Here is a 72,089-nt window from a genome sequence, read left to right on the forward strand (position 1 = left end):
CCATCATCAAACAACACTTTCAGAACTTACTAACATCTTCGGCTTCGGACACGAATAATTCTATACATAATATTGACTTTGTGCTCCGGGAATTGGATCTTCCTGTTATCACAGCCCAGGAGAGTCATGATTTGTTGCGCCCAATTTCCTCAGAAGAAATCGAACTCGCACTTTTCTCACTGGCTGACAATAAATCACCTGGACTGGATGGGTATAACGCAGAGTTTTTTAAACAGTATTGGCCGACACTTGAGCCTACTATCACAGCAGCTATTCAAAGGTTCTTTGAAACGGGCTATTTACTCAAGGAATGGAATACTACGCTACTGGTGCTTATTCCCAAAGTAACCCCTCCGCAAGAGGTAAATCACCTCCGCCCCATTAGTCTCTGTAATGTTTTATATAAATGTATTGCCAAATGTATGGTTAACAGGATGCAGCATCTATTGCCAACCTTAATTGCCGACTATCAGAATGCGTTTATTCCGGGACGGAATATGGAGGATAACATCCTCTTAACTCATGAGTTAATGCATACTATTAACAAACAGCGACGCAATCATCAATTTCTGGCAGCTCTCAAATTGGATATGAATAAGGCATATGATCGGGTTAAATGGGACTTTCTCCTTCGCATACTGGTTGCCTATGATTTTCCGCCTCATTGGATTCAATTAATTCGCGAGTGCATTTCATCAGTCACTTACAGAGTCCTTATTAATGAGGTTGCTACCCCTTCTTTTGTGCCGTCGTGTGGTTTACGACAGGGTGATCCGTTATCACCATATTCATTCCTCTTTTGTATGGATATTCTGTCGAGGATGACAACTCTCGCTACCGATATTTCCAAGTTTAAAGGCATTCGAGTCCATCTTAGGGCTCCAAGTATATCACATTTGTTTTTTGCTGATGATGCGATGTTCTTTTTCAAAGCTTCTACGGAAGCATGTCAAGGTGTTGCAACGGTTATCGACAGGTTTTGTGCTATATCAGGTCAGCTTCTAAATCTCCGGAAGTCGTTTGTAAAGTTTAGCCCAAACATTCCGGCAGATACTCAACAACAATATAAAGATCTACTACGTATGGAATCGGCTCCTTCTCTCGGTATTTATTTGGGTATTCCAGTCGATATTCAGGACTGGAAACTACAACATTTCACTCCATTACTAGATAGAATTACATCAAAAATCTCGCAATGGAGTCATATGGATATATCACAGCCCGCCAAGCTCATCATTATTAATTCGGTCCTTATTGGGGCCATAAGGCATTATCTCTCTGTTTTCCGGGTTCCTACAACGATTGTCAACAAAATTGACAGTATCATAGCCAGTTTTTTCTGGAAGGATCGATTTGGTAAAGGTATACACTGGAAGTCTCGCGACCTTCTCCACCGTCCCCGGTTTTCAGGAGGTCTGGGTATCCGAAATCTGGGGCTATTCAATCAGGCCCTTCTCATGGGCAAAGTCTGGCGCATCAAGCAAAATCCTCAATTACTCCTCTCCAGAGTGTATCTAACATCTCGGATAACTTTGGGGCAGCAATTAATTAGACGGCGCCAACTTTCTTGGGGACATCGGGGTTTGCTCTATGCTGAAAAACTTTTTAACAACAAGTGTAGGTGGAAGGTAGGAAATGGACAGCATTTGGGCCTTCTTACTCATAAGTGGCTCCCTGATCACCAACCTATTTTTAAAGATACAATTCCCCTTGCCACTGTACGAAATTTTAAGGTTCAAGATCTTTTGCTCCCAGACAACCAAGGGTGGAATATTCGGAAGATTAACTCTTTATTTGAGCAAACTACAGCACGATGTATTAAAGGAATTGAGCTCCCACACTGTCCGACGGTCAACGACATTCAAATTTGGCCGTTCACTTATTCAGGAGCTTATATTACTAAATCCGGTTACCAAGTACTTCTTCAACAAAAAAAAATGATATCTGCAGCATGACCTCTCCTATGGATGCAAAAAATTTTCGCATTATCTGGAGATTGAACATCATGCCAAAATGGAAATTGTTCTTGTGGAAACTATGGCATAATGGTCTTGCTACTACATACAATCTCCATCATCGAGGAATTACCACATCCGGGGAATGTCCTATTTGCCTACATGACCAAGAAGACACTCAACATCTCTTCCAACAGTGCCCTTTAGCACTTGAAGCCTGGGATCTTGGCCCTCTCAAAGCTTTTATCTCTAATTCTCAGCACATGTCGACGAAGGACTGGATGTATCATTGTCTGTGCACGCTTCTAAACAACAACGGGGCAACAGATTATGATATTATAACATATATAGGTACTCTATGGGCTATTTGGAAGTTACGCAATGCGCAAGTTTTTCGACAACAACGGCCTACTTCTGCGTCAATTGCTGTACAACTGACTGAGAATATGCGGCTTCATGCCATTTTTGCGCAACAACGTCATGATCCAACTAGAAATCCTCTTGACCCTTCAACTCCTCCTAGATTTGACGTGGCAAACATTGGCCACTATAATTCTGCCCAACCAAAGATTACACTACAAATTGCGGGATACCAACATAAATTAAAAGGGCTGGGTGTTATAGCGTGGGTGGCGAGCATAGGGCACCAGACATCACATTATCAACATGGTACTCTTTGCTATTCAAAGTCCCTCATTTCAATGGTAGCCAAAGCTTGCCAACAAGCTTGCACATGGGCGGCGTCGAACAATTATGGACATATACGCATCCTCACAGACTCACGGGAACTCGTTCGCATCCTGCGCACGAGTAATAAAGGGCCAATAGCTACAAAATGGACAATTGATAATATCTTACGACAGGCCGACGCCTTCCACACATGTCAGGTGGTATGGGTACCACATCAACAGCTAGTAGTGGTCAGACGCTTAGCAAAATGGTGGTGCCACTCTTCGCTTTCTTTTCCTTAGTTAGGTGCTTTACTGTGTTTTCTTTCTTCTGTTTTTCATTGTTAATTTCTTGTATGATCTTCATATGTCAAAAAAAAAAAAAAACGAAATACAAATTACACATGTAAAAAACAAAGGGTGATACAGAGTCAAGTTTGTTCGTGAACAGTTGGAGTTCGGCTCATTTACCATTTGGCAAAGCTCGACTCCAACAAATTCCGGCTCGTTAAGATTCAAGCTCGGCTCAAGCTTGAATAAACTTAAACAAACACAAACCGAGCTGACCGCAGTTCGGCCACGGCTCGACCCATAAGCAGCCGTATTCCCAACAACATAAAATCACTATCTAGCTATTCCTGTCTCGTAACAGAAGCTAATAGCCAACACTTCTCCTTCGACGCACTACTCAAACTTTGCGTATTAAGACAGTAGGAGAGGAGAGGAGAGGAGAGGACAGAGGAGAGAGAAAGTGAGCGAGATAATACCAGAGAGCTGGAATTGCTGAGGGTTTCATTTCATCTCATACTGTAAATTTGATTTTATGAGATTGAAACCCCAAGTCAATTCAATGGAACACTCCGATTCAACCCAATTGGACATCTTTGATATCTATCGCCGATTTTGCGGTAATTTCCATTCAATCCCTTCTTAGTTCTTTGCCTCGTTGAAATTTTTGCAAAATAATTTAAATGTGAGCTATAATTTTTGTTCTTGAGTAGTTGATTTTCTTGATAATAGTTGATTTTCTTCAAGTTTTGTATATCTTTGCTATTTGTATGACACTAAAGTTTTTGAGAAATAAGTTAGCGTTATAATTTTTGCTATGTTCTGCTCTCTTTATTGGTCGATGTGTTTGAAAAATTTGTCAGAATTAGCGTGTCTTCAATGTTAAAGAATTTGTTTGCTTATTTTGGGTTTTGAGAAATGGTGAATGCCTGAATTCTGGATGCGTCACGTTTGATTCTTTTGTTAATATGGCTTTCATTGGTTGGCTTCATCTGTTAAAAGTTGCGACATTTCGAACTTTGAAGCAAGAATTGGTCAGAGTGGAGTGTTAGTGTTTGGAGAAGTCATGAACTAATTTTTATTATATATAGTTTCAAGCAGCATTGCCTCTATAGGATATTGTTGAGGAGGCAAGAACTCGTCAGCACTCTTATATAATAGCACGAGGAAAATTGCAAGTAAAAGATAGATTGGTTTATCATTTTGTTGAAGCCTCAAATTATGATTTTACATTTTCTTGTTTCAGTAAAATATAAGTTACATTAATTATCGGGCAAGAGTTAACAATGTGTCACCCTCAATATAAGTACACAAACACAATGAGGCGAAGAAGCCAGCCCTAGCTCGAATGGGCGAAATAGTACCTTGACTGCTGTCTTCAAGTGTATTATAAGAGTTGTTCCTAGAGGCTAGATGTGCCTTTGTTTGGTGCCCAAGGGGGCGAATCTATGGAGAGGAATATTGTCTCCCAAGATTGCAAGTAATTAATGAAGCCATAGGGAATATGTGATCTACTGATGTATACATTGACCTAGTTTTATTAAAATGGGACTGCTCACTGCTGGGGTTTATCCTTTTAGTGGGTGGTTGCCATGTTAGTGTTTGAAGTTCTTATGTGTTCTCTTCCCCCCCTTCATAGAATTAATTGGTGCTGAAAAGGATTGTATTTTGTGTTATTTGGATTTAGGACAAGGTGAACCTAAATGAAATCCTTTGTTATTCTGCTCAGTGGCAGTCAGACCCCCTTCATATAAGATTGTGCAAGGATATTTTCTTTAAGTTTTTTGGTTCAGTTGCTCTATGGGGATTTTCTGATCAATGCTTCCAGCATGTATTGAAAGGGTTTATTTGTCAATTATATTGGCTTGTTTGGCAGATATAAAATCAGGGAATGTACATTCTTATAGCGAAGCACATAATATGCTCAATGATGACTCAGAAAAGGTTAAATTGTTAAGGGAAGCAATGTACCAGCTGACAAAAATAGTGGACTCAAGCGTGAGTTTGAGGTAAATTTTCTATTGAGAAAGTGAGAGAGATACATTCTTAAATCTTAATGAAGTTGAGTGATTGAGTCCAGGACAAGTGATTATGCTTTTCTATTATAAAAATTCATAAATTAAAGGTCAGGATACTGTAATATATAATGCAGATGCAAAGCTGAGCCTCAGCCAAGCTTGTTTATCATAGTATTTTATAGCAAAAATGATGACAGATTCTATACTTCGAAATGGATGGTGGTTTTTGCATTTCTGATTATATAGGATTTTGATCAATCCTGTAGGGGTTTGTGTGTTTCTAGACAATTATGTTACTCAAATGCCGTATAGGAGTGAATAATCTAGTGAGAATAGTGTATACATTTGATTGAATGTGTATCGTCCAATTTAGCTTCAATATCTCTTTCATTGCTGGATTTGTGTGCATGAATCTGCAGAAAATAAGGTATTCCTCATGTCCCGTTTCCTAGTTTTGTGCAAGCACATATAGAGAAACCAACTAAATATTGCTTAACTAATCAGACATCTTGGTCAAACAAAAGGATTTGAAAGACAAACTTGCTGTTTTTGGTTAAATTTGAATATTCTAGTTTTGTAGTACTTGACTTTTGTTTTGATTTAATTCATTTGCTTGATTTAAAGAAGGAAAGGAAAAAGAACAAAGAAACGGAAACACGGCTATAATACTAAGAAGGGGAATTCAAGTTTTTGGTCTGGTTTAAGTTAAGATTTAATACCCAAATAATATGGTTTCTTCAAGCCAAATCCATGAACTCTTCACTCTTATTGTTTAAAATCACGATGACATCCTCAAATTTCCTGCACCATCCCCCTGTTTTATCTGAGCTATATCATACTTGCTCTCTAGTTTGTCACAATATGTTGATACTGTGCATGAGTGGATATGATCATGATGATTTTTAGCCTGAAGATATCATTGGGTTACGGGCATGTGGAAACCTAAAAAAGCTGTACTTACTAGCTACCTTTTTTTTCCTTGAACTTAGGTGTAGTGAATGCATGAACTAGTTTTTCTTCTAAGTTCAATTATTGGCTTTTGATTTCTTAATATTTACCTTTTTAAGATTTTTAACAATTTGTCTTATCTTGCTATAAACTTCCGCTGGCAGGATTTCGATTTTGGATGAACTGCAGAGGCTTATCTCTTGCCTGAATTTTGCGGTAGGATATAATTTTTGTATGCCATAAGCGAATACATCCTAAGTCCCCAAAGAAGAACTTTTAGTACTTACAGTTTTTGTTGATAGGGATTATTTTTATATATGTGTACCATAATATGTTTCATTATTTATATTTCCAGGGGGACTACTCAGGATTTTCTAATTTCTATGATTTTGTATTCTTCGTCTGTCGGGAAAATGGTCAAAAGAACATCAGTATGTTTTTCTACTCCTCTTTAATCCCTATCATAAGTTTATAACATGCTTTATTGCTTCTACAGATGAAAGAAGTTCTCATGCATTTTGTTCTTTTGTTGATTATTAGCTGTAAGCAGGGCAATTGCTGCGTGGAAGCTAGTTCTTTCTGGAAGGTTTCGGCTACTTAATCAGTGGTGTGTCTTTGTTGAGGTGTGAGGCTGTTTTGCCATTTTCAAGTGCATTTAGCATTGCCTGACAGCATTGTCTATGCTTTATCGGTTGTTGCACGTCCAGATCATTTTAATCTGTGTGCATGTCTTTTGTTCCATGTCAATTCTGATATGTTCTTATGATGCATTTTTGGATAGAAATTTTGCAAATGGTCTGACTTGGAAACCTGACCCTAATTAATCGAAGTAACATTTTGGATAGACATTTTGGGTATTGAACAAGATGTTTCAGCTTGAAATCCGATTTAACCCAACCCCGAAAACCTGTAAAGTTGCTGGTGAAAATGGATTAATCAGTGTCAACCCCTTGGGTCAAAGGTGAAAAAATTCGATAATTTTTTTTTCCTGAAACAACTAGCAAAATTGGGAAGCTATATAAGAGAAAAAGAAATTAGAAGTAAAACGGAACAAGCAACTCCTTATCTCTCATCATCTGGTTCACTTAAAAAATGAATTTGTGCATGTCTGCCCACATTTGTTAGATCCTATTCAATGTGTGTGAGGTTGGGCACTCTTGACTCGGTCATTTATGCAGTAATGGCCTTGTCCTACAACACCTTTTTGAAGTACTCTTGTCTTGGTTTGATTAATTGACTTGGCTCCATATGCGCCCTCATAAGATGTGTCGGGTCAAATAACAGGTTAAGCTCTATTGTACCAACAGGCCTTGCAACCCATATTCTGTCTTTATGTGGTGTTAAGTGCCTTACCCATTAGTTGGAACAATATAAATGGATATTAGTTGCTTTTGCCGATTGAAACTTGGAAAAAGAGTGGAAAACATCTTGAAAAGCAAACTTCCTATATTAAAAAAGCATAAAATAATAAAAAAGTGCTTTAGACCCACCCGGAACTCGAAAATTTGGGTTAGGGTCGAGCACTGTGTGACTCATTACTGGCATTGACGCAACCTGAGCTAACCTACCACTTGGAGTTACCTTATTCAAACCCAAACCCCACCTGAAGCTTGTCTAGCTCTATGCATATATGTAGGTACTTTGCCTTCTTGTCATAATGGAAGACTAGTCTTATGCATACTATGCGTGCGCGTAACTGTTGTGCATTTTTTAGGGATCGATTTTTACTCTTTTTTTTCCAAATCTGAGGACTGCAGTTTGTACTTTCTGTTTTTAAGTAGGGTATAGTGGTCAAAAAGGGTGGACATCAAGGTTCTCAAGTGTTCCCATATATAATAGAGATATGTAGTGAAAATAGATTTTATAAACAGTCTTGGACATCGTTAGAATAGAAAAGGGAACTTTAAAGAGTGAAAGAGAAGGGTATGATCGTAAACCTTTGAAAACTATATGTAACCTTTAGTTTTTGCCACTTCTATTTGGTAACACCCCAAAATCTTGATTACAAATGATAGCCCTTAGTTCTTGATATTTCTATTAGATACCCATCTTAGATATAATAGTGCTCCCTTCCATCACCCTAGTTACTCGTCAGCTACCTTCCCATATTTCCTACAACCGCCAACCAATTCCACCATTTTAGACCCATCAACTATTTTAAGAGTAGTTGGTGGGAATTTTAATGGTGGTTCAAGGGATTGTGAAGAGGGTGCCTAGTGGTTTGTTTTGTGGCAAAATAGTGGTGGTGGAGACCTTGGGAAGGGTGGCTGACTAGGTATACCATGTAATTTAAAATGTCTGGGGTGCTACCAGATAGATATTTAATTGATGGGTACCATATACCTATAAATTTTCATGGTTTAGAAATTAGAAGTTCAGAGGCTAGTCAAAGTGCCAAATCCCTTTTTATATAGTCATGTAGAATAGGGAACTATTGTGGCACAGGTTAAATGATCATGTTCGTTTGTCATTGTGCTCCATTCTCTTGAATCTTTCCAGCAACTATTTGCTTAGCTGAACTTTTGATATGAGGATTGTCTCCTTTTCATTTCCCATCCCTGGTTTTCCTTTCATACTTTTTTGATGAAGTAGTTTCTTTTTTCTTTTTTACTTTTTCTATTTCTTTTATATTTTAATATACTAATCAAGTAGTACATGAATATGATCTCACAGACACAATATCTGACCAACATATAATCTTCAACCTATGCTAGCTGAAATCGATGATAACCTGTCAAATCAAGTCTATTTACTGATAATCTGTGTACTGAGACAGTCTATCTACTTCACGTGGACTTTTTTGTATTAAAAAACCAACATTCCAGGAATTTTCCATCTGCTCAGCTCCTTGCTCTTGATTCTTGAATATCAAAAATGGAGTGGTCTGATAGTTATGGATGCTGTTAAATTTACTTGTGATTGAATGGGTTATGTCAGAAGAACCAGCGGTACAATATATCTGAAGATACTTGGCGTCAAGTCTTAGCTTTCAGCCGGTGTGTACATGAAAATCTGGAAGGGTATGATCCAGAAGGTACTAATTTCTTTAATTTCTGATATAGCTGGAGTTCATTGTGTTTGGGTTTTCAAGCGTGTCATGGGTGGGATTTTGTTTGGGGCTGTTAGGGAACTGTGCTTGATGGACTATAATATGTATATTGTACTTTTGTGATTTGGTGTTCTCCTGTGCTGCGCATCGGATTCAACAATCCTTGTTATGCATTTATTTTTTAAACTTGTTTTCTAGTAATTGTTTTAGACTTCTAAAAGTGTATGTATCCATAAGAATATATAAAACCTTAAAGGATGTCAATTTGGCTACATTGGCATCTGATTCTTTTCTTCTCAGTATTGCATTCTGAATAGAGCAGTTTCTGCTACCCTGAGTGACCGCACGCCAGACTGATCTCGATTCTTCCAGCCTGGATAGGCATGAAATAAATTATGAGCTGGTGGAGGCTTGAGTTTGGTTATCCTGGTTTAATCTGAAATATGCAATAGCTCTGGATCTGACTTTTTTTTTATATTGTGATGATCACTTTGTAGAAAGCTCTAAATAATTAGTGTTAACTATATGGTGCTAAACTGCTAGCTGCCTATCTTTTGGTTAGATGAGTAATTGCTTGCCTTTAAATCCCCCCCCCCCTTCCCCCCCTCGTCCTCTCTGCATTGTTGCTACTTGAATACATAGATCTTATATGGAGTCTTCATCTTGTTTTCAAGGACTCATAACTAATGGGTAACTATCAACTCTCCAACCGAAAATTTCAATTTTCTTTTGTTCCTTATTTCCTCGTTTATCTCTGCATGTTGTGTTTGTGCTCGTCTTCATGTGCATCTACAGTCAATCTTCTTATTGATACAAGAAGTTATGAACAAAGCCTGTAAAATAATAAAAGTGACTTCAGATGCCTTGTCCTTATTATTCCTTAAGCTACCTGAATGGAGACCATGCCCTCAATTCTGTTGTTTGCAACTCGACAAGTTTAGGCTAGTCCCTACTCCCTTGTGACATCCTGAAACCAGCTCTTTATTGCTTTCTCTTTGAGTCCTGTGAAGTCCAGATAAGCTTTTGGACAGGCCTATCAAGAAAACAGAAGCTTCAGTTACCTGTGCAATTTGATCTGGAGGGGGACATGATGTACATCCCAATCAGGGAAATCAAGTCGTCCATGATGATAAGCTTTTCTGGCATTAGCAATAATGTGGCAACTATATGCTTATTTTAACTTTACAAGTTTTGCTTTGTTGGCGACTTGGTGTATAGTTCATGACTTCAGGTGTTGATTGAATATTCACACTTAACAGTCTGAGAAATAAATAGCTGTGTAGATCATAGAAAAAAAACGCGGTCGCGTTCGCGGTAACGGCCGCGTTTTTGCGGGAACGCCCCGTAACGGCCAAATAGAACGTTTCGCGGCCGTCGCGGTGTTTGGAAAAATTCACATAAGTGGCAATTTGATTTTGTTTTATGTTTTTTTCTTTAAATTGTGTCTAATACTATTATAAATGCACTCTTTGGGATATTTACAAATATATTTTAAATTTATTTATTTATATAGTTTGAAGTTCAAAAGTGTAGTACTAACAAAAAGAAAAAAAAAACAATGGTTTACACTTTACTGTATATAGTTGTTCACTGTTTGAGAGAGAAAGGAGAAGAGAAGAGGTGTACTACTCTTAATTGTGCTGTGGTACAGCTGCACTGCTACTTTTTAAATATAAAAAAAGTACAGTTGTACTGCCACTTTTTAAATAAAGCATTCCTTCAGTTTTTGGTTCACGTGGTACCATGTAAAAAGTCAGCAACTCTTAGATGAGAGAAAAGCCCCACGTCTCATCTCTGATTGCCGTCGCCGGAGAAGACAACCGGCACGAGATTCAATGTCATTTGGCTCGCCTCCATCCCACAAGTAAAAGCCCCATCAATTAATGTCTTTTTGTGATGGATCTTGTCGTCAATTTCTAGATCTAGGGTTTCTCCTTCTCCCTCTTTCGCTTCTTCTTCTTCTTTTAACTTTTTTCAGAAATAACGGGCATTCTTATATAAAACCCGTTACAGAACGGCGTTCCACCGTTACGGAATGGTATCGCGGCGAGTTTAGTGTGAATTCCAACTCCCGGCATTATAACGGCGTTTCTCGGAACAGTGGGTCTGAAATCCGTTACAGAACGGCCTTTCTGTAACGGAACGGACGAGTTTTTGATCCCTGGTGTAGATAGAAGAATGTGAAGCTGTCTTGTCTTCACACTTAACAGTCTCCCTAAGCTATTGTTTTTGGCGATTGTCCTAGGTACCTAGTATAGATGGATAGAAAGTGAATACCTTTAGTTAATAGCATAATTTCGTTGAACTTTGTGTTAGTTCTTTAACTAGGTATAAGAAAAGAGGATTGAGTACATGGTACAAATTTTATTTTTACTTTTTTGGGGGAGTATGCACTTTCAACTTTTAAGTAAGACTAGTTAGTATTGCTGTTAATAGAGAGTACGCATGGAGCACATAGGGTGGGTCGTTCAAGATGATTGAGATCCTTGGCTTGACTTTGATCCGATTGGATATAACTTTTAGAAATGTGATTGGGATTGTCTCTAGATTGAATTAAGAGTAGGCTTTAGATGTGGAGCTCTAAAATAGGCTTTCGTTTCAAGGGAACATTATTGTGATTTGTGTTTCTGAGAACTTGATGGTTGACTTGCAGCCTTATTTCAAAAAGATGTGATTATTGAGGTTTTTCAGTAATCATAATGCTCATTTTGGTTACAACCTTAGAGGACCTTAGCATGATCCCAAGAAACTGCTTGTAGGCGAAAGACGATAAGAGTCAATTGAGCTACAAGCCTACAAATGACAATGACATGATAGTTCGAGGAAAAGGTGCAAGGAGCCAAGGAGTATGGATGGCCATTGGAGCTGCCTTGGTGGATTGACTAGAATTTAAGCAGACACATCGAGCTTCATTCGTGGAGGTGTATGAGGCCACACCCTTTGGGGCTCATGAAGTGCATCTGACACATCAAGTGACGGGTGAGATAGGTAGGAGCTTGTATGGATAATTATAACCCTTTGGAGGTTTTAGTGTTTTACTCATGCTGGTTGCTCCAACTCACGAGACATTTCCCAGTATTCAGTGGTCTCGGATAGATGAATTTGGGGATCGTTTGAATTTTTCCCTTGAGTTTTCGATTCTGAGAAATCACCATGTAACTTACATGGTCATTTGTAAGAATGATGGTTTTACCTAAATGGGTGTAATTTTGCCACGAAGATGGGAATTTAACCTTTTCTATTGGTTTTTGGCAAGTGTATAACTTGCAAGTCAGTTTATCCCCTTCAATGGGATTTAACTCACGCAAGGATGCGAAGTGATAAATAACAATAGCCTGCGGCATTTGGAGTTATAGAAGCATGAGTGCTTGTTTAGTTGATTGGGCAATTTAGTTCTAAGCAAAACTGATGGGCCCTTTTCTGAGTTCAAAAATATGTATTAAGTTTAAACAGGTCCTTTTCAGATCGTTTAAATTATAGGCAGGATTCAATGCTACGGAAGACAATAATGCTAAATCTGAAGAGGATTTCTGCTCATATGAGGAAAGACTGTTTCTGGAGAAGCTGAGTTTATCTACTTTTGTTCATTTTAGACACTTCTTTTTGTTCCAAAGTATCTGCCTAGTTTGTTTTCTGTTACTGAAAACACCATGAGTGATTCCTTCCAAAAATAAATAATATAAAGAAAAAAATTCAATAAACTACATTCTATAACCAACTTTTTTCAAAAAAACTACCTTAGATAACAAATTCTTATCAGTATACTACCACTTTACGCTTACATATAATACTAATCAATAAATGACAATCGCCGTAGGTGTTGCTGTTGGTGTAGCGAGAAAAGAAGAGAGGAATGAGAGGGGAAGAAAGGAAAGCAATTTAAGGTGACTCAATTACTAGTGATTAAACCCCATTTACGGTAAAATGGTAGTATATTGAAAGAAATTTATTATATAAGGTAGTTTCATGAAAGAAAATTTTAAAAGGTAGTTTTATTTGAAAAAAAATTGATTATAAAAGGTAGTTTTATAAAATTTTATCTAATATGAGTGAGAATTAACCAAGCAACCAGTGGTAAAGATTTGGCCTCATGACTTCAAGGTCATGGGATCAAATCCCACTAGGGGCTCCTTGGGGGTGAGGTTTCCCTTACCATCCCCCCTCCCTCCAAGGAGTCTGACTTGCAAACCTCGATGGTTGAACCTGTGCGAGGTGCCAGTTCAGTAGGGTCCCTTCATCTTACCAACTTTAAAAAAAATGAGTGAGAATTCTAAAGTAGACCAATATGATGGGGGGATGGAAGGAGTACATGAATGCAGGATTCTCAATGGATCAGAACCTGAAGGATGATATGGATATCTCTATCAATGTGTTTGATTTAAAGGCACTTTCAATGTGGAAAGCTCATTAAAGGAATGTTTAGTGTGTGTTGAGTGAAGTTAATATCTAATTAGTGAATTCTAAGAGGAAGGATCTCAAGTATGTTTTCATTGTTTACCCTGGATTTTTTTTTTTTTATTGTGTTTTATAATTCTAATCAGTTGAGGCTCAAGGTCTGAAGAAAAGCTTCCTAAAATAGCCTTGTCTTCTTATTTCAGTGGTTTCGCACTGTTCTTTTCGTTCAAGATCTCATGTTCTTTTGTTGTACTCTTTCTTCCTACTCATAGAAAAAGAATAATTTCTGAGTCATAAAAAAGTTATTAATCAATATTTACTTCTGCTTTGCCTATCAATTTCAGGTGCTTGGCCTACATTAATCGATGACTTTGTTGAGCACATGTACAGGTTTGATTTCTATCACTCTTCATCTTTTATTCACTTTGTATATCCTAGATGGGATCACATGTCAGTATCGTTATCTATATGCAACAGTCACTTGAATCATGTGCTTTTTGGGGCTATATGGAGCCTTCAGAAGAGCTGGAGTTGCAATAGGCTTAAACTTTGTGTTGGTATCACTAGTCTTGGACTTTTCTACCCTTTAATGATTTTACTTTATCTCATGCATTATATTGTCTATAATGAAATTAATAGGCTTTATTTGCTGTGTTACATGTTTGGTACATTTTTGCCACCAATCCTGGATTATTTGAGTTATTGAAGGGACTAATTTCAACTGTGGAAAACACTCAAACCTAAATTAATAGGAATATCATTCCAACACTGGAATGTCCTTTCTTATGAGTAAGGATCACTCCTTCCTAATTATTAGCTCTCCACATTCGATAGGTGTTGAGATTAAGATAATGGTTTAATATAGAACAATAAAAATTGAAACTATCAAAGTGGCAGAGATAGAATGAATAAATAAGAAAAAGGAGAAAGTGTTTGGAAGCAGGAAAACAGTGAAAAAGAAGATTATTGGATAAGAGTGAAAAGGTAAAGCTATTTTAAAACGCCCGCCCAAGAAAGTATGAAGTCAATTATTAGATGGAGGGAGTAGGTATCAAATACTCTACTTATTCAAAATGGATATAAAAATTCTGTGTGCAGCTTTTAAAGGACGAGGATAGGAGGTTTTATGAGAGGTCAAAGGATGATACGAGAGAAAAATAATGGTTTGTGGAGGAGATCTGAAGGACAACTCCTGATTGGAGGGTGGCTCGACGTAACTAGAAGGGGTTCCCTAGATATTGATCAGCCATGGATGAGCTGCATCAGTGACAGAGAGAAAGGCCAGGGGCAGGTGACGAGGGTCGAGGATAGTGTGTGGGCCATGTGGCTCAGATAGGGGGAGGAGGAGAGGTATGGTATCAACAAGCCATTACGTTTTTGCTGCTGATGGAAGTATCTGGTGTCAGCACTTTGGCAGGAACTATTGTAAGATTATACTTCCTCCGTTTTTAGTACTTGCATAATTTCCTTTTGCACAAGGATCAAGGTGAGGAGAGAGATAAAAAAGGAACCCCATGTGCTATGAGAGAGAAAGAGAGAATATGTTGCCAAAAATAGAAACGATGCAAGTAATAGAGAATTGCCAAAAATAGAAACGATGCAAGTAATAGAGAATTGCCAAATAAGGGAAACGATGTAAGTAATAAATAACGGAGTAAGTATTTTATATGAAGATTAAAGAGGAAACTTGAGTAGAATAAGTTAAATTGCTGCAGATTATTGTATACCTTGAGGGTACTACTTAGAAGTTGCATTAAATAGGAGAATTTCCAACCTCATCTAAATGCTTTGAAAGCAGTCTTAGCTTTTTTGCCCTTGTTTAGTTCACCATGAAAAGATTTGTTTATATGTTCTGGTTATTTCAGATAAGAGCTACCAAGTTCATTAAAAGTATTAGTTTAGTTTAGCCCAAGAGCCAATAAGCTTATTGCAGGTGAAGAGAACAAGTCTCAGTCCAAAAAATAAGAATATTTGTTTGACACGGTCAATATAAGTTACTATGACGATATATATGTTGGTGTAAAATGATTTCATGATTTTGGTTCATTCATACCGACATCTTCCCTCTTTTTTGAGAGGCAGTGGTTGGTAATGAACTTTTGACTTTACGTTTTGATTTTGATGCATCCCACTGATTCCTTTCTTTACTGTGTGATGTTGCTCACCTCAACTAAATATGCTGTGTAGAATCACTGGCTCCAATAACTGCAGCAGTCACAATGTCACCTGTGGTTGTAATGATCACGAGGGTGAGCCTTCCATGTCTGAAGAACCTCTTCCAGGTATGCATTTATGCAACAAATTTAAGACATTTGCTACTAGTGATCTTTATTTGCTTCGAGCCTGCTACATTCTAGTGCTATGCTTAAATTTTTGCAGAATTATGATAAGATGGTAAAATGCCCCTCTCTCTTTCTGCTGTCGAATGATCTACTTTTATTACCCTACCTTGTTGAAACTCAAGCTATATGAATTTTTATTTACTTCTGTTGCAGGGTTAAAAAACTTCCCTGGTCTAAAGAGAAAATTCCGGCAAGACTTGCTGGGAAATAATTTGGAAAACAGTTCTCTTTCCTCACAAGTGATAAACTCCGGTACTAACTGTAAGCGAAGGAAACAGCAACAGTTTGTGAGATGTGCAGAGATTTCACATGCAAATAATTCAGATGAAGGGTTGAATACTGTCAAGGTTAATTCACTGAATTCGTCAAAATGTCATTGTGGTGTTGGCAGCCTCTCAAAGGGGTTTTCTGGTCTTTTGTCATCTCCTCGTGTGTAGAATCAGGAGCAGAGGGTATGTTATACTTGAAAGATGTAGTCATAATATAGTGCATTATATCATAGTTTTGTCATAACCCATTTTAACGAATACTATTGGTGCCAGTTATAGTTCCTTCTGTGAGTTTTCGTGTAGTTGTCTAGCTATAGTTCATACCTTTACAAATGGCTCAATAATGTAATCTCTTAGTATGTGTTGTAAAAATTTCGATCATTTTTTGAATTAAGGCCAGTGAAACCTTCTGCTAGTCAATAATCGTCTCTAATGGTAGTCATTGAAGCTAAAAGAGGATGGAGACATGCATGGTGTAAGTAAATACAAAATCAAGATGTGGAATTTAAGTGGATTTGGATGTTAGATGTTTCTCTTAAGATCAAAAACTTTTTATAAATGGCTTGTAATGATGATTTGCCGATTAAAGTTTGTCTTGAAAAAAGCACATTTTCATTCCTCAAGATTGTGTATTTTGTAATTATCATGGTGAGTCAGCCTCTCATCTTTTTTTTTTCTCGTGTCCGTCCATGATGCATATTCTACTGACGCTTAACGCTTTCTTTGGTTGGCCTCTTCTCCCTTCCTGGTGCAATTTTTCCACTTTTTCTTAGTTTATGCATGGCCTGGATCATTGTTATAATGCTGCTTCTATTAAGCATATGCATCCCTTCTCGTTTGTGTGCTGGTTTGTTTGGTTTGTTTGGTTCGCCCAGAACATACTTATATTTAATAATGAGGTAATGTCTTTAAGAAAAGTTAGTTGTTTCATTTGTAGTTTTGCAAAGAATTGGTCTAAGGCCATGGCTGATAGTCTTCACTCTTCCCTCTTTTTTGACTTCTGCTGAGTTGGTAAACGGGTCATATATGTCGAGTACGAGTCAAGCCATTTTGGGTCGGGCCATATTCGGGTCAAGTTTGTTTTCGGATCGGGCCAGTTCGAGTAAGCATCGATGAAATTTTCAGTCAAATGCGATTCTGATGAGTCGGGTCAACATGTAGGTTCAAATCTATTCGGGATGGTTTGAGTAAGGTCAATCGGGTAAAGTCGAGTTTCATTTCTAGCAAATGAATAAAACACATAAATTATTGTTTCAAAAAGATATTCTATTATTATTTTTAGTTCAGGTCATTGTTGTCGGGTCACTTCAGTCAAGTAGATTCGGGTCGGGTTATCTTTGTGTTCGGGTCATGTTGTCTTCAAGTCGATCGGGTTATTTCGTGTTTCAGTTCTATTCAGGGTGGTCACTTTCAAGTGAAAAAAGTGTCTCATGTCAGGTCAATAGATACGGATCTATTTTACCGGATATAGGCTTCTAGCCCTCTTGCTACTTCTCCTCCTAGTGTCAAGGTCAAAGGGGGTCAGAATGTTATTTGGTGCACCTTCGCCCCCGCCACCCTTCTCCAAATCAATATTGATGTTTCCAAACTTTCTAATTACAAAGCCTCTTTTAACTTTGCTATTAAAGATATGAATAGTTCAGATTTGCTTGTTGGGGTTAAAGGTCTTGGGGACTCCCCCTCTATTCTCCAAGACGACGGTTGGAGGCTAATTGAAGGTATAAAGGAAATTATTCATTTCAACATTAGGAATATTGTTATTCAAGGAGATCATCTCGCTTGTATTAATGCAATCAAGTCTATATGGAAGATCCCTTGAGAGATTTACAATATCGTGATTTATGCAGGTTTTGGAGTTGACCATGTTCTCGGAGTGGCAGCCTTCGGGAAGCTCATAAGGCAGCAGACTTCATGGCTCATAAGGGCCTCCGGATTGAGGGGTCAATTTTAAGTTTGCTTTCCTAATTTAAAATAATAAAAATAGACTCTTGTAACATATACCGATATCATTACAAATATACAATTGATCCATAGAAGAAGCGAAGCAACTAACAAAGACCAGCAGTAGATCTAATCAACTGGATTATATGTTCTGCTATATGATGTTAGTTCTACAACTGGCTACTGACCATACATCCGCTATTTGCGTCTACCGCTACCACCTACAATTTTGCAGTGCCTTAAGATTAAATAGAAAAAAAATGGCAAACAGAGACAGACAAGGAGCTCAAATATTAACCAGAAAATATTTACTCAAAAATTCATATTCAAGCTCCTTGATATACGGAAAGATTCGCCTTTGCCTCCGGAATGATGGCAGAGAACCTGGACCAAACTAGAAGTATACTCACAGTACCAATCGAAGAATTCACCACTGGTACTTGGCAGCAACAAGAACTTCCTCATAAATCCCGGCGGCATGGTCCCAACTAAGATCTTGCGTCATCCCTCGTGTTTGGAGAGCTTCCCAACTATCCTTATACTGACGGAATGTCAATAAACAGTTTCCTAAGGCATGGATCAGGCGATGAGCTTCAGCCCGATCAAATGTCCAGCCAAGGCCCGTGTTGTTGTATGGGTCAAAAGGTTGCACAGTATCTCTCAGCCCCCCAACAGCATGAACAACTGGAATAGTACCATAGTTCATCGCATATAACTGGTTAAGCCCACAAGGCTCAAATCTTGAAGGCATGAGTAAAATATCTGCTCCAGCTGTGATCCGGTGGGCCATCTTCACTGAAAAACCAACCCATCCCCTTATTTTATCATGGTATTGGCTCTCAAACTGCCGAAGCAACTGTTCCAAATCGGGCCTCCCTGTGCCCAACATGACAAGCTGCACATCTAGGCCCATTAACCATGGAATGGACTCTGCTATGATATCAACACCTTTCTGATCATCTAGCCTCCCAATGAAACCCATCAATGGAACATCCTCTCGAATAGGCAAACCAAGCTCCTTCTGTAAAGCTGCCTTGCACTGTGCTTTGCCAGGTTTAAGTGTCTTGAGGGAATAGTTAGTGTAGCCGTCAGATTGTAGATGAACATCCAATTGCGGGTTCCACTCTGTCACGTCAATTCCATTCACTATGCCTCTCATTTTCCAATCGCTCTCGTTAATGATGTCATGCAAACCCCAACCACCCTCCTGCGTTTTCAGCTCCCAGGCATATCCATGACTAACAGTAACAATACGATCAGCAGCCCTGAGACCGCCAGCAAAGATATTAAAATGCTCTCCACCAACTGGGTCAAACAACTTGAAGTAGTCAAGGTAGTGTGACGGAAGATCCACATAAGAGAAGTCATCTACAGGACCACGGCCCTGGCAGTGATCAGTTGCTTGGTTAGTCAGCATTCTAGAAATGCAAAACCAGCTTCTTACTGGCCTAGCATGGAAACTTTAATCTTCACCACAAATCCTAAGTAGACCATGGTCATCATGATGCACAATCAGAAGACACTGGCATGTCTCAGGTGAAGGTATTGCAGGCGTACAGCACAAAGCCGACAAAAAAAAGAAGACTGCTCCCTTTGTGGAAGACTTTTGAAAAGAGGTTAGTACAGAAAAATTCATGCTCATTCAAAAATTAGATCTGTATCTTGCATCTAGTTGATATACAAGAAACAAAAAAAGGTACAATAAAGGCTTTATTGGGATCATGGACAAGTCAAGAAGTTGAAGCTCTTATTCCTCTTGGTCAGAGTCAAACAATAACGCTATTTGTTATGCCTCATAAACAACTTTGAAGCCCATACACCCAATTGCCAATTCTTGGAACACAAACCTGTTTCACTTAGCCTCGTCAAACTAGACATGATAGAATATATGTGAAGTCCATATTTCATAACCTTGCAAATCACCTCTATGAAATGGGATCAAACACCTTTCCCCAAACACAGAAAAAAGAAAAAAAAAAAAAAAAAAGAAATAATTTTTTTGCTCTAGATAGATATAAGATTAACAAAAGCATCCCCAGAATGCGCAAAGACACTTCATTAAGAGAGAATTATGCAGCAATAGCTTACACTACATCCTTGGCCTGTACCATCATATGGAAAGACCCCACTGTATATACGTAGTGATAGTCTAAAATGTTGGCTAATTTGGTCGAAAAAATGAATTTAACAGATGCTGACATGCTATCAACAGTGAATTTAGCAACAGATACTATGCGATTACACATATGTAATGATCAATCAATTACTTCAAAAAAGTTGTAATTAAAGCCCAACAGCACAATATACCTGATGTGCTATATTGTGGATGACAAGGAGTGATCGTGTGTACTTCATCAACCCCTGGTCACGATAATATGCCTTCAGATACACTGGTAGCAGTGCAGTATGCCAATCATTTGCAATAAAGACCAGATTTCCGTCGCCGTAGCACACGCCTCCACAAGGGACATGCCAAGGAACCTAAAAGGATCAAAACATTTCTCATCAGCACTTTGTTGATCAAATGCAATTGCTGGGGGTCATCAGTTACACAAGAGGTTATATACATCTTCAAGACCCTCCAGCAGCAGGATCCTCACTTGTATCTATCTTAGGTTGTTACGTGTGACATTACTGTTAGCTATCAATGCAATATACTTTTTAGCACATATAGTGCATTTCAAGTTCAAATATGGACTGGACTAGTACTGGGAAATATTGTTACTCCGGCTTCCTCAATAAACTTCACATCTTCGGTTGGCACGAAGTTTTAGACTAGCTTTTCGAAGGCTACGTTTTTCTCAACTTATTCTTGTTGAACTTCAAATACTTTGTTGAGCTTATTTTTTAGAATTGACTTAAATCTACTTCAACTAATTTCAAAAGTTAAGAAAACATAGTCTAAGTGGGTAGAGAGAGGCAAAAAAAAAAGTAGGAGAGAGTGTTGGGATTAAGAGAAATTGGGTAGAGAAATAAGTTGCAAAAGTGTCAACTCTGAAGTTTATATTTAGACTGGCCAGAACAGAAAGTGGAAAGTTTTCTTTCTAATAAAATTAACATAAATGATTATAAAACCTACAAAAGCCCAATCATCAAGAAGGTTTCCAAATCCTAACATTAGGAAGGCTGCTAATAAGAATGGGCCTGTGCCTAACATGAATTAGTCCATAAATAAAGTGGCATTGTTCCATCCACAATACACCCCCTTCGTCCAGCACTTCTCCGAATTCCATTTAATATTTTAGAATTTGCAACACACTGATACAAGCAGGGTGCTTCATCCAGAAGCAAACATCAAAAGGTAACTACAAGAGTTTGTTGTTTGTCAAAGAGATCAGTAAAGTTCCATAAGTCGTAGAATTAATGGCACGACAATAAATAGAGGTTTTAGTGGATCTATGTGTAAACTGCATAGAGAGAATATGGATAATTAGGACAGCCCATTTGAAAATCCTAAAATTGAAAACAGGACACTAAATGCAAAGTAGAGAGAATTAGTTATATTACTTGCATTCCAACAGACACTATCTATTATAAGCTTCAGTCAGCAGATATGCATTCTTCATTGCAGGCAAAACAGGAAGAGCAGAAAGAAAGAAGCACAGGATTAGGCTCTTCAATTATACCTCAACAGCAGCCTTGCAGAACAAAATCATACGTTTCAGAATGTCCTACACAAAAGTAATATGGACGTAGTGAGGCATATTGTAAAAGAATGAAAAACTGAGAAAGTAATGCAGTAATGCAGGTAGTTGAATATACTTGCACTCAAATAAGGTATCCGTATATTAACATAAATAATCCCAACTTCAACCCATCTCCCAAAATAGACTCAAACTTTTGATTATCTTGATATAACCCAATTCCCAAGTTTCGGAGTACCTTATCAAACAATCTGAACAGTTAAATATTTTTTATATACCATAAACCTAGATAGATCAACAAAGATAAACTTACAATTATGTGACTGTTCCCGAATTATCAAAAGTTGGGTTTGAGAAGATGGGGGTAAGTTAAAAATTATTCATGTTAATTTTTCCTTCATATATTTGGAAAGCAAGGCTATATTATATGGACAACATTAAGTTTCATATTTGAAACCTCCACAAAAAATTAGCAGCACATTCAATATACTAGAATGGAAGCTGCATGACGTTAGTAATATTGACTAAATGAGTAATTACATAAGAGCTACAATAAAGAACATCTCTTACAACCATCAAAAAGTAGGCCAGACACCTGAAAGTAGGCTTTTATGATTTGTCTGAAACAGCAAAAAACATATTACCAGCCTACTTCCTCCATATATATCCTTCCCAAGATGGCGAAAAAATGGGGCGTCAATGAATACGAAGTCCACACCATCAATATATGTTTGGAAGTAACATACTTCTACATCCTGTAAAAAATCATATTGAATTTACTTGAAACAACTTAAGATTCGACAGATACAGTTTCCAAAGGCAGAAAACTTATTCATAAATCTAACTCTTGATATACCTGGCCATCAACCCGATATCTTTTCCTCACACCTGTATCTTGAGTTTCAGCGTAGTCTCCATATCGAGGTGTCACCACCTGGCAGATATATCCCAAAAGGAGACTTAGGCAAGGTTAATGAAAAAATAAAGGAGTACTGAGGGATTTATGGGTTTTATCATTTTATACAAAATTTTCACTCCCATTAATGCAGCGCTTTCTTTATGAACTTCTTACTTCCCAAGTCTTGATAGAGGCATAGATCCTAGGCTAAGACATGAAAAGATTTACCTCACTAATGATCCGTTTGATTGGAGGACATGTTTTCCAAGAAAATGCATTTCCACATTTTCAGTTGTTTGGTTGGACAGAGATTTATAGAAGTAAAACTAAGGTGGAAAAATGTTTCATCCCTTTGTTAACATTTTCCTCCAAAACCACTCTCTCATTCCTAACTTTTCCATATTTCCCCATTTTAGCTTAATAGTATTCCAAGAAAATTAATTTCTCCATTTTCCATTGTTTGGTTGGACATGGATCTAAAAAGGAAAACTAAGGTGGAAAAATGTTTTCAATCCCTTTGTTAACATTTTCCTCCAAAACCACTCTCTCATTCCTAACTTTTCCATTTTTCCCCTTTTCAGCTTAATAGTATTTTATCAAACCAAACAAAGGAAAACTAATATTCATTTGTGTTTTTCAACGTGAAGTATTTTCCATGGAACATGTTTTCCATCAAACCAAACAGGCCCTAAATAAATAAAATGTACCAAAGGTCATAAGCTCATAGCTGATTTAATAATTATAAAAAACTAATAATACTCAGTCTGAATTATACAACAGTCAACGACTCAACATCATTGAACTTTTAGGATCAAAGACTTGAGTTTAGGAAAAAAGTTCAATCTTTTATGACAGAACGTAGGAGAAAATCTTATACTCTAGCACAGAAAAGATAACTTGTTTCTTACGGAAAATACGAATATTTCTTTCAGAACTGAAGAAAGAGCATGTGTCTCACCATCACTCGATGCCCACGCCGAGCTAAAGCTTTTGGCAAGGACCCAGCAACATCTCCAAGCCCACCTATGAGAAGTCAATGCTATTACTTTATGCAGTAATGTGCAATGAACTGATATAAAGGGGAGGGGTAAATTAGCTTTATAAGTTAAATGTGGGTAGCTTAAAGGATAAGTTAGGGATTTAATTAGATTAGAAATGTTACAAATAGAGAAGATTAAATATTGGGAGAGATTTAAGCCTCTTGAATGCTTAAAAATTTATCTATAGTTTATGTTATTTCTATTTTGTCAATATAATTCCATTTTCAGTCCTTAATCATCTCAATGCAAAATCAGCAATGGCAGTTCATAGCGTGCGTGCACACACACACACACAGACACCCACACACGCAACAAAAAAAAAAAAGTCGGTAAAACTGGGTATAATTGTCTGACATCAACCATAGATTTGTTTCTGAAACAAGAATATCTTGTGATGAGGACATAAGTTCACTATATTCAGGCATAACTTCACTCATTCATTTTTATATCTGTGTGTGAGTACACAAACTTCTGTTTTCTCAGTCCTTTTCTCTTTTTTATGCGAGTGTTTGGGGGGGGGGGGGGATTCCACCTTCCATTTATGGCAGGAAGCAAGCCTTAGCAACACAAAGACAACCAAAGACAGTTGCGAAGGACACTAGTAGCATCTCAATTACTCACACTTTGTTCCTTAATTTTGTTCACACTTCCGTAATACGGATGTCTCAAAATGATTTTCACATTCCCTTTTACGTTACCTTCCTCAGGACCCAGAATACCCTTATGGAACAAAAGTCAAGAGGTGCTTTTTTTTTTTTTCTCTTCCTATCCCCAAGAAAGATAAGTGTCCCACCTCTCCTTTATAATATTTCAATCATCACATGCCACAATCCAACTACTACATTTTAGCCTTAGTATTTTTGCCAGACCCTATTGTGAAAAACAATAAAGGGCAGTATGAGTACATCAGTAGAAAGCAGTCACGGTTAGGTAGTAATGTACTGATGTTCAGTGTTGACTAGGGATTACTAGGACTTGCATTGCATAGAATAAAAAACAAGCAAAGTGATGACAATTGTGACCAGTGTGACCTAATTTGCTAATTTTTCATGAACTGCGATGCAAAATGTGCGTATTTGTGTGTATGGATGGATGCATTGGTGTTACTTTTGGGCTAGTTTACAATACTATGAAGAAAATTTTGTCCCCGACTCCCTGTACCTGTTTCTCATACACCGCATACCATGACGCAGACAAAACTGTTTGTGACTATCCTTTCTCATCTCAAACCACAATATTCAACAAAATGATTTGTGATATTAAAACCTCATGCTAACGACCATCAAAGATACAAAGAGAAGTTGACAAGAGTAACTTTTGCTATCAGCTTGTAAACATCCTTGGGTTAATTTTTACATGGTCATAAAGAAAGAAAATGATAATATTTTTTGTGCAACTTTACAAAGTGTACACCTTTAAAGTCCATGTAAAGCATCTGCACCACCAAGGCACCAAATATTAGTTTGCCTTCAATGATCCGCATCACCAACTTATGACAGCCAAGATGGAGGTATAAATGGCAATGAAAGTTGCTAAAGAAAAGGGTAACTTAGTAGTGGCTTCATGGGCCTTCACACACTAGATTCCATGTAGGCATGTAATACTTCTACAAGTGTATGCCAAATGAGCCATAATGTAAGAGTAATCTTAGATTAAGTTAAGGGAAATGAAACCTGTTTTACACCAGGGTGCACATTCTGCAGCGACCAAGATGACATTCATCACATTTGCCCCGGCAAGAGGAGGTGGCTTTGCATCTTCACCAACAGGGTCATTCACCAGCTCATCATCTTCCAACTGCTTAACCTTTTCATCCTTAATGCTAGAAGATTTGTAAGTCCTTGGCAAAAAATTTGGCAGCATAGTGGTTTCTTTAGTTGTCCTTGACGTATCCACACCATAGGCAGTTCTTCCATGGGACAACCTTTCGGCGATTTCTCTTTTACCATCACTTGAGCTTCCATCAGACTTAGTGGGAGGCTTTTCTGGTGTCCCAGTAGGGACTTGTTTTTGCATAGAGGTATCTAAGTTTATAGTTTTCAATGACGATTTTACCTGTTCTCTTCGCTCGTCACGTGAATTTACAGGGATAGGCAGTTGTTCTTTACTAACCTTGCTAGAAACAGAATGAATGTTCCTTGCAGAAACAGCACCACTGTTGTGCTCAGTATTGACATGTGTCTGATTTGGGCCAAGATCAACCTTTGGAGACGAGTTGTCATTATCGTTCGCGAAGGGTTCGCCATCACGGTTGACTATACTACTTTTAATAGATGAAACTAGCTTCTTCCTTTCGGCAATCTGCAAATGGAAGAAAGAGATCATACTTATCATACATGCTAACCAGTGTTAACTGTTCATCCAGGCCCCTGAACATTCCAGTTCTTTCAATGTTTTTGTCATATACATAGCATCAAAACCAGTTAAACAAATAACCAAACACAAATTTGGCCACCCAATAATAATATCTAATGCTCCAAATTGATCAATAGAATGATTTCATAAATCTACACATTCAAATTTCAGCTCTTCATTTCTCTTGAAGTATTCATGACGCATATCTGACCTTGGTGTTGACTTCTAGGCTATAATCATAACAAATACTTCTTCTGTTCTTTAAAAATTATAGCACTTTGACTTTCATGCTTGTGGCCAGAATTACAACTTTGACTTTTTATATCTTCAACTATTTATGAGTATAATTATTCAAAAAAAAATTATGTTTTGAAAATAAAACTTGAGACATGTTTTATAAAATTATGGTCATAGTGGGGTACATAAATAGTGCAAAAGTCAAAGCTAAATTTTTATAGAACGAAGTGACTATTTGGCGATCAACTATAAAACTTGGAAAAAAGCTTGTACTTGATATACGTCGATCTTGACATAAAATTCTGTATATTTCCCACATATAAACAACTGCAGTGACCTGAGTTTCTATTCTTAATTTAATTTTATCATACATAATGTTTATAAATTCAAAATATAAAATACAAATCTCCTAAGTCTCCGAATTCCCAGGCATGTATCCACAACATAACAGGCAAACCACATATGCAGATAATTGGTCTAAGAAGACCCTAACATGCTTGGACAGAGAGACTGTGTCATAGCATCAGTTTACCCAGTCTGTCTGCAGACTATGTACCTATCCTGCATGTTGTCTACACTATTGTACAGTAGCAATTACCATTACCCTAGGCACATCCCCACCTTTCTCTATTGTTAAGCAGCTACGCCAAAGAAAAGCTCATGCCAGAAGATCAACACAAACATCATGGCTCATAGCATACTATCAATATTGACAAATTTAGGTACATGATTTAAGAACACACTTTCTCTTAGAAGGAAAATTATGGGGAAGCGAAAGGACAATAATTTTTGGCTTTTCCGTTCATGACGAATGCAACAGATGTTGTGGATTGAACCAAATTTAATCGCTAAGAACTTCTATTCAAGAACTAAACTCAATAATCAGCACACCAAGTAAAAGTTAAAGAGAAGAAGAGAAAATGGCTGAAGGTTCTCCACTAAGGAATGATTAGAAAATACCCAATATGAGGAGAAATCTCAACTCTAAGCATCAAGCTCTTATATTTATATCAGCTCTTGTACAACGCTAAGCAACAAGTACTACTTGAGAGGTAACAAAGCATACGTATACATCCTAAAGTACTTTCTAATCTAGGCCCTCGATTACAATTATGGAAGTTGAGGATTGAGAATTACAATTCTTAAATCATAAAGCAAAAATCATCCCTAAATCGCAGCTAAACCCAAAACCCATATGTGGGCTCGAATTAGGCATCAGAAACACCACACCCCTATAGTCGGAGCATCTTCACGAGACAGCTGTAGCTTTCTCCTTCTTTGAAGTGTTTCATCCAACCGCTCCTGACTGTAGTGGAGCATCTGCTCTAGTGGCCGCTACTGCTTCAACCAGCAGACTTCTCTGCATTTTGTTACGCTTAGACTTCAAAACAGCCTTTCTTTCACCAACAAAACTTGCCCAATCAATTTTAGAGCCTCAAAATCATAAACTAAAGCTACAGAGTCCAAACATATCCACCTAAACCATGCCAGTAACATAAGAATACTCATCGACGTAAGCTAAATTGAGTCAAATAATCACCATATTGAAGCCAATTTTCCACCTCCATATAAGCCCAAGTGAGGCTCGATCGCCAATAAAAGCTCAAGGCCACATTGAGACGATAGGGATCCTAATACCCCTAGGTGTGCCTTAGGCGCACCTCAGTATGCCTCGTTGAAGTGAGGCGCAACTAAGGAAATTTCAAAAATCTAATTCTCTTTGGTAGGCTGGTAACCCCCAACTTTTAACTTTTCTATTTGGCAGTTTTAATTTTTATTTTCCTCTTTGGTAGTCATCAATTATTGTATATGTTAATCCGTCAGCTTAGTTAGTAATTACTCTTAAATGTTCGTTAGTTATGTAACCTAGGTTACTTTGTTGACCCTTAAATTTTGGGTACGACTTTGGCAACGATTTTAAACATGTCATTTTGATCAAAATGACTTTTTTGAAAAAAAAAAACAAACGTTAAGTCGCAATCGTTTTTCAACGTTTCAACAATCAAAGTTGCGCGTTTGTGATAGCCTTGAAAATCGTGTTAAAAAAATAACCATTTTGGTCGGCTTGTTGAAATTTGTGCCCATAAAATGGCGTCCATTTTTTAAATAAATCGTTTCGAAGGTCCAAATAGTTCGTTTGAGATCCCCTCGAAAAAAATTCAAAAAACTACCATATTGGAAGTCATTTGACCGGCTTGTGAAAATTCGAGCCCTTAATAGACGCCCGATGGTGTCCTTTTTTCCAAAAAAAAAATCATTTTGAAGGTCAATATCGCAAGTTTGAGATTGTCTTGAATGTCGTGTTCACAAAAATTACCGTATTGGTGGTCATTTTGACCGGCTTGTCAAAATTCGTGCCCATAGAGGGTGCTCGGTGGCGTCAATTTTTTTAAGGAAAGTCGTTTTGCAGGTCAAAATCGCTCGCTTCAAACTGGCTCGAAACTTGTGCCGAAAAATTAAGGGTCAGCAAACAAACCTAGGTTACACAACTAACACATGTTTAATGGTAATCACTAACTACGCCTACGGAAATAACATATACAATAGTTGGGGACTACCAAAGAGAGAAAGAATAAAAAAGAGCTAACAAAGAGAAAAGTAAAAAATTGGGGGATACGAAAGAGAATTTCCCTAAAAGAAATGTGCGCCTCGGTGCTCCTTGATTGGGGCTAGGTGCGCTTTTTTGCAAATCGGTGCGCTTTTGTGTGCCTCAAGTGCGCGTCTCTGAAATCGCCTACTCTTGCACACAAAAAAAAAAGTGCATGACCCCATTCGTCTTGCGCCTCGGGCATGCTTTTTAATACACTTTTCAATCACTCCCACATCAAAGTGGACTTTAGAATTTCAAAGAGACTGGAAGAAGCAAATAGAAGATAAGTTTAGACGTCACAAAGTGAGCGTTAAAATTTTGGAATAAACACTGAAGGTGAAACTAAAGCCCTCGTGTTTCTCTCACTCAGTCAAATTCTCAGAAATTAGAACTTCCAAGAACTACACTTCAGTTCTCAAATAAAGCCAGAAGTAGGAGCAATAGAAAATGGTGAATAATAAAACTATGAAGGAATATAGCAGAATGATTGCAACTTTCCAGGTTTTCTCTCAAGACAGGACCTGAGCTCACTCTTCATGTTAAACTTGAAACAAGAAAAAAAAAAAAGGTGGAATCCTGGAAGGTTGAAATATGAATTTCCGAGGGCAGGAGGGAGCAACATCAAAACCAATCTGACAACTAAAAGGTCATAGCAAGATACAGGGCTCTTTCTTTAAATGAGGTTTCATAGGATAGTGGTAAGAATTTCCACAGGAATAGATAAGCCAAAACCTTGAACCCAAAAAAAAAAACTAAAAATTTCTCATTGATGCCATCTTTCTCTGCATTTCCAACTATGTGCATTAGTCCATTTACCAAATAGGCTTTCTCATCTCATGGTAATCACCATACTCTTTAACCATTTTCATTCCCAAGCACCTGAAATAGAATATTCCATAAGGCGTACATTGGTTGCAACATATGAGGGTACGATAATGATGACCATTACCATAGGTCTGGGAGGTATCATGTTCCTTCACGAAAATAAAACTGTAAAAGTCCTCACTATTACGTACTCCTTTCAGATACAATATCTCTTCCCACAACGTCCCGTTTTCCAATTCATACAATTCAAATTCATATTCAAAGATTCATCATCATCAAGATACATAAACATACATGACACTAAGACACAGCAAGATAGACTTGACGACGATACAGTTTACATTTCACCATTCTATTAGGATGGCATAGCAAATAAAGTGAATTAAACCACAAATTGTTTTAGTAAATTGGTAAGAATCATTCACAGCTGAAACCCTACTTATGTGCATCCATTTACATTCCTTTCCTGTCGTACTTTCGTCTCTATTTATTTTTCTCAATCCCTACATATTTGCTTCCGCTCACACACATAAGTCATAACCCTAAAAAAATGCCAACAGTTTACCTGTTGAAGTAGCTCTTTCTGCATAGCTAAAACCTTATTGCTCTTCTCAATTGTAGCCTGAATGGCATCTTCAGTCTCTTTGTTATCTTCAGCTTCACCCGAATCATCCGAAATCGCCTTCAAAAGATTAATTCTCCTTAGATCTCTTCTTCTGCACCCACTCACTGATTTCACACAGCACAATGATGATATTCCATGAATATAATTATCATTATGGTCCATAAATTTCAAGAAACCGCCTCCATCTAAAGGCTTTCGTCTTTGACATCCCAGAGTTTGAGACCCATGTGAATTATGGAGAAAACATCTCTTCTCAATGGTAAAAGGGAATGAATTTAGAGACGCCATCTATGTGTTCGACAAAATGCGTGACTGAAGAAATCCAGGTTATGAAGTAGAAAACCAGCCACCCAATTCAGGAGAATGAAATTTGAAGTGAACCCAATAGTTGAAATTGTGATTAGTACTGAATTAGATGAAAAAAGGCAATGTTTGAAGATTTGAGGAGAAAAATTGTGTGAACTTGGAAATGGTGAAGAAGAAAAGTAGGGATGTAGGAGAGAGAAACTTCAATGCTGAACATAAACACGTTTGTTAAGAAATGAGGACCCACTGCAATTGAAGATCATGGAAAACCTGGGGATTTATGAGGCTCAACTTTAGCAAGAACTGAAAGGTGCACGAATTTTTTTTATTTAAAAAGCAAATAAAATAGTGTGTGATTGAGGAAGAAGAAAGATGATTTTCGAACTGAGATCGATCAACAAATAGCTTCTAGCCTTCTACTATTGGACACTCGTAGAGGCGAAGATGGTATTATTTTAAACAAGGGGCGTCTCCACGTGTGTAATTTGCAGCATTTCATAATATTTTTTCTGTTTTTTACGAGAGCTATATAAACTTAAGACAATTGGGGCGTTTGGTTAAAAGAGGAGAAAGGAAAACGAATGAAAATAGGGTTATGAATGAAAAGGGATCCCCCAAACCCCCATATTTTGCAACATGTGGGGAAAAAGTAAGGGTTATAAAAGTTGAACCTCCCATCTCTTGTACTCTTTCACTCTTAGCTACTTTTTCACTAAAGGCAATCTAATTCTTTGACGGCAGCTCTGATTCACCGGTGCGTCTATTTCTCATATTCATCAGTGTAGGCATATTTTTGTTGCCTACGCGAAATAAGCGCATATATATTTAACTACCTCGTTGTAAAGATTTTAGTTTTAAAATTCGTCGCAAAAAAGAATTTGTCAACAAGTATTTAAAGAAAGACTCATAAACCTAGTTGGATATTTGAGAAACCAAAGGGACGTCTTAGAGATTTATCTAATGTAGATTTCTCCGTCATGATTTCATAATTGATCAATGCACCAAAGATTGAGTAAGGAGTGATTGTACATATATGATCATGAATCAAATTCACCCATTGTGGCCTCTACTTACTACGAATTATGTTCTAGTTATGCAAACAAATAATCAAACAATTTATTCATTTATGTAAAATTATTCTACGATTCACCTAAACATGTTTGAACTCTCACTTCCGAAATCGATTTTTGGTTCATGACCACTGATGAATTTATGACGGGGACATCTTCATTGAAAAAGTCTCAAATTATTCCTAAGATTTTCAATATCCAATAAGGTTTATGAGTCTTCCTTTAAATTTGGCGACTTTGAAAATGTTTTTCAATAAAACCTTTCAATGAGTTACTCAAATACGCGCTCACACCGCTAGGCTTATAAAAACATGCCTACAATTTGGCGACTCTATTGAAGAGGATTTAAATAAATTTTAATGAGTGAATGAAGCTCGAAAAATAAGATTCATACTATTTTTATGCCTTTATTTTGAATAATGTTACAGTTTTGCATATATGCATGACTATTTCTCTAGGCCACTATAAGGTCCCCGTCCTTGCCTCATTAGAGCATGTTTTATGTGTGAGACCACCCCCCCCCCCAACGATTTGTGCTTTGTTCCTCCAAAAATCTTCTTAAGCGATAATGTTGGATCTTAATCATATGTAAACCTACCCAACCATGACATTACTCTCTTATTCTTAACGAGAGACTAGAGTGTGTCCTACACGTCACCATCTTTTTATGCAAAGATACGAAGCGTGGGATCAATCTCTTTACCATAGACCCTTTTCAGCTTAAACCTAAAATTGGCCATAACACTTAAACATAGATCTTGACTTTAGGTTGATACTACAAACTAATTCTTGCCTATTTGAGATCATCGATTGCTTGCTTGGTATGTTTAATATGCTTTCCCCTTGCATTCCCCTCGAATTAGGCTAGAAAGCATCAAAAAACGACCAATAAACCACCGACCTAGAAAAATACATCGCAAATATCATGCGTCAAACACAAGAAGCTTATGTAACACGCAAAAATCATTCGCGTGGCACGCAAGAGTTTTGCGTGTGGCACAAGTTTCTTGAGTGTGGCACAAGTGTCTTGTGTGACATGCAAGATTCTTGCGTTGAGCGCAAGAAGCTTGTGTGGCACGCAATCTTCCTACATGTGACGCAAGCTTCACGCTTCCCCATGGTTCATTTTCGATGGTCTATTTGCCGGTTTTCGACCCATATTTACATTGTCATTTATTATTAACCTTTTCAAAATCTATTCCCTATCTTTTTCGAAAAATTCTCCATTTTTTTCAAAATTTTATCTCATACCTTATCCTTATCTCATATCTTTCTTGAAAGCTGTCCTATATCTTATTTGAAAAGTCATCTCCTATCTTTTTCACAACTTCATGTCATCTTCTATTGCCTATCTTTTTCTAAAATTCATTCTTTATCCTCTATCCTATCTTTCCATGTCTATCTTCTCATCTTTTCATGTACATCATCTAAGATTTTTTTAGTATGCATCTTAATGTAAAAATCTCATCCACTTAGGAATTATAACTATATTTGAAGTCCATCTAACTAACAAGGATCAATGAGTTGCATGACATCATGCAACGCAGTTCACTGATAATCAAATCCTTCCATCAAATCAATCTCCGAAAGCTCGCCTCTTTCCATAAGAGGCAAAAGAATTATGGATAATTCACTCAACACTCAAATGTCTATGAAAACAAAAAAAACATGTGCTCCAAATGAGATAGGCTCTAGACCTACACTAACTCCTACCAGGCCTAAAAGAAAGCTTAAGAGAGAGTTCACATCCTTAATGAGTTATGACACAGTATTTGAGTAACTTCATCTTAATAACTTGCTTTATCCTATAGGACCCACTCCAGATCCCGAGGAAGACCAAAAAGGGCCACATTGGGTCAAAAATTCCTATTGCAAGTACCATAGAGATAACAGACATAGAACAAACAATTGCGATAAGTTGATCATGCACCTTATTCAAGATATGATAGAAGAAAAAAGGTTCCCAATTCTCCCGAATAAGACCCAAGATAGGGTAAATGTTGCACGCTCTAGTAGAGAAAGGTGTTGACATTGGTACAAAGGATTATTTAAAACCTCGATGCAAAAAGGACATTCACCCCATTAAGAATGACGTAGAAGACCCACCAAAAGAGGAAAGAAATAAATCAAATAAGGGATAAAGATTCCTATTACGAATACCATAGACGGGAAGTCACTAGACTCAAAGGTGTATGGGCCGTCTTAAGGGGATTATACATCCACGATATGATTGACGACAAAATACTTAAATTTCTATCAGATCCAGAAAACATAGACATTCTCTTGTTGGGCTCACTCCAGGCCCAATCGCATATAGTCACTAAGATATTTAGACTCGCTTAGGTCTTATCAGCCATGGAAAGGGGTATACAACTCCTCTCTTTTCATCTAGAAAGAGACCTCATGAAGATCGAAGCAACGTAGACGTCTTGTCACCTGACATAGACTCTAGACCTAGGATTTTATTTTCTGTTTTATTTCACTTATCTACCTAGTCTAATATAAGATTTTCCTTTACTACATATATTATTCATTTGTAATTAATAAATGAGTATTTATTTATTTATTTCATTAAGCTTGCATTATTAATGAGCATAAATGAAAATCATGACTATCGCCTTAAAAAGAAATCAATTCTTATATAAATGACTTCTTTAAAGCAAGCAATGAACAAAATTGGCATAAAAGAGGCATTCCTCCCTGTAGGCGTGTTTTTGTTGCCTACGCGGGATGAGTGCGTATTTAACTATCTTATTATAAATATTTTATTGAAAAATGTTTTAAACTCACCAACAAATGAAGACTCATAAACCTCATTGGATATTGGAAAATTATAAGGACAATTTTGGGATTTATCAAATGTAGATTTTCTCGTCATTACTTCATAAATGAACCAAAGATTCAGCTCAGGGGTGAGGATACGAATTTGATTAGGAATCAAATTCGCCCATCTTTATTAATACAAATTATGTCAAGATTTATGAAATTAAACAACCACATAATATGTTAAGCAATCTAAAAATTAATCTATGTCGGTCCGTTAAACACATAAAAGACTAATTTTTGATGACATGTTATTATGCAATCAAATTACTAGGAAATGTCCAACTTATCTGAATTTAGTGTTGGAACATTTATTTAGTATTCAATTAACAAAAATACGCATGTGTGGTGATGAAAGCATTGAAGCATATAAGCATGCATATGAACATGAATAAATTATAGAAAATAAAATTATCAGGAAGATTATGGTTTAGAAAATATATAAGGAAGTGCTAAGTCCTTTAAGATATACATTATGGTAAATAAATTGTTAGTAACAAAGGAATTAAATTGAAATTGACCCTCAGGAATTATACCTTTGTCGCCTAGGTCTTATGTAACAATTTGTAGAAGGAGCAATCTTGAAGCATTGAAGTACGAAATTCGGACGTAGTTTGAATTTGTGTTTAAATATGTTTGAGGATCTTTTCTTTCTCTAATTTCTACATTATAGAGAGTCGCAACACTTAGAGTTAAGTGTTGGGAGCACCACTAGGGTTAGTAGTGGAGGAGTCTTATTGTATCAAGAGGTTGGTATTTTAGGATTCAAATAAGGAGTTTGGTTCGTGTGGACATAGATCTCAGGGGTGAGATTGAACCACGTTATATTTGGTGTTTGAATGATTTATTTCATATAGTTTTCGTTTTAATTTTCGCAAAAACTCAAATCAAAGATTTACGAGTATTTCGCACAGTGCCTGGCACAGTGCCATAGAAGAAGTTTTGCGAAAATTGATTAGATTTCGTCACTCAATTCAACCTCCCCCCCCCCCCCCCCCCTTCTTGAGTGTCACCTTGTGTTCCAACAAGAACCCATGATGCATCATCTTCAAACCTGTAAATAACGATCTACTATTGATCCCTAGAGACTGCTCACCAAGAGGGTCATAAGGATCAATAAGGCATAGCCATGATCAACATATACATACAGAGCATGTAATCAGCAAAGCTGAGTACTACAAAATAAATAAGTAAATAATCCTAACATGATTTTAATAAATAATAAGCAAGAATAAATATCATACAACAACATAGCAGACTTCTTTTACTGAACTAACTCTACAACCAATTAGTTAATTAACTTAGATGGATTGGTCAATGGAACGATTTGTCTAACCAAAACCGATCTTCAATTTAGGAGACGAATACGGGTGCTACTCTGTATTCCCATGACCTACGATATCGAGAACTCTTTTAAATAAAAACAGGACACGGTGATCAATCTAGTCCCAAGAAAAGTCATGGCAATCACCATGTACTCCAACTCATACTTTTCCAAGACTTCAAATGTACACAAGTATAAAGCTATTGCTATCCACGTTTCCCTTTACTTGATTAATAATTTATTCACCTGTTATTACTCACTAGCAATACATATAATATAATCATCAAACAAACATAAACTTCCATGTTTTATCTTAGGGTTATATAAGGTGATAAAAAAAACTTAACAATACAAGAGTAATTCCAATCTAAGCTTTAATCCATAATTTTCCTTTATTTGTTGAACCAAGTCAACAACCAACCAACCTTTCATACGTATAATAATCAACTTATGAAATAAGGCTTTAGGTCCTCATAAAGTAGTTAAATAACCAAAAGGAAATAACCTGATTCAATCATGATCCAAACCAATATAAATATCAATCCCTCATGTGAATTAATTAAAAGTTCTCAAATTCCATATGCTTGCATCAACATTCCATACAAATATCATAACCAACATGCTTATACAACGACATAAAACATGTGAATCCAACTTAATAGAAATCACATATGAACTAAGAAATAGTTCCCTATACATGATACTAAATCCATTCTCATCCTTAGGACATGATACTAGTCCAATTAACACATAGGTATGTACGTACCTTGTGTAGACAAATTGTATTGTGCGGCCACTTTCACAATCTTAAAAGTCGCCTAAAGAGAATTCTCCGCCTAAAATGACCAATACAAATCCGCAATCAATCCCTTATAAATTTACAGCAACAATAAAGTACTTTAAACCCTTCTTAAAAGTGTTTTAATAACCTTTTCCATCATTAAAACTTACTTAGTACAACCTCCTAGTATAGTACTACTATACTAATTGATTAAAACCCTTAAAACTCATGTTTAAATCATAAGAACTCCATCATAACATCACTTTTAAAAATTCCAGCAACATATTAAATACTAAAACTCTTTCTAAACATACTTACAATCATAAGAAAACTCAAAACCATAAACTATAACATGCTACTATGATTTTCGAACCTTTAAAACCCTAAAAATCCATGTTGTGATATTTTTAAACCAATTTTAACATAATAAGTAAATCTGAAATATTATAACTTTATTAAAAAATTTACATAACCTTAGATTCATAATCAGATCATCAAATCATACCTTTTAAACATAAACTTATTAAAACAAAACCTAAAAATATAAACTTTGCACTAAAATAACTTGAGGAAGAAGAAAAATAACCAACAAAAAGAAGAGAAGGGAGACAACGCCGAAAAATAGGGGACGGCGACAGTCGGTGGCTGCTGCTGCCGGTCGGGTGGCGACTGCCGGTCATCTGGCCGAAAAACCGAAGAAAAGAAAAAAAAGGAGGAGAGAGAGAAAGCCGAAAATAAGGGGAGGAAGATCAGAGAGAGAAAATAAATGTGTTTAATGTGTGCGGATTTGGGTAAATAAGTGTTTATTCCCCCATTAGGGGTCCAATAAGGAGTTGGGCTTTGATGGGTTAATTTAGTAAAGGTGTTCATAGGAAAAATTATAAGGTTCAGGATCCTCTAATCCAATATAAAATCCTTTTCACAATCCAAAAGTGTTTTAAGCTTTTGAACTATTTTTCAAAGCATGACTAAATAAAATGTGTGATTTCCTTTAAATCATTAAATAATTTCTTTGACTTTCAAATAGCCAACTCTTTAAGAATTAAATTGTCTAAAAACTAAAACATACTAAAAAATATATAAATATACATTAAAATATATTTATAAAATTCATAAATTTACAGGGGATTACATCTACTCCATTAAAATTTTTAAGGGCAAACAATTACAGTACACTCGTTGATTTCCTATATGGTCAAAATCCAAATTGTTTAGTATCTAACTTTTTTTTTTGAATGGGAATATAGAAAATTATCATTAATAAAACGTCATAAGACATCTACAACAATAATAACTATTACATAAAAGATAATAGAAAACATCAATATGAAGATCTTCATCCATTTTACTAATGTAGACTCTTTGGAACCGCTTCTATGATATGGTACTATTGCAACTATACTGGAAATTCGAGGACTTAACATCTTTCCAGCCTGCAACAGTAAATTGAACTCTGAACTTTCTCTTGATATTCTTGATCTGAAACCACTAAGTACGTTTTCCACAACCTCAAACCTCTGAGCTTCTTGAATTATTGGAGATATTAAACAACAACAAACTAGACTTACAACCCCTACAAGAGAGGGGACTAGAACTTCTCGAAAACTCAAATAATAAGAGACTAACTTATAAAACAAAGCAAGAAAACGAAATGATTAATCCCCACATAACACTTCCATCTTCTTCCAACTAGAGGCCTTATACTTTCCGAACCCACAACCCCTATGAGACCTAAAATCTTGAAGTGCTCCGACTTTGAAGCGCGGGAACGGGGATTTTATCCCTAAGCAGTGAAGCCCTCCCACGTCTAAGCATGGAAAAGGGACCCTTATCTCTTAACACTGAAGCCTTCCACATCTAAGCATGGGAACGGGGTTAACCAAAACACCATAACCAAAAGAAAGGAGATGACATGTCATTGGCGATCGGCCGAACTTCACTCAAACCAGGGGATGAGGAAGGGGAACATCGAGGAGGGGGAACTACGGGGGAATAACACGAAAGGGAAAAACAAACACGGGGAAGGGGAAGTCGATGAACAGGGGAGGGAAACAGAGACACGGGGAGGGGGATGACAAAGGACACTTGCAAGCAAACGAAAGTACAAGGAGCAAGCTCGTCAACGACCGATGAGCGATGCGACGCTTAGGCCGGCCACCAGCGAGCCTGCGCTGCGAGGGTTGTGTGTTTTAGGGTTAGGGATTGGGAACTTTAGAGAGAGAAAAGAGAAGAGTCAATATATCGTAACCAATTGTTCCTAACTTATTTATTGGAAAATTCCTCATGTACCCTTGAGGTTTGACATAATTCTTAAAATGCCCCTCACATTTGAGGAATTCCTCAAATACCCATGAAATTTGACTTTGTGCTCAAAATACCCTTACTAAAGACGGAATCCTAACCCTGTAGGTCTCTCTCTCTCTGTCTCTCTCTCTCCTTTCCATATTCATATTCGTCATCTCTTTTCCTACAATCCTCCATTGATGACAACCTAAATCTTCAATTTTCTATCTATCCTTCCACCTACATGTATTTCTCTGTCATTCCCATCTTTATCTTATTCATCTTTCTTTATGCTCATGTGACAATCAGTTATGGCAATTTCAATGTCTCACCAATCCCTTTTCAACAACCCTTCCTCTCCATCTTCTTCCTCTATCTCTCTCCTAAACATCATAATTCCTTCAACTTCATTCCTCGTTGTTCTTAGAGCACAATTCAAGCACAAAACCATAAAACACAACTCCCTAACGTGGAAGAAGAAAATAGAACCCATCCCAAGCTTCTATGACCAATTCCATGAAAAATGGTCTATAAAAACTATTTCTAAAACCCAAAAACTTTTATGGCAGCTTTAACGACAACCGTCACTAATATTGGGAGAAATTTACAAGGAGAGAGAATTAACTTCACCATCATCGAAAATGGTAAATATTCATAAGATAATGAAGATAGGGAGGAAAGAAAGAGAGAGAAAATTGGAGGTTTGGGATATCATCACTGGAGGATGTAGGAGAAGAGATGAAGAAGATGAAAATGGAGAGGAGAGAGAAAAACCTAACAGAGTTAGAATTTCGTCTTTTTTTGTTAACTAGAACGATATAAAAAAAGGGTTAAAGTTTAGCTAGAGAGCTAGGAAAGGGATCTATGATCCCAAAATTACAAGATAAGCATAACTGTTCAAAAGTAATATTCTCGACCTTAATGCCTAGTTTCACCCATGGGGCTATACAAAATTGGCGGAAAACTTCCACCTCTCGACTTCCTTTGCGACTTGTTCTTACTATGATGTCAACCTCACGCACTTGGTCCCGAGCCACTTTTTTCAGCTTGATGTGACCCTCTCTCTGTAATAGTTGCTTGCAAACATTAGTATGATTATTATGGTATCAAAGAATCAGACAAGACAATACAATTCTTCCAATGAATCGCTTCAATCCATAGCAACATTTCATATATGGTAAGGATTTCTACAAGATTGACATCATTGCACACCAAATTACCGTAGAATCCTCCCATCCATTGGCCCGATTTACTCCTATAAATTGCTCCTATTCCTGCATGAAGGTTAGTAATGCAAAGGAGGCATCTACTAATATAGTAAAATCACGGGCCAAGGAGATTTGAGGTGGTTGTTGGAGATTAGGGTTTGAGGATTCCGTCTTTAGGAAGGGTATTTTGAGCACAGATGCAAAGTTTAGGGGTATTTAAGGAATTCTCCGAATGTGAGGGGTAATTTGAGAAATACGTTAAACCTCAAGCGTACATGGGGAAGTTTTCCTTTATTCATCATAACATGTATGGTGAGTGGAGCTTTGTAACTTGTATAGTTTAATTGAAATATTATTGGGATTCCATATTGTTTAGGCACGCACCTATAGGACCAAGTTAAAATGACAATATGCGATATCTAGAAGTCCTCTTGAAGATCTTTATTGCCACTATTGGACACTCGTAGATACAACTGTTGTTTCGGTTGACAACTATTGGTTAAACTGCAAACTGACTCTGTCAACTAAACTGAATAAACTGGGCTAAATTGACTTATGTCTGAAAAGTAAAATTTAAAATAAAAAAGAGAACTGGATTCAAGTGAACAACATTGAACTGAACTGAAATTAACTGCATTGAAAAATTGTGTTAAACTCAAATGTACTGCAGTCAACTAAAAATTGTATTAAACTGAAATGAAGCAAACTGAATTGCTTTTGACTCGAAACACGATGAAAAAATTAAAATTGGTCGCATATTTCATAACCAATTCTAATTTTAGCCCTAACTTTTTTGTTTTCGAACAAAAAATAATTGTTCGAACTGAATAAGCAGGTAAATAATGAACAGTTTCAACTGCAACTGTATGGGTCAAACCAGAAGACAAATTTAACTGAGCTTAATTAACATGAAAACTAAATAAATTGTAGCCAATTAAATCTGAAACTGAAATTTTTTTAAACTGAATTAATTTAGTTGGAAAATATGAACTGAAGTCAGCTGAACAGAAGTCAAATGAACAGTTTGGTTCGAGCAGAACTGAACCAATTAATTGAACTGACAACCCTTATTCTAACCATCAAGTGGAACAAGACTTTGAATGCAGGTACTCACTCCATAGTAATCTGGCACACTTAAAAGTTCAACACTCCTCACTTTCCTCTCCCTTAAATTATACAAGAAAACATTCGAATCCTTGTCTTGCCTGAGCAATATCTCGTCGCCATTTTTGAAATAAGCTATTGGGGCGAGTTTCAGTGATCGGGTAACATCAAAATCCTCAACATGAAATAATTTAACCCACGATTCTTTAAAGCCATAATTTTTCATAATCCATACATCAATATCACCTGAATCCCTCCTACTATTATTAGTCAATAAGCACAAACACCCACCTATTACCCCTAGATCAACAACATCAAGTTTTTTGTCATCACCATCACATATCAACCAATTCATTTTATTTTCCCTGTTTATACCACTATTTTCGAAACAATTAGGCATGGAAACCTCACCCCACTTCTCATTAGAAACGTCGAAGCTCGAAATTCGATGTTCATTCATGGAAGTACACCAAAACATCCAATGAAGCAAATGATTATTCACAAGTGCTCCATTTCTAGAAGCTAAAGTAACATGATTAGTGACTTTCTCCTCAAGAAACTTCCAAGAATCCGATCTCAAACTATACACCATAACTTCTCTAACATTAGAAATGGACCCATAAGCATATTCATATACAAAATTAACAATCCTCACAATTTTATAATCATCCCTTATAAAATCATATCCAAACCCATAATTTATATGCAAATAATTTTTGGGTATCTTTAACTTTGGGATTACTTTATACTGAAACGTAGATGGATTGACCAAACAAACATCAGGATTTTGAGTTTTACTATTGAGTTTGCAAAGAAGCAAACCATTGCAAGAGCCAGCAATACCTGAGAAAGATAAATCTTCATTGAAGAAGCTAAGTTTCATAGCAGGAGATTGAATAGAGTTGAAGAAAACGGCGTAAAGAGATTGTTTATGATTAGTGGAGAAGATTAGGAGTTGATTAGAGGAGGATAGAGAATTAAGACGAAGATGATATTTGATGAAATCTGAGCTGCTGATTATGGAAAACCATAATTTGCAAACAGTTTTGAAACGAACAAGACATTTTATGGGTAAATGTGAAAATATGAGGAAGATTATGTCGATGTGTAAGGTACTCATTAATGAGATATCTCTCGTAAATTCCTCCATGGATGAGTGAATGTGAAAGTATGTAAGGACTAAGGAGGGTTTTATGCAAGTAGGTTTTTTTATTTCTTTTTTGGGAAGTGGTTTCTTTTTTTGGTTAGTTATTCTCACTAATAATTGGACGCATGTTCTGTTATGCGTAGTCACGCACTGCATGCACAGTAAACTAACAATATACTTTATCCGTTTTATAATACTCGCTACACTTTTCATTGTGGGAAGTTTCACATTACTTGATAACTTCCTTTTTAGGCAATAAACTCTCTCTTTTTCTCTCCTTCTCTCCTCTCACATAGACCCTTCTTTTTAGTTTTTACTCTCTCTTCTCCAAAAATTGCTTAAGAATCCGTAAATTAGAACCGTAGCGAGTAATATGAAGATGAAGAAATAGTAAAGTTTGACACACTATTGCGAAACAATAAATAATTACGAGATACGAATATGCTGCTATGCTAATATAATTATGTATACTATTAGCTGTAATGTCCATGTGCAGAACAATACTCGTCATTATTATTTTATTACATTATATATTAAAGTAAAAATAAAGGAGTACATACTTCTATATCTCATCCTGATCGTAAATATTTTTTTTCTTTTACATTAGAAAACCCTGATAGTAAATCAATGTATAAAAACAAATTTATCTTTTTATAGTCTATTTTATTACATTATATTTTAAAGTAAAAATAAAGGAACCCATGTTTGACTCGTCATTATTATTTTTTCCAGCCTAACTTTTTATATTTTAGCTTTTCTTTATATATATAAATGTTTATTTAACATTGATACCGTATCTTCAAAGATATGATATATGTTAATTTTCGAAGGAAAGATTCACGAAGATTGTACAACTTCTAAATTGATACATTTTTTATCGTTCTTCTTTTAGTGCTGACACCGTCATACAGTCATAATACTAAACAAATATTTGTTGTTTAATACTATTTTGAGTATGGTCAGGCAATAAACTAGGGTAGTACTCCCTACATTTTCTAATTAGATTTTCCCTCTTTCCGTTTAAGTGCGTTTTCAAAAGATCTTCCCTCTTTTACTTTATTTATTGTCTGGAATTTTTTTTCCCTTTTTACCCTCTCATGTCTCTACCATATGGTCCACCATTATATTATTAATTCAATTTACTGTCTTTCTCTCCCCTACTTTAACCCCTTTTTATTTGTTTACTTATCTTAACCCCCATTATCTCTCTTACTTTACCTACCGCACCCTACACAAATGGATCCTCCTTGGTATATGTAGGAACAGTAACAAGGAAAATCTTTAGGAAACGGATGTAGTATATAACACGTTCTTAGATTTATTTGGATGTAAATTCTCAACATATCAACTAATTTTTATAACTATTATCAGTAGATAATTAAAGGATAAATTTATGAGAAACTACATTATGAAAATATTTTTTTGTTGACAAACTATGCTATAAAAAAAAATCTATAACTAGCTACCTTTTGTTGTAGAAAACTACTTTTGGCCGGGTTTTGGCCTTGACCACCATTTCGGGCTTTGACCTTTCATTTTTTTCTGCTTATTATTCTTCCGTTTCCACCAAATCGCCAAAATATTCAGGGAAAATTGGTATAAAGATGCGGTGGTTTGCCATAGTTCGAAAAAAAAAACAAGTAAAAACACAAACGGAATAGACAAGCTGACAAGCTCAACGTCGGAATAAGGTGCTCAATGGTCGGAAGCTCATCAAAGGTAGTTTCTTGTAACATTTTTGTTTTAAAAGGTAGTTTCTTACACATTTTTCTTGTAAGGTAGTTTTTTGCAAAAATGAGTTTTTATAAGGTAATTTTTGACAAATAGTTCTAACTAGCTAGAGATAGCAATATATGATCAAAGTTATACATGGACAAGTATGCATTGGTCAAACTATTGCATTTATTTAGGAACAAATGAAGTATTCATTCATTGGACAAGATTGTTATTTCATCTATTCACACGGTCGTAGGTTTGAGTCTTTAAAATGTTCGTCGATTTTTATTCATTATATGACCTTAATGTGGTATGAGAGTTTACTAAAATAGGAGGGTATGTACGTAACACGTAAGGGTGTTTAAGAAAACCTGACTCACAAATACCGACCTAATTTTTGCACAAAAATTTTGGGTAATTAATTTGTTCTTTTTTCATGTTTAGAGAGTCGAGTATCCGTCCCGAAAAAGGGCATAAGTTGGGTCAGGTCATTAGCCGAGCTCTTATACAATATAAACAGGTTCTCCAAAACCTGGTATTTTTGTTTATGCATCCTTTTCCTTCTTGATATGATTCTCTAACCTCTATATTATGATACTCTCAACAATGCAGTAAGTTTTGTAACACTAACTAGTTTTAAAGCTTGAATTATGCTTAGGAAAATTATGAATTTATTAATATTCTACTTTATATATTAATTATAACACCAAACATTACTTGGTTTAATGGTTAAAACTTTAGTATATAATCTTGAAGTCATGATCAAATCTTATACCATACGACATACATTTTCTAATTTTTTTATTATATAAAGTTAGTCTTGTGTGGACCTGGTCCACACTAATATTATTGCGGACCAAAGACATTTATATGACTTTTTTTTTGATAATTTGGTTTTGTTTTCATTGATTAAAAAGGAGAGACAGGGCCATAGCCACGTCCTATTACAATGAGCATTCACGTTTGGTTGCCCATCCTACATTAAGATAACTAATACAGAAGATACGTAACTAGCATTATGAATGACGAATCACTGAAAGGAGGTGTAGCTTCAGCACCATGCCAATAATTCATCTAGTCCGCTTAAACCTTGTTTAGCTAGGGTATCCGCGACCATATTTGACTCTCTCCCTTTGTAAATGATTGAGATATTTAGCCACGAGGTCCAGGCGTTTCTGATGAAGTTTAGGGGAAAACCAAGATTCCAAGGCCCTCCTGAATTTTTGGTACACCACTGGACTGCATTATTTCGAATCGGACTCAATGATGATGTTCTTGTTTTTGGAACGTTCGCAGGACATGGTGATTTTTATGGACCTCAAAATAGCAAAGACTTCTGCCGAATTGATTTCCAAACAAGGTATTGGACTAGAGAAAATACACACGAAGTGCCCAAAGTCATCTCTAAGAACCCCTCCTACAGCTGCGCGGGATAGTGTAGGGTCGAATGAGGCGTCGACGTTCCACTCGAAGTGATTTAACGGTGGTGGGATCCATACACTGGGTGTAGCATTCCCAATTTTCAGAGTTTTGGGAGATGTACAAAAGTTCTGAAGGCATTGAGGATTTCTACTAATTTCTTCACATGAGTAGGGAAAGGGGTCACCCCAACCCCTAATCCACCATCCAAGTCGTAAGAGAATCATGTCACACATTTTCTCGATGGAGCAGACAACTTCCTTGAATATTTTTGTGTTTCTTTGCTTTCGAAGTGACCAAATGATGATGTAAAATACAGCCCACCAAAACTTTTTGAAGAAGGGATCCCGTCCATGAATTGCCCATTAATTTAGGATGTCCTTTAAAGAGGAGGGAGGAGCCTATGAAACATCCCATAGGCTCATCCACCAGCACCAAACTCTCCACGCGAAGTTACAATGAAGCAGAAGGTGATTCACGCTTTCTGAATTTTCATTATATAAGGGGCATAGATCTTGAGAGGAAGGAATTATATGAAGCTTGGCCAACTTTGCCCTAGTGTTGATTTTGCCATGGCAGGCCAACCACGCAAAGAATTCGATCCTCGAGGGAACTTGACCCTTCCAGATTTTTCCAATAACAGCATCATGTTGAGTCGATTGATCGACTTTTGCTAATTCATCCACAAAGGATTTAACCGAAAACGTACATGATTTTGAGGGTGACCATATTACTTGACTTTCATCATCTACAGATATACAGACGTCATTTAGGAGAGACTGAAGGTGATTTCTTTCAGCAATGTCACGAACCCTAAGTTCTCGAGTCAAAGATAAATCCAATAACCAAGAGTGACCGCCCCAAAAGCCCATTGAGTTCACTGATGCTTGTTGATGGCAGATGATTGAATAAAGTCTCGAAAAAAAGACCTTAATGGGGAGTCAGTTAGCCATGTGTCAATCCAGAATAATGCTTTTAACCCATTTCCGACTTTTTTCCTTGGCCCCTTAATAGCCAAAGTCTTTGTATAGGGGTTTTTGAGTAACGAAGCGCATATTAGTTTTCATGGGCCTCCATTGATTGGTATTTCCAGACCAGAGGGCGACAAATACTAAGGGTACTTGTATATACATTTGATTACCTTGCACCATAGTGATTCATGCTCCGAAAAAAGTCTCCAGGCCCATTTGTATAGTAGGGCTGGGTTCCTGTGGAGGAGGTTGCCTATGGATAGACCGCCCAAATATCTAGGAAGTTGCATAGTATTCCAGTTGATCGGGTCCATTGTTTGTTTTTCTGAGTTTTTGCACTAAAGAAATTGACGTTGAATTCCGATGATTCGTATGATTATACTTTGCGGGATTGGAAACAAGGAAATGAAATAAAGTGGTAGATTGGAGAGGGACGACTTTATGAGGGTGAGTTTGCCTCCAATTGACATGAGTTTACCATGTCATATAGACAGTTTTTCATATGATGAATGATTGGTTCCCAGAAACATAGGCGGGAGGAGTTCCCACCTATTGGCAAACCAAGGTAAGTGAAGGGGTTCGAACCCTTCTTGCAGAATAAAATTCAGTAAAAATTCAAACCCATTATAAAACTTTTGTGGAAATTTACTTTTGAACCAGATGCAAGGTGGAAAAGAATTAAAGCTTTTTTGATATTTTGTAAAAATTCCATTTTTAGGGGGCAAAAATAAGAGGATGTCATCAGCATGTTGAAGGTGTGAAATTTTCTCTCCACCCCCCCCCCCCGGACTAACTACAATTCCTTCCCACATATGCATCAAAATGGATTTTTCAATAATCAAGTGAAGGACTTATACAATGGTATTAAAGAGGAAGGGGGATAAGGGGTCGCCTTGGTGAAGCCCCTTTAGAAGTTTTATGGGTGTTGAAGGTGAACCATTAACCAAGATCGAAGCCGTGGTTGATGATACACATAAAAGAACCCATTCTATCCATTTTTGTGAGAAACCCATTTGAGAGAGAACCTAGCATTTAAGGAAATTCCACGAGACACTGTCAAAAGCCTTATTGAAATCAAGCTTGAAAATGGCAGTTGGAGATTTTTGCCTCTTGCACGAGTCAATAATTTCTGCTGCCACAAGGGCACCGTCAAGTATTTGACGACCTTTAACGAAGGATGATTGGAAAGGGCTAATAACGAAGTTTATGATTGATTGCATCCTTCTAGCCAACAACTTTGTGATGATTTTATACCAACAACCAACCATACTAATAGGTCGGAAGTCTTTGAATTCTTCCCGGAATTCAGACTTTGGGATTAAAGCAATGAAGGTTGTATTATTTCCACGAGGAAGCTTTGCTGATTTCCAAAATACCTGGATTATTGCATAAACATCATTCTTAATGATTTCCCACTCATGTTTTATGAATCTGAAATTAAACCCATTAGGCCCGGGAGCCTTGTCAGAGGCACAAGAGGTCACAGCTTCATCAATCTCTTTGGTGGAGAATGGGGCAGTTAGTTTGCTTGCTTGGTCATGTGAAAGAGTTTTGAAGGGTAAGTTTTGAAAGGTTGGTATGTTTGAACACTCATCGGTGAAAATATCTTGGAAATAATCAACTGCAGCTTTTTTTATTTCATCAGGGTAGTTTCTCACCACTCCAGTGTAAACAATCAAATCAATTGAGTTTCGCCTCTTTCTTAGTGACGCCACGATGTGAAAGAATCTGGTGTTTTTATCACCCTCCTTGAGCCATTGATTTCGTGATTTTTGTGGCCATAAGGATTCATTCCTTCTTAGTCACTTCGAAAGCTCGGATTTGGCCTCTTTTATTGTTGTAATTTCATGTTTGGTGAGATCTCTTGAATTTGCAATAACATCGAAAGAGTTAATCAGTGCCTCCAATTTTGCAATTTCAGATTCAATGTTTCCAAATTCTAAGGCATTCGATGACTTCAGAGATGATTTGAGGGTTTTTAATTTGATTTTCGGTGGAAGGGAAGGCTTAGAGTTCCATGAGTCCTGAATTTTTTGTAGAAATTTTGGGTGGGTGATCCAGTAGTTGAGGAAGTAAAAGGGCTTGGGGCCCTAATTTTTTTCGGAGGAGAAAGCATACAGTGGGAGATGCATGATATGAGAGTGGTCGGTTTAGCAAGGAGGTTTGGAGGTTGGGGAAATGTGATAGCCATTCTGGATTGATTAATAGACAATCTAGTCTACTTCTGGAATTTCCCCGAAACAAGGAGAATTTACCATTTGAGGGAGGTATATCAATCAATTTCATTCTTTTTATAAAATCATTGAAATCAGTCATACTTCTCAGAGATCCCGAGCTGCTTCCCCTTTCATCTAGGCTTGTTACTTCATTGAAATCTCCTATGATAAGGCATGGAACATTCATCAGGGACCAAAATTCTTATATTTCAAGGGTTGTAAATGTTGATTAGCATGCATCTGAAATTTTTTGCAGAAAGGACCCACATATGGCAATCCAGTTTCTCTTGGATTTTGAAGACTCCATAGGGAAGAGATTCTGATCCCATACGGAGAAAATTCCACCAGAGCTACCGATTGAAGGGCTATCCATTAAACCAAGGTTATCCTGGTCCCAGCAAGCGCGAATTTGTTTTTGTTCTACTGCTTCTAGTTTTATTTCCTGGATAAATACAAAGGTGGCTGATTTTGATGATGTGAGTTTTTTAAGGGCACTCTTTTTTACTATAGCCCCTATTTCTCTAACATTCCAAGATAATACATTCATCAGGACTTCGGAGGAGATTGAATGAGTTACAAACTCATTGATTATTGGCTAACCAGTCAGCCTTCTAAGTTGACAGAATCTCGTCAATTTTTGCGCGAAATTCGAGTTGGAAGGCAGGGAAAGACAAGCCCAGTTTGTTTGGAAAATGATGAAATCATAAGGGGAGATAGTTGATGTATTAAAGGGGGGGCGTGGTGTTAAGATACTGGAATGAGGATGAGAGGGGTGAAGGGGAGATTTTTCAATTTTTTCTCTAAGTTTCAGTTTTTTCTTTTTTAGTTTCCTTTATCTTCTGGTCTCATGGGCACATTTGATTGGGGTTGAGATGGCGGATTCAAAACCCGGTGGGAAGATTGGGCCTAAGTCTAGGGAGGAGGAGGAGGAGGAGGAGGAGGAGGAGGACGAGTTTATTTTGGATTCAAAACCCGAAATCTTGGACTGCATGGTTGTTTTTTTTTTGTCGGGTAGTTGAAAAGTATTCCACACTTTTCAAAAAGGGGGTTAATGAGTTTGTCTGGGAAAGCTGACCTTTTGGATTCATCATTTGCACTTTTTGCCTTTCTTACTGATGGTGACGTTTTATATCACTATTGATAAGGACTATTCATATTATTAGTTGCAGGACTGTTCATATCCCAGACTTCAAGTTCATCATCATCATCATCAGATTTTACCTCATTTTCCCTTGACTTTTCATCATTTTTCTGACAATTTCATTGATTTGCTACAAGATGGTTCATTGGCCAATATTGCGAATCAATTTCAGAGATGACAATTGGGTATTTTTTCCTCCCCTAGACCGAACCACATTTTGCAGTTTTTTTTTTAAATAAGCAGTCAGAGATTAAAGAGATTTTTGCCCCAGTGAAAATTGAGTACTCAATGGAGACCACTCTTCCAAAGACACTGCCAATTTTATGGAAGTTCCCATAATTCCATGCTGAGAAGGATACTCCACGAACAATTAAGTCAATTTTCCTCCACTATTGAGCTGTTGACATGTTAACATCTCTTAGATCAATAAACCATCTTTCTAACCACTTGCTTTCCACCATTGCAAGTTTATCATCATATGATTCAAAGGTGACAAGATGCATCAAACCCCCAAGAGGTTCAATTGATAGGAAGTTGACACCTTCCGACAGAATACTCTCCATTATGGTTGAGGATGATTGGGAGGATTGAGCCACAACTATTAGACTTCTTGTGAACATTTCGTCATTTTCAGAGTTTTTGTTTCCTTCTATAATCAGGGTAAAATCATCATCGATTATTTCTTCTCTGATGTTGTTCCGGGCATCCTCCGTGGCCTCTCCTAAGATTTTTGAGCTAACAATACGGGCTGCCAAGGGATTCTTGAAGAAAAAGTCTGGTTGGGCCTCAGTTTCTTGGAGTTTCTCGAGGGTTTGGGAATTTTTTTTGTGTTGTTTAGGTTGGGGGAGATTTTCTTTTGTGTTAGGGTTGTGTGCGAGGTGGGCATAGGAGGTTTTGGGGAGGATACTTCTATGTAAGATCAATGGTCTTGAGGGAAGATGGGGGATGATTCTTGTGGATAGGCGGTTGATGTGTGGTTTTGGGATATATTTTTGGGTGAGGGTGTGTGGAATGCTGCGGAATGGGTTTTTCCGTTTTAGCCATTTGGACTTCTAGTCTTCTCCCTTCCAGTTTGATACCATCCGATAGCAAGTAGTGGTGAATGGGTTCCAGAAAATCTGATAAAAGCATATCTGAAACGGGGGTTTGGGTTTGGGGTTGGGAGGATAACTAAGTTTAGGATTTGGCCAAATTTCTTGAACAGATTTTCAATATCAAAAGGTAAGGTATCATAGGGTAATTGGGTTATGAAAATTGTTTTAGTTACTGGGAGATGTTTTGATGATGTTAGGGCAGTTTGTTTCTTGTTACTTTGATCCATGTTCCATGGTTGGTTTCCTTGTCTGAGTTCTCTCTCTCCTGGTTCTCTCTCTCACTCTTTCTCTCTCTAGACATTCTCTCTCAACTAAGACATTTATATGACTTAGTGACCCTTTTTTGTTATAGTCACCGTTTATATATAATCTTAGGTTACAATAATCTACCATTATCTAACATAGTGACAGTTTTTGCCCATATAGTGACCCTTTCTTATATCCGTTTATTATAATGAAAGTTAAACTTTTTAACATTGTAATTTTTTACTCACATAGTCATCCTTATAATATATAATTACTCCTCTTTTATATCTATTGTTCTATAACATAGTGCCCTCTTTTTTACAAACAATATACACTAATATTAGCTCCATGTTAAATTTAGTATGGACCAATTCCATATAATTTTTTTTACTTATTATATTAGTATAGATGCTCTGAAGTCTTTAACGACAATGCACACTAGCTCAAATAGTTGTCAATAACATTAAGACACTGTACGATATAAATTATGCAACATCTATACTAGAAATTAAGGGGTTTATGAGGTATTTTGAGCGCATGCTTTTTTCTTTAATAGAGAAAGGGCTTGGCATTTTACTCTTTGTTGTGGGGTTGTCATGGATTGGCCGGCCATACGGAAAGGGAAGTCAAAGGAGCTTATTATAAGATCATTATTGATGTAAGTAGGGAAACTATAATAAAGGCTATGGAGATATATTTCACACAATAAGCAAAACTAGAAGTGATTACATACAATATAATCTTAGTCATATGATTATCACTTACCATATATAGATGCTTATTAGTATGAGAATGTGTAATAAACTTTTTTTAAAAATATTATGCAATAATTTCTCCCATGTATCCTATATGATCTAACTCGAAAAAATTGGAAGTTGATTTTCAATTCTTAGCTTTTTTTTGGGTTGGATCAGGGCTAAACTTTCAAATACTTGTAAAAGAGGATTTCTATATCTATGAATATTAGAAAATTGGGTACCCGGTAATGAAGTTCCCTAAACTCTAGTAACATGTACATAAGCTTTATTCACGTAAATTTTACCAACTCTAACACATTGATATCATGCGACAAAATACGACAAAAAAAAAGCGACAAAAATTTAGATTATAATCTAATGCTAAAGTAGAGTAAGTAAAAAGAAAAGGTAAAATTTATGTGAAACTAGTAAACTACATTCTAAATTGCACTGTTTATGAGAAACTGCCGAATAAAAAAATTGACGTGCAAAACTTAAACTACCTCGTCATAAATTTGTTTGTGGAAAAAAGTTTACAGTGTTCGATTCCGGTGGCTCAACTTTGTTTTTCTAACACCGACCTACATGTGTTTAGCACTTTAAATCTATTTCACCTTTTATTGTCCTTTTTAATCACTTTTCTATTCTCCCTTTAGGTTTAGTAGTCCTTTTTTATGGGACACAAATCCACTTAAAGTTGGAGCAATTCAATATTAGATTTTTCAGCCAAAAATAGATAGTGTTTCTCTTTAGAAATTACGACCTGTTTGGTAGTTGGTCATAAATGGTGGTAATGAGAATGAATTTGTGTGTAAATTTGTGAAAAATATCATTGTCCATTCCCATGGTAATGCTAGTTTATCCTAAAATGTCCACTTTCCTTCTTGAATTTTCATTCTCATCCAATACCACCTTGTACGTGGTAATGAGTGGTAATCAAAATTGCTTCCCCTTGGAGGCAAAAACACAAGTTTAGGGGTGAGATTGTTTACCCATAGAGAAAAAATGTCTCCCCATAGACATTTTAAGGGTGCTTCCGTAATAAAATTACACTCAAAATTCATTCCCATTACCGTAATTTATTAACGACTATCAAACGGGCCGTTAAGGTTAATGATTTGTGTTGAGCAGGTCTCTAATCCGAGAATATGGTCCCTGAGCTGGTTATCTGTTCACCGGAATCCTGCAAAGAACGTTAGAATACTCCGGGAGTTGTTCCGGGATCGCCCCACCGACGCTTGATATTATGGTTTTATATAGAGTTTTCTCCCCTATTTATGTGCTAAAAGTTGTGGTTATGGTGCTCTTAGGAGCCATTTGGTACTAACTCTCTCCATCTAGTTGTGGTTTGCTGTTTTGTATTGGATTGTAGGTTTTGGGAGCTATTACCTACTTTACATGATTGCACATTGGATTAGAGGGGTTAGATGCCGAGTTTCTAGATCCCGAGTATGATTTCCGGGACTTTGAGCAAAGGAAGAACAAGAAAAGAAGCCTAGATTGACCAACCCGACAGGATCGGGCGGCCTAGCCCGATCGGGCGAGAAAACAGATCCCACGTTCCTGCTGCGGGCCCGATCGGGCGTCATAAGCCCAGTCGTATTTCGGTGTTTCGCCCGATCGGGCGACCTGGCCCGACGTCGGGCGCCCTGCCAGCTACTTCTGCCTATCATGTCATCAGACCGCCCGACGGCATCAGGCGGGTCAGCCCGATCTCATCGGGCGTTTGATGATTTTTGGATTTTCCTTCGCTTTGGAGCCCGATGCCATCGGGCGACTTTGGCCCGATCGGCTGACGAGACGCGGGTTTTTTAATGATTACGGGCCCTTCTTTCGAGATTTTCTTCTATTGTTTTAGGGCTTGTATAAATAGAAAAATCAGAATTATTAGCTCCGATCTAGTTTTTATTATTAGTTTTCTCGAGAGAGTGTTTTAAGAACCTTAATTTAGTACTTTGTGATTTCAATTCAAGATCAAACCTTTTGCTTATTCATAGTTCAATATATTTCGGTAATATTTCTTCTTTATTTCTTTGTTATTTATTCCATTGTTAATTATATTGTTTTCTTAGTTATTTGCCATGTTTCAAAGTATGAGTTTTTATAAGAATCTTGTTATTGTTTTCATGATTATGAGTGAGTAGTTCTATATCTAGAATTGTGGAGATCTATGTATGCAATGAGGGATTGATAGATTAGTTTGATTATCTGGTATTTCAATTGTTTCCTTTGATTGATTCTTCATGCTAGGATTATAATTAGGCCTGATTTATATTTCTACTGTTGCAATACTGAATCTACTTCGAGAGGAGAGATACCGTATAGGCTTTCAATTATCAGGCAAAGTGACCCTTGACTATGCGAGAGCGGCTGGGTGCCCTAGACAGTTGACTTACTAGGTGGTTATTATTTATCCCTGATTTCCCGAATTGTATGCATAGTGATCCATGATTCTAGTACTTTATTGATATATTTACACCTTCATATTTAATTATGCTATCTGTTTAGCTTAGTAACACAACCATTCATCTGATTTCGTTAGTATAATATTAGAGTTCAGATACGATAGTATAACTTCTCCCTGTGGATTCGATCCTGACTTCCCTGACTACTAGTTAGTGGACCTTAGGTTATTTTTGATTAGGTGATACGGCTTTAGCCTGTCAACGATCAAGTTAGTTGATGATTGAGGTAGAGAGAGAGAGAGAGTCTAGAGTGATAAATTCTTGGTTGGTGCCATTGCTGATCAACAATGGGGTTGGGTTTTGCTGAGTAGCAAGTGGTGAACTTTGCTGAGTGATGGCGAAGTAACTTTTTGTACTTTCCCCAAAGACGGCGCCAAATTGTTTATGTCTAGAAATTATGGTTAATTATTTGTGCTGAGCAGGTTCCTAATCCGAGAATATGGTCCGTGTGCCGATTATTTGTTCACCGGAATCCTGCAAAACACGTTAGACTACCCCGGGGGTTGTTCTGGGATTGCCCCTCCGACGCTCAAGTCGGTTGATGATTGAGGTAGAGAGAGAGTCTAGAGTGAGAAATTCTGGTTAGGTAAGAATTCAATACCTTTTCCTTGATGGGACAAGGGATTTCTATAACAGTGGGAATTCCAATCCTATGAGGGGACCTTTTTGATAGGATTGGCCTCCTAGGGATTGGTCGCATTGTCTTTACTATTACTGTTACTGTTACTGTTACTGTTACTGTTACTGTTACTATTACTATTACTATTACTATTACTATTACTATTACTATTATATGGGGTGAACTATTTAGGTTCATAGGTGGTGTGGCGGTGGCGTGGGTTGCTGGCTCAAAACAGAGTAGATAAAGAGAGAGGTGGGGTAAGAGAAAGGAAAGGGAAGAGAGATAAATGGATTAGTTAACAACGAGTATTAATTAAGGATTTAACTACAACTTATTATGATTTAATTAGCACTAATTAGTGTAATCAGGGATTATTTGGGTTAAAATAATTAGGTTGATTTGGACTTAATGGCTAAATGAGTTGATAGTCGTTAATCATTAGTGTTTCGGGTAAAAAATCTGGATATGCTATTTGGAGTCGTCTCAAGGTATGCCCTCGTCCATTTCGAGCAAGCCTTGTTTGGATCAGCAAAATCCTGCAAAATAAGAAACTTGTCATGGGGAGTGTCCCAAAAATGCCCCTCTGACGTTCAAGTCAGTATATAATTATATGGAGGGAGAAAGTAGCGAGAAAAGTTTTCAAGTGGTAGAGATTGGATCAGATACCTGAGTTAAGGGGATACATTTCCTATTTATAGGGAGTTGTTCCAGATATGGGAACTGCAATTTGTATTGCTAACAGGGGTATTTTCCTCCCTTCAATGATTATGGGACTAGCAAGGCTATGGGCTATTATGTGAACATCACTTACCGATGAGAGTATTTTTGCCTTGTCATATGTTATTGGAATCGCCATATTATGGGTCCAAACATTAGCCCTATGGTTGATATACGATAGAAGACCCTCTGTAGATCGTGTGTTGAGCGGAATTCTGTAAATTGTTTTATCCGAAAATAGCTTTCAACCTTGTGGACAAAGTATACAATATATATACATATATATATATATATATACATATACATATATATATATATATATATATATATATGTATATATATATAATATAGTATATATATATATATGTATATATATATATATATATATATATATGTATATATATATATATATATACATATATATATATATATATATATACATATATATATATATATACATATATATATATATATATACATATATAATATATACATATTATATATATAATATAACATATATATATATATATATAATCATTATATATAATATATATATATATATATATATACACACAACACACACACACACACACACACACACACACACACACACACACACACACACCACACACACACACACACACACACACACACACACACACATATATGTTTAAGTTCATATGAGAACCACCCTTATGGTGAGAACCACTCATTTTTTCTCATTTTACGAAGATTTTGATCATTTCATAATATTTTTATTTCCACTCTTATGGTGGCCCACTTTATATTATATATATATATATATATATATATATATATATATATATATATATATAAATAAGTGGGCCAGCCACCCATTGCCATGTATTTACTTATATTTTGCATTTTTATTTCAGTTTGGTGCCATTTGTAATGCACCTAATGTAAACCAAGTATTAAATTCAGGTTGGCTTGTACTTTCCATGTGGGCCATTATAACAAATGATCCAGCTGAGCAATATTAATACTACTTGTCGAGGGAATGGCATTCAGGCGTCAACTTCCAATTTTTGAATATCTAGAACTTTCCTCGAGCAAGATAAGTGTCCTCATGCAATCACGAGGACTGTAATGGGTTCAAAGATAATTCTAAAAGGCATTAAATGAGAGACATTTGCTTTTTGTGGTAATGTTGAAAAATAGGTGGACCATAGAGATACTCTAATTTGGAGTGGCAGTTTACGTCAGGAAAAAATTTATGAACACTTACAATCTGAATATGAAATTCCGTTTTCTTCGTCGTCAAAATTGGGTTAACCAAATTTGGTTCTTTACCGGCATGTAATCTTTAGTAACTATCCCCAAAGGGACGTTGTGAAGATACGGTGGGTTTTGCACTATCATTCGGAGGAGTGGATTTTTCTCAGCCGTCCAAGGAAGGTGTTGCTCGTGCTAGGAAAGAGTATAAGCAAGCTATCTGTTCGCATCTGGTTCCTCATGGTAAGTTCCAAGCACTAGTGGAAAAAACCTTATATGTCACTTAGTAACAGATGCGGTTTTTACAAAACCGCATCTGATGCGATTTTTAAAAAATCTGATGTGGTTTGGTGGACCGCATCAGATTTTCTATTTTTTTAAAAAAAAACCCAAACGTGGCCCATTTGAAAACACCAGCCCACTCCCATTTAAAACCCCCAGCCACTCACTCTTGTCTTTCTCCTCCGCCCTCTCTCCTCACTTAAACCCTAAACTCCCTCCTCTTCCTTCTCTCATCCGCCCTCTCCCCTTACCTCTCCTCACTGAAACCCTAAACTCCCTCCTCGTCCCTCACTCATTCGCCCCCTCCCCTTACCTTTCTCAACAACAAAGTTTTTTGAGGTTTTAATTCGTTCGTTGTTCATGGTTGTTTTCGTTCGTTATTTTCAATCGTTCGTTTTTCACCAACGACTTTCATCAGTGAAGACCAACGATGGTTGTTGTTCACCGGCAATTCATTTGTTCGTTGTTTACTCGTCTCTTGTCACTCGCCATTCTCATATCCTCTCTCAATCTTTGTCGCTGACAAGTGCTCGTCGCCGCCTCAAAAACGTTTGTAATTCCAGATCTAGATTTTTTTCGTAGTTAGGCTTCCGTTTTTTTCGTATTTTTGTTAATGGTCGTTTTAATTTTGTTTTTGTATATTTATTTTATTGTTAGTTTGTATACTTAGTTTGTAATTTTTGTTCGTTTATAATTTTGTATGTTTTTTGTGTTTATAATTTTCTAAATTTCGTAATTTTGTACATTTACTATGTTTATTGTATATTTTGTTTGTATGATTTTGTATATTCATAGTTCGTTCATTTTTGTGTTTTTTACATTGGGATACAAATATTTGGCGCACAAATTCCTTGCCACCTGCTGTGGGTGGTGTGTATTTTTTTAAAATTAAAATCAGTGTTTACTGCTGCGGTTATGTTCAAAACCGCATCGACAAATATTTAATACCTGTTGTGAGCCCATCCGATGCAGACCAAAATCGCATTAATAAGCTCGATGTTGACCGCATCGGATGGGCTTTTTTCCACTAGTGAAAGGTTGCTTGGACTTACAAACTATTCAAAGCTGTTAGTTGCCCTTTAGGGCAAGTCTGGGATCCTTAGGGGATAATCTAGTCTGTGGCCATTCAGGGCTAATTTGGTGTCCTTATGGGGAAAATATGGCTCTGGTTGACTTTCGGGGGAAACTTGGTTGCAGGGAGAATTTAGGCATTATGTTCAGTGCGTGTCTGTCATTTGGTTATCTGGTTCTTTGTGAGGGGATTCAAATTAAGGTGGAGATTTGTAAGATCAGTGCCTTAAAACAGGTTAAAGAACATCGAAAACTGACAAGACGAGTGCTCAATCGACAGGGCAGGTTCGTCCTCCCAAGCGGCTTGCCTCGGGAAACCAAGCGAGTGACCGAGCAAAAGGAATGACAAAACAGCTTACGCGCCCGACCGGGTAGAGGTGGAAAATGGGTCAAATGGGTCGGGTCAAAACAGGTCGGGTCATAATCGGGTCAACTTTTTGTTCGGGCTACGTTTGGGTACGTGTTAATATCGGGTCAATGAGATTTCGGGGTCGTATCGAGTCGGTTAGAGCGGATCGAGTTAAAACAGGTCGGATTCAAACGGTTCAGGTTAGAACGGGTTGGCTTGATCGGGTTTTCAATCTCGCAAATAAATAAAACACATATAAGACTAATGAGAGTAAATTAAATAATTTATGGACATTGGCTAAATCATGTATAATATTTCATGACAATATTTTCCTCAATTTTCCTTAAAAAATAAATAATATGACAACTTTTCGGTTCGGGTTCGGGTTGTGGTCATCATTATTGGGTCAATTTCGGGTCGGATAGATTCGTGTTTGGGTAGATTCGGGTTCGGCTCATATTCGGGTCTATTTTAATTCAGGTCGGGTTTGGGTAGGATGAAGTTATTTCGGGTCATATTCGGGTTATTATTTTCATGTGAATAACGGATTTCGGGTCGGGTCAACTTGTACGGGTCAATTTTGTCGGCTATACGACCGGGCACCTTACCCCAAGAGACCAGGTGGGCGTCACCCGACCGGGCGATTTGGACTAGGAGACTGGGCAGATCTTGTTTTGACGTGGGTGAGGTGATTCCGAGTCGGGTTATAAGTAGGCTTGACCTAATTCGTTTATTCGACGGATTTAGTCATTAATCACATTTATAATTCTGGTTTTCCTCAAGATCAATAAAACTATTCATTCTCTGCCAGTGGACATAGCCAACAATCCGTTGGTGAACCACTTTTCTTTGTTTTGCATTCAATATTTGTTCTTTCTCACATCCTCTATAACACAACCATTGGTGCCTAGCCCATGGTCATTTGAGCCATGTTCGAGTGCTATGGACCTATCATACCTTCTTCGAACAAGCTAACCATCCTTGGTCGCGCGTCGTCCCGATACGGTATCAAGGTTCCGACACGTACGGTTGAGGCTCTTCATCGTGGTGCCTTCGAAGACTGAATTTTTGGCCTATGCACTTCAAGACTTCCTAGTCAAAGATTACCATAGGCTGAGTTCGAGGGGGACTCGGGAGATTTGAGTGAAAGCTCAAGTGATTTATGTAGTGTTGAGCATGAGTAATGTCAAGTTGTTTTCCTGGTCATCAAAACAAAATATAGAGCATCAAGATAGTGTAGTTTATATCAAGATGAGCAGCTTCGAAATTTTATAAACACGACCCATATGTGCTTCGAGTCAAATATTGCCACTTTGAAGTTTTTACCACCTGTTCATCAATCTCTTATTTGTAATAGTCAAGAGTAATGGTGTTGGGCTTTAAAACAAACCAAACAAACCCCATATAGTGATGGCAGGTCGAGCGGGGATCATGAAGGCAAGCAAGAGCCAAGTGAGAGTGACGCGAGGTTAGCATACCAAGTGAGAGTATAGCTGGGGATTCGTAAGCCGATTCGCCATTGTCATGTCAAAACCACTCGAGTTGGTTAAGAGTGGTTTGAAGAGGGTCCAGGCCAAAAACCAATGCCTCGAAGGACTTATTATTAAGAACCCGGTTCGATTTTTGGGTCACTCGAGGAATGGATGGTGTTACATCTTTGTGTGGGTAGTTTGTCAAGCCGTTTCCTCGAGATGGTGCCCTGTAGCAACATAGATGTCGCGCAAGAGATGCCTGAAGTTCCAGCACTTGGTGTTTTATCATGTCATGGAGGAGTGTTTGAAGTGCCCTCATGGAGTAGTATGACGTCGAAGAGATGATGTATGCAAAGCTTAAACACTATCTCAACAGTTGGAGCATGCTCGAAGTAGAGGAGTGGGCCTATTCGACGAGGTCGAGGGGGTTTCATAGAAACCAGAATGTGTCAAACTGATGAAGCAAGAAGGTGCCCTCTTGGGGTAGTATAGGCATATCTTTGAAATATGGCTAGAGGAACAACCATGTTAGAGATCCTTGCTCGACTCGAGTATAACACCTTCGCTTTCACGATTATGAAAATGTGTATGTATAATTGCACTTATATGACTTCCTTCATCTAATTAGCCCCACACATAACTCTTAATGTGGGACTTTCCTTCACATTGAGTGTTAGGCGAAATTACACTTTCAAGAGATTAAGGGAGGTACATGAAACCTCCTCGAGACGAATCTGGAGCTGGCGATCCTTAGGAACTTGAGGGAGGTGCATGGAACCTTCTCGAGATGAATCGGGGGGCCAATGAGCCCCAACAGATCGAGGGACGTACATGGAACCTCCTCAAGATAAAGTTATCGAAGGAGGTGTATGGAACCTCCTCGAGACGAATTGGGACTGGTGTGCCCTAAGAGCCCGAGGGAGGTGTATGGCACCTCATCGAGATGAAGTGGTTGAGGAATATGCATCGAACCTCCTCGAGACGAATCGGGGTTGGTGAGCCCAAAATGCTCGAGGGAGGTACATGGAACCTCCTTGAGATGGACTTGTCGAGGGAGGTGTGTGGGACCTCCTCAAGAGGTAACTTAGACCATGCTCGAGATGTTTAGGGGTTCATGAGCCCCCACGTACCTTGAGAGGCAAGTTAGACAATGCTCGAGGTGTTCAAGGGCTCATGAGCCCCCACGTAACTTGAGAGGCAACTTTGACAATGGTGAGGATTTCAGGGCTAATGAGCCCCATGTACCTCGGGAGGAAACTTTGACCATGCTCCAGGCCTTCAAGGGTTGACAATCCCCATTTACCTCGAGAGTTGACTTAGACCATGCTCAAGCCGTTTAAGGACTGATGAGCTCTATGTATCTTAAGAGGGTCTTTCACCATACTCAAGGTGCCGAGGTGGTAATGAGACCTATGTACCTTGAGACGCAACTTAGACGATCCCTATGTGCCACGAGAGGAAACATAGACCATGCTTCAGTTGTTCTTGGGATAATGAGCCCTATATACCTCACCTAGACCATGATAAAGGTGTTTATGGGTTAATGAGTCTGCACGTACCTTGAGAGGCAACTTTGATCATGCTCGATGTGTTTAGGGGATGATGAGCCCCATGTACCTCGAGAGGAGACTTAGACTATGCTCCAGGTCTTCAGGGGGATGATGAGCCCCATGTACCTCAAGGGGTGACTTTAGACCATGCTTGAGGTGTTCAGAGGCTAATGAGTCTCCATGTACCTCAAGAGCCAACTTTGACCATGCTTGAGGTTTTCAGGGGATAATGAGTCCCATGTACCTCGAGAGGAAACTTTGACCATGCTTGAGGCCTTTAGGGGCTGATAAGCCTCATGTACCTTGAGAGGCGAGTTAGACCATGCTCGAGCTGTGTAGGGGCTAATGAGCCCTATCTACGTCGTGAGGGAACTTTGACCATGCTCATGGTGTTCAGGGGGGTAATGAGCCCCATGAACCTCGAGAGGCAGCTTAGACGATCCACATGTGCCTCGATAGGCAACTTAGACCTTGGTCAAGGTGTTGAGGTGCTGATGAGCCCCATATACCTAACTTATACCATGCTTGAGGTGTTCAGGGGCTAATAAGTCTCCATGTAGCTCGAGAGGCAACTTTGACCATGCTCGAGGTGTTCAGGGGATGATGATCCCCATGTACCTCGAGAGGCGACATGCTTTGAGGTGTTATGATGCTGATGAGTCCCATGTACCTTGAGAGGTGACTTAGACTACGCTCGAGGTGTTCAGGGCTAATGAGTCCCCATGTACCTCAAAGGAAACTTTGACCATGCCCAAGGTCTTCAGGGGCTAATGAACCTCATGTACCTTGATAGGCAACTTAGACCATGCTCGAGGTGTTTAGGAGATTATAAGCTCCGTGTACCTCGAGAGGTTACTTAGACCATGCTCGAGGTGTTTAGGGGCTAATGAGCACCCATGTACCTCGAGATGAAGCTTTGACCATGCTCAAGGTGGTCAAGGGCTGATGAACCCCATGTACGTCGAGAAGTAACTTAGACGAGCCCATGTGCCTCGAGAGGTAACTTAAACCATGCTCGAGGTGTTTAGGGGCTGATGAGTTCTATGTACCTCGAGAGGTAACTTAGACCATGCTCAAGGTGTAAAGGGTACTTGGCACCGTAGCTCTTCACGGGCGCCGTGGGTTCTTTGGAAGCTCAGAGTATATTTCACTCGATGGGGGGGAAGTGCCTAGGTTTAGGACTTTGTACCTGTAACTCTTGCCATGTACTGGCTTCGATGACCCTTTAATTTGTTGGGTGGATGTTCGAAGTATCCTTTGCTTGATCTGGGCAAGGTACTTAGGCTTAGGGCTTTATAAATTTGGAGTACTTGCTATGTTCAGGTGGAGTTCCTCACTCATGACATGGATCTAATAAGCCCCAAGCGTTCGAGGAGGGTCGAAAAGGTCCACTCCTGAAATAAGATGAGTGCATGTTGCTTGACCTTAGCGAGGAGCTGATGAACTGGGAGGTCGAGGAGCTACCATATTGGTGATTCTTACTCGACTCGAGCGAGGCAATCTCAGGCTTTTATGAATATTCAAAGGTTGTATGAGTGGACCTTTTCGAACTATGTTGAGGATGGGACATTCATGAGTGTTCGAAGGCCTCTAGGAGAAGGCTTTTACGAACTATGTGAGGATGGGACGACATCCATGAGTGTTCGAAGGCCTCTATGAGAGGACCTTTACAAACTATGTTGAGGATGGGACATCCTTGAGTGTTTGAAGGCCATGTGAAAGGACGTGTTCGAACTATGTTGTTTGCACCTTGGGTGACTCGATAGGATGGTCGATATGGGTCATGTGTGAATGATGTGGGCGAGCTCAAGTAGCTGTGACTACTTTTTGTTTGACGATCCCCGGCCCATAGACGATGCCAACCTATTTTGGGTTAAAAACTTGGATATGATATATGGGGAGTCGTCTCGAGCTGTGCCCCGTCTATTATGAGCAAGCCTTGTTTTGATCACCTAGAATCCTGTAAAATAAGGAAACCTACCCGCGAGCGGTATCCCGAGAACGCCCCTTTGATGCTCAAGTTAGTAAATAACTCTGTGGAAAGCAAAGTCTTTCGCACCCTTGACTAATAAGAAGCTTTGGTACCATAGGAACTTTGACAGCGAAAGAGGCACTATAAGCAATAGTACGTGTAGGTCTTTCTTTCCAGCCGGATTCCGGGGCGCAGGTGTTTAGTTAATTAAATTGAGGGAGAAAGTAGTGAGAGAAGTTCTCAAGGAGTAGAGTTTAAATACCTGATTTATGGAGATGCGTTTCCTATTTATAGGGACTTGTTCAAGATGTAAATTGTGACTTGTACTACCAATAGGGATATTCTCGTCCCTTCAGCGATTATGGACCTAACAAGCCTATGGGCTAATATGTAAGGCTAAGTTTCCGATGAGGTACTTTTACCTTGTCATATGTTATTGAGTCGTCATATTATCGACCCAAACACACCTGATTTATCATCTGATCATTATCTTTGTCAAACAAACGCCACCTAACCATCTCATAACCTCACAAACTCATGCCCATCATAATCTAGCTTTTATCAACATCCTAATCACTGCACACATAAACTCTACACCTAAATCCTACAGCAGCTACATCACTACGCCTAAGCCAATAGCCAAATTAATCTACTGCTACTCACCTACAATATCCATCATCATCATACAACACATTATATCCCCCAATACTAATCCCACCGCCTAACTATCCTAATATACAACTATAACATCAGCAATCATCCTCATCTTTTTTATCACACAACCTAATTATCTCATACATCATTGAATCAACAAAAAATACCAGCGCAACAATACGCCTACTACAAAGGCAATATAATATAAACGCTATTGCTAATTTAAATACAATGGGTGTTGCCCTCTATACTGCGGCAAAATTCAAGGTAAAGCGCGTCGAGTTAAGTTACGACTCTCTATTAATTGTCAAATAATTCAATGGATCATATGCAGCAAAAGATTAGAAGATGGCAAAGTACTTGGTGTTAGCCAAGAGTGTTGCCAGCAAGTTCAATAAGTTTACCATAAAGCAAATACCGGGAGAGTAAAATGTTTAAGTAGACACCTTAGCTAACCTAGGCTCAGTTTCAGCATCACTCAACTTGAGCAACATTCTTGTTGTGCCTATCCTGCAACTACACCTGGGCATGGGCCGAGCCTGTTCACGGGCTCGGTCCACGTGCTTGGGGCAATGGCGGGCCAAGCTCGACCTGAAATTTTCAGATTTTGTCCACGGTCCGACCAAGAACAGGGGACCGCGGGCCGTGCTCGTGCCTCCTACGGGCCTGACCGCTGTTTTATGTTGTTTTTTTTGGATTTTTGACTGTTTTATGCTAAAAAATCAAAGGAAAAGGAGCGTTCGACACACGGGCCATCCAGGCGGGCTCGTGCCGGTGCGGGCCTAACATCTAATTTCTTGACCGTGACAGGCCCGCGGCCCACGTAGCCCACCTCTACCTACAACCTACAATACATAAGCATCAAATAAATGAAACTAGCACTGAAGTTGACTGCGAAGACTGGACATAAGAGTACATTAAATGGCTAAAAGAAGGCATCTTACCCCATCAACTCGAAGATCCTCAAACCTTCAAGGTAAAAGTATCCCACTTCATCTTAATTGATAACATATTATTTCGCAAGTCAGTTGCAGGTGCCTACTTAAGAAGCCTCAAAAACCAAGATGTACCCATTGTCTTGCGCAAACTGCATGACGGCGAATGTGCCAACCATGCTGGATGTAGAAGTCTATCTAATAAGGAAGTCAAAATGAGCTATTTCTGGCCCATTGTCATCGCATATGCTAGAAAATGCGATGCTTGCAAAAAACATGTTGCAGTCTCAAACAAACATGTTGAGTAACTTCACCCAATCTTGGCACCTTGGCCATTCATGAAGTGGGGAATTGATATCTTCGACGAACTTTTAAAAGCTCTAGGGCAACGCGTATTCATGCTAGCCATGATAGATTACTTCTCCAAATGGATTGAAGCAGAAGCATACCTGAACATCACCGATACTAAGGTAATATCTTTCATAAAACGCAACATATTATGCACGTTTGGCATCCCTTCAGAGATAATTTGCGATAACGGATCGCAATTCATAAGTGGCAAGACGAAAAAATTCTGCCAAAAATGGAACATCATGCTAAACACTTCAACACCAAGATACCCGCAAACTAATGGGTAAGCTAAATCTAGCAACAAAATCGTCGTCAACAACATCAAGAAGCGAATTGACGAAGTAGGCGGCAGATGGGGAAACAAAAGTTAGTTCCTAAATTCTTCTCCTAGCAAGCAGAATAAGCACACAAATTAAAACTGCTCCCATGAGCAAGTACAAATCACACTAATATGTCTTAAAACTTGCTCCCATTAGCAAGTAAAGCAACAGAGAAAATAAAATATTATTTTAATGCTAAGTAACGGCAGTTAAAGCTAAGCAACATCATTATGGGGCTTGTCAGTATCAACACCAATAGGCTGGAAGTGTGCACCAACAACATAAGTTATTGCATGAGTAGACGTGTCGTTTGCAACTTCTTCAAGCGTGGTTGTAGTCTTTAAATTCTGGCTCTTTTTAGCCTCCGCATAGACCAACCTCTATGCAACAGGGTTACATTCCAAATGCTTGCGAGCAACATACTCCTCCATAGCCTCAATCCTAGCCAACCACAGCTGCATGCCAGTGTTATCAAGGAGCTCGTTAAATTTCACCTCCGTTTCTTCAGAAACCTTTTTCACCCCCCCTTCAAACGTTGCACCTCTTCTTGCTCCATTATCCGTCGGTTCAACCAGTGTTGGCATCTTCCTTCTCCTTGGTAAGAATGGCAACTTTAATTGTCAATTTAGACATATTCTAGTGTGTAGCAATGAAATCTTGCAAACACTGAAAGCAAGATGAATCAGAAAGCAACATGTAGCAAACAAGGGAAATTGTTAAAGATGGAAATAGGACAAACCTGGATAAACAAAGTGACACCCTCAGATGCAACATCAATAGGTGTCATAGTCTCATGACGCGACTTGGTAGCAGGGAACCACAAGTTTTTGGCACTTGGCCATATGGGAGTCGCTTCAACGGAAATGGAGATGAAATCCTCAAGAACTTCAACCTCCACCCTCTTTGTAATATGGCCAGTCAGAGTAGAAGTTGCAGGCGTCACAATTAAGCAGAAGGTCTGAGGGGCAGGTGGACGGATCGTCATAGGAGATGTGGGAGATGTGGTAAAAACTTCACTCCTATTGCTTATCCTTGAAATCAGTTTGGAATTCGAAATTGGGGAAGTACGCAGTGACGAATTATAAGAGGGGCGGGCATGGGCCTGACCCTCTTATGTTTAAAAATTAAAATTAATTCATGAAACTCTGTTTGGCATAGTGGCGCACGAAGCATTAATACTCTTGCAGAACAAAGGTCTGATGTTCGATCCATGACTGATGGCATGCTTATGTATTTTTGCTTTTTCTTTTTTTTTTTTCCCTTTATGTTTGGGTTACCCTGTTCCTAACTTTGAAAAATATTTTTTGTTCACTGTTAGATATATTTTTTTGTTTTTATTTTTTCCCTATATCTTTGCCTCTTTGGCTTATTATCTTCCTAATTTTGTAAAATCTTTTATTTATTTATTGTTACTATCTTCTTCTTTTATTTTTTATATGTAATCAATTTTTTTTCCTCAAATCATTGTTAACAATGATAAATAATAGATGTATCTTCTTTTGCCTTGACCTAAGAAAGTAATTTAATAATTGATGGTAGTTACTAATAATACTAATGAATTATAACTTTAGTTTCTAAAAAATCTACCTACTTGTGAACTACTCTTTCAATTCCTTGAAAATTTGACAATGGTCAAACAAATAATCAATGGACAAAACTGCTTAAAATATTAAAAGGTTGTGATTTAGAACAATTAAATTAGCTATAATATAGTCGTTGATAATAATATATTTAAACTTTGATGTGTATCTATTAGTGTTTTTTGTCCCTCATTAAAAAAATTCCATTAAACTTTTAATTTGTCAAATCGGCCCCTGTGAAATAGTTGGTCAAGATCCGCCACTAGCAATATGCTGAGATGCGGAAGTTTCTACCAGGAAAAATGAAGAAAGTAAGCAACTTGTAAAGGAGAAACTGTGCAACAAAAGTATATAGAGGGCAACAAAGATTTGCGTGCATACTAGAAGACATGTTGGAAGTCGAGCGGGTTCTGGTGCTTCTCTTTTTAGGAGAGTTAGATGAATCTGCTTGCGAAGGCAAGTTAGCACTAGGATGTGAAGGAATGATGGGGAAAGTTAATGTCTTCAGCACTAAGAGCCAAGATTAATTCCGTGAAACCTGCCGACGATCGTTTGCGTCCAAAGGAATGCAGAGAAACACCTACCCAGCGAAAAGTGTAAGCAAATTGTCAACAATCATTATCCAAAATTCACAGCAAATTAGGCAAAATACCTTTGTATCTCCAAGTATCCTTGAAAAAACCACCAAAGTCACATACTTAATCTGCTCTGACATATAAATGACCCAGCCCCTTTCTCGGCCTTTGTCGATTTTTTCTACCAGTGCATCTCAGCCTTCATTGGTTTTGAGGGTAAACCTCCCTTTCCCAAAGGATTTGATTTGGTAAATAACAAAAGCTAAATCGTCTATTATGAAGTTGATGTTCAAATTCTTACTCAAAGTTTCTACGCTTGTCAAAACCCTCGATGCCCTAGGGAGAAGTTGACAAGGCGCCATGTCAGTTGCAGCAAAAAATTGGTGGATAAAGGTGAAAAGGGGAACTTTTGTCCTAATTTGGCAAAAGGGTAATCGTAAAAAACTAACCAACCTGGGCATGCCCAATTTGTTCTCTATTGATTCAAAGGCAGCCTAATTACAACATTAGGGGGGAAACCATAGTTCTTCCTAGTAATTTACAGTCCAGGAACACTCAAAACGTTAGGATAAACATTCTTGTCTTCTGAAATTTGTAAAGATTGGAAAACATTTACCTCCTCAGGGGAGGAACTGTTTCTTGAAGAGGATCTAGGGTTTGCTCTAGTCAGGGCGAATGAAACAACAAAGGCAAAATCCTACGAAATTGAAGAACATCTTGAAGAAAAACACAAAGAAAATCAAAGTAAGGAGATGAGAGTTTACCTGGAGAGAAAAAGAAGTTGAATTGTGGAAGAAAACTGAATAAACTTTATCTTGGACCAAGGCGCTACATTTATAAAAGAAGGGGGAAGTTAGATGTCTAATCACACCATGCAAGTAACCGTCATAATTAGGCGCGCTTGCCAAAGCAATTCCTTTTCAAACTTTAAATTTTCTCCTCTGGTTTGCCGCCCAATCGAAAATTTTGGGGATTTTGTTATAGGGCGCATTATTCTTACGTGACAGTGAATCAGGAAGCCATATTGTGTTAGTTTGTGCAATGAAGCGACAACATTGAAGAGGATGGTTGAAGAATGGGAGGATCAGTGGCATGGCTAGGTAGTTTGAGGATCCCTACTCCTTAGGAAGATACGCGCGTCGTTGAAGAAAACGTGGAACAAAGGTTCAGCTGCTAGGATATATATTCTGGGTAATGCCATTCAAATATGATCTAAACCAATAAGAAGTAAGGAGGAAAACGGCTACCACTACAACTTTCATAGTGTAAATTAGTATAAAATAATTCATTAGCTCATATATTGTAAATCATCCATCACTGCTCTCTCTACTCTCTCTAGCTACATACTTGTACTTTCTCGCAAACTCAAGCAACTTAAAGTCTGTTCTCTTCGGCATAAAACAACTGAACTGAACTGAATTGAACTGAACTGAATTGAACTGAACTGAAATGAATAGTAATATGTGAGAGTAAAAGTATTGTCAAGAGTCGAACTGATCTGAACTGAACTGATCTGAACTAAACTGAACTGAACTGAATTGAACTGAACTGATTTGAAGATAAGCCGGGGATAACAGACCCTTAGTGAATTAGCAGGATACCAATCCTCCAGTGGTTTTTCTCTCATTTTCGAAGGGTTTTCCACGTAAAAATTATTGTGTCTCTCTCTTTACTTTTCACAACTTTATTTTGTGCAAGTTATTTCTGTTCGCAAGTTAATTATTAACCCGCCAATTCCTTCTCCAAGCAAATTAGCCTTAGTGTAAAATTTTCCCTAACAATAACACAGTGAGTAAATCCTAATCATGCTAGCGGAAATGCGGAATCATGATTACTTTATTAGGCTAGTTTAATTTAAAAACTATTATCCATGTTAGTGACTAGTGATGGTAACGATGGTTTAATGGTTCACATCGTCGAACGTGATAGCAAGCTAGTAATGTGATCGTGATCCAGCTTCGAAATCGCCGTAAATATATTAATATTGCGTGATATGCAGTTTGTACAGTTGTACTACAAGTATTGTTCCACAGTTCTATACCGCCATCATTAGAAACGTGCAAAGAATGGTCTCGTATAGAAAATTGTATAGGAACCTACCCTTATTGGCTTGATGGCTTTTGTCATTAACTTTTTCTTGGGTTACCCCCTATTTTGACCATTCGTTCATTCCCACAGAGAATATACAAAAGATACGAAACTCATGCACGTTTTAACTCGTTTCGGACTCATCCTTCCTCTTATTTCCTATATAACGCTAAGTCGTTAACATTCCTTAATTATGCTTTGAAATAGTATTCAAATTACTTGTCTTTTCTTCTATCTCTCAATTACACACGCACAATATCAGCAATAATGGAGGGTAAGCACAAGATAACAGAAAGTGCTCTGACGCAGCCTCTAGTAGAGTTAGAGGCAAATGACATTTCAGTAAAAGAAGGCAACACATCTTTCTTCAAAACTTGTTTCAACGGCCTCAATGCCATCACAGGTAGGTTCTTCCTCCAATTATTATCCCACTTTTTCATCCATCTATTATGTAATATGAACGTAGTTTCTATATTTCATTTGCCTAGATACTACTCGACCTGTAATTTGATAAGTGCAATTTATGCCATAAACTGAAAAATATATATAAATTGAAAATTATACAAAAATTGATAAAAAAAATATTGTTAGAGTGATAAATATATAGCTTAAACTGAAAAGTTCATTCCTAAAAATTGATAAATTAAGTTCATGCCATTTACATACACTGATACAAGTTGATGTCATAAACTGATAAATTCATTTAATGCCATAAGTTGATAAGTTTATGCCATAACCCAAAATCTGTACATATACTGAGAAAATATACATAAATTGTTAAAAAATAATAATTATTAGAATGATAAATACTTCTTCTGTTTCACAATAAGTGAAACATAGAGAAAACATATCAAGGAATATAGAGAGCGAAAGTTGAGACCACAATAGAGTAGAGTGATAACAAATAGGTTGTGGTCCCTTTTTACTTTATGGTGTCAAATTTGTAATAAAAGTGAATTTTTTTTTACCATTTAAAACTTGGTTTCACTTATTGTAAATATGTTAAATAAGAAAAGTATTTCAATGTGAAATGAAAGAAGTATATACTATAGCTTATACTGATGAAGTGCTCTAATTAAACTGACACTAAATTGTCGTAAATGGAAACTCTTCTCATAACTAGCTTAAGTATGCAATACTGCAATAGTCAACTAAGCACTTGTAACAAAGCATTAGATAATTATGACCAGATCAAGCTCCATCATCATTGACTTTTAAGCTACCATTTGTACAAAATATGCATTGTGATCTATGTTTCCGTGAAATAGTTATAATTTGCCTTTCTATACTTGTCATTGTAAAACTTTATATATTTTATTGTATATATAATTATTATATAAAGTTGAAATATAGAAAATTTTAAATTAAGAGAAATTTAACAAGATCCAATATGACTCGAATTCTATATATACATGTGAAAAAATAATGTAGGGATCAAAACAAAATACCCAAGAAAGTAAGAAGGTTAAAAAAATATGTTGAAGATTTAAAAAGGGAAGGTATACAATTGTACATTTGTAGTAAGATTGTGGGAAATTACATAACTTCTTGCAGGACTAAAATAGCATTATATCTTCATTAATGCTAGTTTAATTCTTCTTTCATGAATTAGCTATTTCTCTAGTGGTAATAATATAGTGTTAGACGGTTTCAAGAGTAACATTTTCTTTTACGCAAATAGAATTTTATTCATAATAAAAATTCCAAAGACATAAACATTTTCAAGAAAACTAAAATTCGAACACCGATACATAACACCTTAGAGGTAATTATATCGCAAATTCGATCAATAATAGCCGTATCTGAAGTATGTAAATTAGCACTAATTCATCTGAAGATCCACTGATGCATAGTCGTTTGAATGAAAATACTTATTTTGTCATCTAGATATTTACCGTGATTATGAAATCCTGGATCTTCATTTCTCGCCAGACAAATAATCAAAGAAATTAATATTCCAAGCAAATTGCAATTACCAAATTCTGATCTTTCATAAGGGAAGAGAAGAAAGTCATACTTCAAACTCTCACTAAAGGAGAGAACGAATCCAAAAATAAATTGGTAAGAAGACTCTCATAAATAGGGAAAAGGATGAATATTAAAAACTAAACAATTCAAAACTAAGGAATTAAAAGGATTTGGGGATTGCCTCCATCAAAGAGGTGATGATGGTTCCC

General features: G+C 37.5%; 4 protein-coding genes across 6 annotated transcripts in view; 2 read left to right on the forward strand and 2 right to left on the reverse strand.

Annotated features, from left to right (window-relative positions):
- The first annotated feature begins 3,268 nt into the window (after nucleotides 1-3,268).
- Nucleotides 3,269-16,347, forward strand: LOC104906214 (defective in cullin neddylation protein AAR3). 2 transcript variants are annotated; one of them, XM_048638364.2, is made up of 9 exons: nucleotides 3,269-3,531; nucleotides 4,788-4,920; nucleotides 6,042-6,093; nucleotides 6,233-6,308; nucleotides 6,418-6,500; nucleotides 8,818-8,911; nucleotides 13,666-13,711; nucleotides 15,509-15,603; nucleotides 15,817-16,347. In XM_048638364.2, exons 1-9 carry the CDS (start codon nucleotides 3,447-3,449, stop codon nucleotides 16,098-16,100), a joined length of 948 nt encoding a protein of 315 aa, XP_048494321.1. In that variant the 5' UTR covers nucleotides 3,269-3,446; the 3' UTR covers nucleotides 16,101-16,347. The 2 variants fall into 2 exon arrangements, with proteins under 2 accessions (XP_048494321.1, XP_010693243.2); XM_010694941.4 differs by having other exon boundaries at nucleotides 3,270-3,531; nucleotides 8,815-8,911.
- A 1,550-nt stretch (nucleotides 16,348-17,897) lies between these two features.
- Nucleotides 17,898-30,830, reverse strand: LOC104906215 (granule-bound starch synthase 2, chloroplastic/amyloplastic). Of its 2 annotated transcripts, XM_010694943.4 has the most exons (9): nucleotides 30,028-30,830; nucleotides 25,129-25,756; nucleotides 23,374-23,438; nucleotides 22,374-22,451; nucleotides 22,162-22,272; nucleotides 21,500-21,544; nucleotides 20,181-20,354; nucleotides 18,284-19,257; nucleotides 17,898-18,094 (listed from the first exon to the last, which is right to left on the reverse strand). In XM_010694943.4, exons 1-8 carry the CDS (start codon nucleotides 30,373-30,375, stop codon nucleotides 18,301-18,303), a joined length of 2,406 nt encoding a protein of 801 aa, XP_010693245.2. In that variant the 5' UTR covers nucleotides 30,376-30,830; the 3' UTR covers nucleotides 17,898-18,094; nucleotides 18,284-18,300. The 2 variants fall into 2 exon arrangements, with proteins under 2 accessions (XP_010693245.2, XP_010693244.2); XM_010694942.4 differs by having other exon boundaries at nucleotides 17,898-19,257; nucleotides 30,028-30,829.
- Nucleotides 30,831-40,685: 9,855 nt separating this feature from the next.
- On the reverse strand, nucleotides 40,686-42,672 carry LOC104906240 (F-box protein CPR1-like). The gene has a single exon (XM_010694973.3). The coding sequence runs from the start codon at nucleotides 42,344-42,346 to the stop codon at nucleotides 40,955-40,957; it is 1,392 nt and encodes a 463-aa protein (XP_010693275.2). The 5' UTR covers nucleotides 42,347-42,672; the 3' UTR covers nucleotides 40,686-40,954.
- A 27,345-nt stretch (nucleotides 42,673-70,017) lies between these two features.
- LOC104906216 (amino acid transporter AVT1I) overlaps nucleotides 70,018-72,089 on the forward strand; it is a 5,158-nt gene continuing 3,086 nt past the window's right edge. Inside the window, exon 1 of the mRNA XM_010694944.4 lies at nucleotides 70,018-70,315. Coding sequence (XP_010693246.2) covers nucleotides 70,180-70,315 — 136 coding nt within the window. The 5' untranslated portion in view covers nucleotides 70,018-70,179. The remainder of the gene's footprint in view (nucleotides 70,316-72,089) is intronic.

Source organism: Beta vulgaris, chromosome 2, assembly GCF_026745355.1.
Source record: "Beta vulgaris subsp. vulgaris cultivar EL10 chromosome 2, EL10.2, whole genome shotgun sequence".
Classification (NCBI taxonomy): Eukaryota; Viridiplantae; Streptophyta; class Magnoliopsida; order Caryophyllales; family Amaranthaceae; genus Beta; species Beta vulgaris.

Bases quoted from the DNA above. Each gene is read 5' to 3' on its own strand.
- LOC104906240 (XM_010694973.3), bottom strand. From the start codon at position 42,346: ATGAAAAGTGTAGCGAGTATTATAAAACGGATAAAGTATATTGTTAGT.
- LOC104906214 (XM_010694941.4), top strand. From the start codon at position 3,447: ATGAGATTGAAACCCCAAGTCAATTCAATGGAACACTCCGATTCAACC. The intron at 4,921-6,041 runs GTAAATTTTCTA...TTCCGCTGGCAG, and splicing joins GACTCAAGCGTGAGTTTGAG to GATTTCGATTTTGGATGAAC. The intron at 6,094-6,232 runs GTAGGATATAAT...TTATATTTCCAG, and splicing joins TCTCTTGCCTGAATTTTGCG to GGGGACTACTCAGGATTTTC.
- LOC104906215 (XM_010694943.4), bottom strand. From the start codon at position 30,375: ATGGCGTCTCTAAATTCATTCCCTTTTACCATTGAGAAGAGATGTTTT. The intron at 21,545-22,161 runs GTAATATGTTTT...ACTTTTGTGTAG, and splicing joins TATATGGAGGAAGTAGGCTG to GACATTCTGAAACGTATGAT. The intron at 20,355-21,499 runs GTATAATTGAAG...TGATCCTTTTAG, and splicing joins TCTGCAAGGCTGCTGTTGAG to GTTCCTTGGCATGTCCCTTG.